Source organism: Juglans microcarpa x Juglans regia, chromosome 3S (genome assembly GCF_004785595.1).
Source record: "Juglans microcarpa x Juglans regia isolate MS1-56 chromosome 3S, Jm3101_v1.0, whole genome shotgun sequence".
Taxonomy (NCBI): domain Eukaryota; kingdom Viridiplantae; phylum Streptophyta; class Magnoliopsida; order Fagales; family Juglandaceae; genus Juglans; species Juglans microcarpa x Juglans regia.
The window spans coordinates 18073172-18145260 of record NC_054599.1 but is presented as its reverse complement, the minus strand read 5'-3'; the positions used below and the strand labels follow the sequence as shown (position 1 = coordinate 18145260).

Genomic DNA, 72089 nt, shown 5'->3' with positions numbered 1-72089 from the left:
TATTGCTATTGTTAAGATCAAAACATTAAACCAAGGCATCAACCTTTCCTCAACTTACGGCAACTTCATTAAAAAAAAAAAATATTAATTATCCTTATAATTGTCATCTTTCAGCCCAATTCAAGCGTAATTAAAAGCTTGAGTTGAAGTCCATGCATGCCATGGGATGGATTGACATTAGATAAAATTACAATATATAACTCTTAGACTAAATCTGGAAAAGTTGAACAATTAACCTAAACGCAACATTAACTTGAATTTAGACAAACAGAATATAAAACAAAACAGATAGAAATCGACTTTTGTGTTTTATTGCAATTGTCTTTGAAGAAATCCCTTCCCCTTGGCACCATTGAAAAGGATAAGCAGTCTACAGAAAGGGCACTTGTTTACTGGGGAAAACAAGGAACCAGAGGAAAGCAAAATAATGTTAGACGCAACCAAACACCACTTGTTAACGGAGGTAGGGTCGAATGATTGATCTGGAAAGTGGAAACAAACAGCGGGTATGACAGCAACTCGTGTGGTTTTTGTTTGTTTGATTGGGTGTGTTTTTGTTAATGTTAAGCCCTTTTGGGCCAGACAAAGGGCAAGGGCTAGCTAGCATGCCACTCCCAGAGAGACAATTAGACAAACAGTTCAGCCCCACTCCCACCCAACTCAAAAGGCTTTTAAGGGTACATCTCCAACATCATTCATTTCACATCCCAATTCCAATATTCTTTCCAGCAGACAAGATCTTCTCGAATCTCTTACCAAATCCCCTTATCCAACATCCAACAATCTCTGCGGCCTCCCGGATTGACATATTCTACCTATAATTTTCTCAGAATATAATTCGAATAGATAGACATTTTCTCTGAATATCATGACACCTAAATTTCATTGTGGACTTAAAATATTTGAGTGAGAATTATGTGCCAGTTTTTGACTCAGAAAATTATACAAAATTCAAATCCATATTTGCAATCCCATTTTGCACTTTCTATTCTGCCAATAACTTTATAAATCTTATTTTATGTCTATTTGGATACTTGAAATATATGTTAATAATAGAGATATTTTATTAAATTTTGGAAAATAAGAAAGAAAATATTGAATAAAAATATTATAAAATTAAAAATATTCATATTTTGAAATTTAAAAAAGTAATATTGTTTTTTTATATTTTGTTTAAAAGTTTAAAAAATTGTAATAATTAAATAATTATAAAATGAAAAAGATTGAAATAATTAATATTTGGAAAGTAAATATCTAAAGAAAAATTTTTCTTATCCGTCATTGTTTACCACTATATATCTCACTTTATATGAGAAACAACTCCATATCCTATAAAAAATATTTTCTTTTTATGAAAAATATCTCTGAAAAAGTTATAGGTGTAAGATGTGAGAGTAAATAGTGACTAAAGCATAGAAAATCTCACGTCTAAAATACTAGGAACATCTGTGCTCTCAACGGGCCATAACTCCGTTTTATTTCCTCCACGAAGAAATTTGAATCGGATGGCTAGATTCATCTTAAAGTAATAACGTAATCGGTTATAATTATCAGTAATTCAGTATTAGTGACTGGAACTCATCGTCCTCGTAGGAACAAACAAAACAAATGACGCCAAAAGACAACCCCGTAATGCAACAAAAACCGTTAACACGTAACGGAGAATTGCAGTTCTGACTTCTGAGTCTTCTGACTCAGGGAAGAGAAGAAAGGGACGTAATTGCATGGATTGGAGGATTTCCGACTTGTAGAGTGAAACAGCTGTGAATGGATCTAGATCGATCATCCGGTGTTGGTCATTTTAAGCCGTCTAATCGGAGAATCCAAAGGTGTGGGGATAGACGAAGGTACCGATGGCGATGATATAGGCGACCGCGACGGCGGTTCTGGTAACTGCGACGGCGACGTTGAGGACGTAACGGGCGGTTCTGAGGAATTCAGATCACAACTCTCTTGTAGCTTTCTCTTGTCGATTCCTCCGTTATTCTCACTTCCAAATCCAACCTCTCTCATCATGTAATCCTTCAAACGTTTCACATCCGATAACTTCACCGGCTTCATTATGAAATCCTCCGCCCCTTCCTCCAAACATCTACGCCACACAAATTTCCAATTGAAGATAAAAGATTTGATTACAAGTTCTCGAATGACAATATCGTTCACTGAATATAGATTTGATTGTTTGAAAAGAAAAAATACCGGTCAATTCGCGCCAAGACGTTCTCGGAAGACATTATCACCACAGGTATCTCTCGGAAAGTAGAGGATTCCTGTTTCAACAAAACTTGTTTAGATTTACCGAACGAAAATGGGTTTAGATTTCGTCTTAGGAAGTGAATTATGTGGAATTTTCTAACCTTGATTTTCTTGAGCAATTCGTATCCGGTCATTCCAGGCATACAGTAGTCTGTGATGATCAGATCCACCTTCAAGCCCTAAAAGTGACACCCAGCTGAAAATCAGAACCTCTGATGCACAGAAGCTAAATCCAATAACGGAAATGAACATTTGAAAATGTGAATTTGGATTTGTTTTTTTTTTTTTTTTTTTCACATGCATGAAATTCTGTTCAAACTCACATCAAAAGAAACAGAGGAGCTCTTCTCCTCGTCCAACCCCAAGAATTGCAGGGCTCTCCTTCCGCTATCCACGGCCGTTACTGGAGATTCCAACGGTTTGTTCAATCAGAATTCCGTGATGAAATAAACAAAAGAAGAAAAGAAAAGAAAAAAGTGGACTTTCGTATCAAGAGGCAAACCTTTGCAAGAAGAAATCTTAAGCAGCTTCTCGATGATCTTCCGATCAACGAGGCTGTCATCGACGGCCAGAACGTGAGCTTCTTCGGGATCATAAGGCGAAACACCAAAACCATCGTTACTTCGCCGCGAAACAACAACGTTCCCCCCTCCATCTCCGAGTAAGAAGGTCTTCGCCTTACAGTAATAGCTTTTTTTTTTTTTTTTTTGTGTGTAGTTTCAAATTTCGAAATATTGATTCTCTCTCGAAGAAGCAAAAGCAAAACGGAGTTCCTGCCTGCGTCAGCGAGCAATCTTTTTTATACGCAGCAATGGAAATGTCTCTCTGTATGAGTCCCTGTCTCAAATCAGATCCTCTCTCTCTCTCTCTCTAACAAATCTCATATAGCTGAGATTCTGATATCCTGTGCAGATCTCCAAAATCACAGCCCCGACATCTCGCGATTGTCCCGAAAGTTTCGTGAGTGGTCGCGACCGAGACCAAGCATGAGATTTTGGTCAATCTCGGACATGTGTGGCACGACACAGCAATTGGTGGGGAGAGAGGGGGGTGAGTTGACCGGAGGTCAATGCGAGGACCGGCCCGTCAAATCCGTAGGTGGTGGGAAAGGAGACAAAATTTTAGACAGAAAAGAGCGACAGGAAGATAACTCGGGAATCGGCGGCATAAAAAGGGCGGGACAAAATTATTTTTACGGCCTTTTACCGGTGACATTTTACTACGTCGTTCGTACAATCTGACAGGTGGTAAGTTTCACAGCTTCCCACGACTCGTTCTTTTTAACTTCTCTTTGACTTAAAGATAGACAGCCCATCATTATATTATAAAAACAAAAAAATAGACAGCGCAGCATTGCACGTGCCACCTCGTGCTCCCTATTTTCTTGATTTTGCTTGATATTAGTGTTTTGTTGAGAATATTTTGCTTGGATTATTTTATTCGAGGGAAAATGAAGGAAATTAAATATATTTTTATTTAGATAGAGATAATCAATAAATAAATATTCAAACATTATATATAATTTATATTTGAAAAAATATCATGGTTTATATATAGTTTTTATGCTTAAATGCAAGATTGGTTCACATAGTATGCTCTAAAGTCAAATTATTATTGTATTTTGTAATTGACCTGGTTTTAATATGACACTTTCATCTCATTTTTATTTTTCTAAATAAAGTGTGATTTTTTTTTATCATATTTTGATTATCTTTTATTTTTTAAATAAAAATTTAAAAGTTGGTAAATAATATCATCTCGCAACAAAATAAAAATGTGATGAGAGTGGGATATTTAGAGTTTGTTTTCCTTTATTAATTAATGGTCAGAAATTATATTATATTATCCCCAATGAGGATTTAACACGCATGTCAGTACCTATTGTAAAAAGAATTGAAGAAAAAAAACTTTAAAATAGTATTATTCGTTTAAAAAAAGATAAACGTATTAAATGATGCAAATTAACATAAAACTGAAAATTAACATTTATTTGATAAAGATAGCTTGCGAGGAGCCACCTTATTTGTTTTAATATTCTTTTATTCGAATTTTAAGAAGTTTTTGGTTTTTCGTACTATTTTTTGGATTTTTTTAGTTTTTCTCGGTTTTCATTTTCTTTTGTCTCTTTTTAATTTTTTTAGTTTTTATTCCTTTCGTTTTCATCTAATTTTAAAATTTTATAGATTGAAATATGTTATGTACTTTAAGTGAAAAATATAAAGGTATTTTGAAAAAGATATGGAATTCCTATAATGTCTACAGATAAACCAAGCATAATTCCATATTACCTTAAAAGACTTATTATAATATTTTCTTATTTATTGCCAAATATGACGTACCAAGGAATTTAGATTTTAAAAATCACATTCTTAAAACTTTCTAGGTACAAGCGATTTGATGTACCAAATAGTACACCGATAATTTTTTTTATTAAAAAAAATAAAAGAATTTTTTTTGAAAGAATAAGAAGGTCCTCTGTTTCAAAAATTATTTTTGTCTTCAAAATTCACATTATTTCATTAAACAGATGCCTTATATGTCGGTATCGATGCGCAGTTTGGTAGACAAACTCACTTGTACGTAGACTTTTCTTTCTTAAAAATGAAGATATTGAAACAAATGGTGAGATTATTCGAATCAAAATCCCCATAAATATTTTCCTCTGTAGATACGAGTAGAAGTAATTTTAAGAATTTAGCTTATTACTAATTATTCAAATAATTTATAGTTTTAAAACTTAAAATAATTTGTTTACGCTATTTTTATAAGTGATATTAAAATGTTTTGTTTAATTCATTGAAACGTACATGACGCTTCTCGTTGTCGATAGAGATTCAAACTTCAACAAAATATTAGCTTGTCTATTATTTACCATATAATATAAAATGCAAATTATTATAAAAGCACGTAATTGGTACGTACACAGTCTCATTTCTCCCTATTAGAAAAATACAGAAATTAATTTTAGATATAGATCGAGTTATTGACCAAACTGATCTATGATATATAGTAGGAGAAAGATGATGACAGTTAAGGTTGCCCGAGCAATTTACTCAAACAACGCTAAACTTTCCCAAACCAGAAGGTTGTATTACATTCAAAGATGTGGAGGAGAATCGATTCCTTACAGATTTACAAAGAGTGTGATAAAGAGAGGATCATGGAAGGAAGATCCTAGTTTTTTTTTTTTTTAATCGATTCTTGGTGGTTATCTAGGATTTTCTCCAAGTGAATTTACTTTCTCCCAAGAATATTTATGGAGACAGATTCATAATTTACCTTTAGCAAGTATTGTAAGGGGAGCTGTTCCCAATATTGGATTAGGCCGCACGAGCCCAGCCCACGAGGCATTGATGGGTCTAAGCAAAGACTAATAGGATGAAATCGATATGAGAGAATAGGACAAGTCAAGCCGGGCCTGGCCAAAAAGGGAGAGGACGGCCCAGGAAGCCCATAAAGAAGCAGCAAGGTAGCACGTGCGTGCGGGGCATGGGATTGAGTCAGAAGGCCTAACACTTCTATTGGCCGACAATCCACACGCACTAGGTCAAGGACAACCCTAGCCCTTGAGCACTGACGACTGGATAGACCTAAAAAGTGAGCATGCCTGATCGTGGCCACGCCGCATTTAATGAAGGATGGAGGCGGACACGTCACGACAAGGACCAGGGCTGTTAGTGGTCGCCACGATCAGGCATGGACGACCTGTCGCATGGAAGGGAGTTGGCAAAAGACACAACCTGCATACGGAGCGGCACCATCACGATCAGTTTGTCAATGGATCGCTCCTATCAGGTATATATATTCCCCCTCGAGGGCAAAAAGATTCTCTACACACTTTCATTTGAAATTTCCTTAAATCACAAATTCATAACCCAAGCTGACTTAGGCCTCAGATGTATCCCCCACCACCTCGAGCCCTCATTTCCTATATTCGCAGGAACAGATCAACCCAATACATGGAGTTACTCTAGCTGTGAAACACGACATTAACAGTGACGCCATCTGTGGGATATATCCTATAAAAGCGTGTCCTTTTTATGCTAGTAACGATGCGTTCCCAGACTTCACAAAGAAAAGAAAATCAGTTCGAAACGATGGAAGCAACACTCACTGAAATGGGAGACACGATGAAGAAGCTGATGGAGGAGGTGGGAGCCCTTCAACAAGAAAACGTCGTGTTACAAAGAACCAACAAAGAACTGGCAGGAGAAGCAGAACCTAGCCACAACGAGCAAGTCAAATCACGATGCGCCCCAGAGATCGATATGGCCGAAGAAGAAAGACGCATGATGCACCTTGAGCTCTGGGAGCTTGGGGACAAGTACACAGAAATGGCTAAGCAAATGGGCGTGTCATCCTCTATACACCAACTACTTACTAGCACAGATTTTCCATACAGCAGGGAAGTCATGGTCGTCCCTCTCCTGACTAAGTTCAAGGTCCCTTAGATGGAAGTGTACGATGAGTCCAAGGACTCGCTGGAAGACTTGGAGACGTTCAAGACCCACATAATCCCTCATGGATTCCTGGGAGAGGTTGCGTGCCAAGTCTTCCCACTGACGCTAAAGGGGGCGGCGAGAGCTTGGTTCGGATCCCTACAACCTAGGTGCATTGATAGCTTTGGCGAGCTGTACCGTCTCTTTCTGACACAGTTTATGGCAAGCCGAAAAGGAGGCGCCTGACCACCTACCTCCTAATAGTAAAGCAACGTGACGACGAGAGCCTAAAGTCATACCTCTCCTGATTCAATTGAAAGCGCATGACCACAGACGATCAGGATGAGAAGATCACCTTGGTGGCTCTACTAGAGGGATCTGGCCGCAAGAACTCATTCATGGCTGAAATAGCACGAAAGACCCTCACGATGCTGAGAGAGTTTATGGATCGAGCCGACGACTTTATCAACCCCGAGGACACCCTTCGGACTTTGACGGCCCTCCAGAGAACCGAGCTAGAATAGGCAGATAAGAAAGTCGTGGGATAGAATAGTGGAGTGAACCATAAAGGGAACAAGAAGGGTGCACAAGACGTCAAACGAAGGAATGAGGCACCGACTTGGGCGCGTGGTGGATTGTTCGTGCGTTCATACGAGTATGGCCATGGAGGGTGAACGCGCCCTGAGCTTGCAGAAGGAACCTCAACTAGGTCAGGAGGGCTACAAATACTGTACCTACCACTAGATGGACCAGCATTGGACTAAGGATTGCTATACGCTGAAACAGAGGATGGAAGAGTTGGGAGCCTGATGGAACAATGACGTCAAGAGGATGAAATGCCGGCATGACGAACAAATGATCGCTCGGCCCAACAAAGTGAGAGCTGAGGAAACAAAGGGCAAAAGGAGCCACAGCGTCGAAGCCCAATAAGGATAGGCTGTCCGGTAGGCGAAATCTGCACGATCACAAGAGGATATGTGGGAGGAGGGCCGACCTCGTTGGCATGAATGGCCCACGCCCGTAGAGCTTGGTACGAAGAAGTTTTTGCAACAAGGAGGGTCGTCGCTGGCTCCAGGACACATACGGGGGGACCCATCATAACATTCATCGAGAAAAATGAAGAAGACATGCTCCACCCCCATGATGATGCCTTGGTAGTTACCATGCAGGTCTCCAACGTCATTGATTTGGAGACTATTCCTAATTATATTGAATCTCTTTTGTAGAGATGAATTTCGGTAGAACTTACCTGGTTCTAAACAAAAAAGTAAAACTCAGTACTTTCCAAAATTCCAAAAAGAAAACCGTGTTGGATTGAGAGATGAAACTCACTGTTATTCACTATTATTCACAAGTTTTAACTTATAAATTTCATTATTATTTATAAATTATCTCAACTTATCTCATCTTATCTCTTATCTGAATTCAAACATCATGTAACAATATGTATATATCTTCCTCACTGTAGCCCCATGTCTAAAATTCTAGAAAGTACAAATCAATAAAGCAACCCTCGGATGGATTCTAGAAAATGGAGAATTACAATTATATTATAGAGTAATATAATAAACTATCATTAAACTATATAAGTAATGCTACATACAGTTATAGAGTGTGTAAGTATCGTGCAGTTACTTTAAAAAAGAGTGAAGTTCTATATTAAAAAATTAATTTTTTTTTCATGTGAGTCCCGTATTTATTCAATTTTTTAAAAATAATTATACGATACTTGTATATTCATGATTGTAACTATCACTAAACTATATTATAATTCAATTATTATATTTTAAAAGTTGTTATATGAACTTTAAGGTCTAAAGTGGATGGGAGATATACATAAATGTTTAGCATTTAATGTTATTCGAAATATTCACTCGAAAAGTTACAAAAGTAGTCAGATTGATTTGCGGTTTGGATACCCATCTCAAATTGTACGGAGAGATGATTTTCAATCCTAACGCATGCCGTAAAATTTTAAAGATCGCTTTTCCTAGTGTAAGGACAAATTATAAATCTCCAAAATGTTAATATAAATATAAATATATTTATATACTATTACTTAATATAAATATATATAAGTAATACTCAATCATTTTAAATACTATTTAATAATTAGTAAGATCTATAACTATCAAATTTTTAAAAAGGTAAAATCATCTCATCTCACTTCTATACAAACACACAAATTTTTAAAATCAATCTCACATCATCTTAACTTAACAATATCACTTTTATTCAAAAATCATCTCAACTCATCTCATCTCACTATCCAAACAAGACCCGTAGTAAGTTGAGATGAAAGTTGAAAGTTAAATAATTAAAATATTATTTTGTAATATTATTATTATTTTAAGATTTAAAAGAATTGAATTGTTTACTGTATTTTGTATAAGAATTTTAAAAAATTGTAATGATTAGATGCGATAGTTTTTAAAAATATTTCCTTCCTTGTTCAAATAAAGATAATTCTCAATTTCAAATATTCAATTTTTTCATCTAATCATTACATAATAATTATAATTTTTTTAAACTCCCAAACAAAACTATTTTTTCAAATTTCTAAACAAAAATTATATTAAAACATTATATTCAAACATAATATGTTTATTTAAGTTCTTCTATCTCATATTTCAAAACTCAATAAAATATTTTAACTCAAACTATTTCACAATTATTTACTAATATATTGAAATATTCTAAGTATGCAAAGAGGCCCTTAGTCATAGATTGGCGACCATATTTCAAAAGGTACAATAGAGTTGGCTATCACTTAATACCTTAATTCGTCACAACTAAGCATTAGTTTATTTAAATGCGGGTCCTCTTGATTTTAATACGTGCCAATAGCCATAAAGATACATTTAAGATTAACCAACCAAACCAAATTGCCCTTCAATTTGATGTCGTCCCTTTTCCGCTAACATTAACAATGTGGACACATCGATATATACAACCAACAACCAGCTTGACGATAGAGGAAGCAAAAGATAAATTTCCAACTCAACTTTCTCTTGTATTTCCGGGATTCAAAGGTTCATTCTTTGAAATTTAAAAGTCTAAAAGGAGAAGTAGATATGCACAAAGTAAATTACGCTAATTAACATTTATTGAATATTTATTATTATTATAAAATTCAGTTAAAAATATTGTTGAATTAACTTTAGATATCTATCTTCTTCTTTTTTCTCTTATAAGTCAGGCTCGTTTAGATCGTGAGATAAGATGAAATGAGATGAGATTGTTTTATATGAATTGAATAAAATATTGTTAAAATATTATTATTATTTTGGGATTTGAAAAAATTGAATTGCTTATTATATTTTGTGTGAAAATTTAAAAAAATTGTAATAATGAGATGAGATGAGATGAAATCATCTCTGTATCCAAACGGGGTCTTCAAATTTTGATAAAAAAAATTTGAAGTGAACATGATATGTAATAGGCCTGCAACCCGTCCAACCCGTACTATTTTTGAGCCCGACCCGAACCATTCGTATACCTAGGCTAAAACGACCCGAACTATTTTTGAGCCCGACCCGAACCATTAGCACAATAGCAAATTCGATTTACCAACGACTCCTGAAAATCATCCATCTTACTTTCCCAATTCCTCAGTCACAACAAAACTTTCGTTAGACCTCAAACTCTAGAATCCACAAATTCACCTGACCCTAACAAAGCTTCCCTTTATTTCTTAATCCAATAGAAACAAAACTCTTTCCAAGTCAACTGCCAAACTTCAAATTCAATCAAAACAAGAACCTTGCTTTTCCATAGCAATGGATTCCAAGAACTACGAAACCCATAAAAGAAGAACCTTGCTTTCCCTTTATTTCTTAATCCATTAGAAACACCATGCCAAGAGTTTTCGGAACTCACCGGAATCAAGGTCGATAGGAGAAAAACTTCCTGGTTCAGGTTTTGTTGAAACAGGAAAATGCGGTGACAGCGTTAGTCGTAAACAAATTGTCGGCCGTTGTATATTCCGGATCCTTGGATGGGCTGGTGAACTTTTGGGGGAATGCGAGCAACATTTGTCTCACGATGGGGTTCTTCGGGGCCACAAGTTAGTGGTGTTGTGCCTTGCCACGACGGGAAGTCTGGTGTTCAGTAGGTCGGTGGATAAGAATATTTGCGTGTGAAGGAGGGAGGAGCAGAACGTACCACATTTGCCTCTCGATTCTAACTGGTCACACTGGACCCATCAAGTGCCTCACCTTCGACGAAGATCACGAGTCAGAAAAGGTCGATCAACGGTGGATAGTGTATAGCGGGAGCTTAGACAAGTCGGTGAAGTGTGGTGTGTGCTTGGGAACGCACCAGAATTGAGGTAGATGAGGGTGGTGGAGAGACCTTGCAACGGTCATAGCGTGTGAGACAGAGTGAGACGTTTGTGTTGATTTGAAGACTTGGCTGCTAGGGTTTTTTGAAGACTCGAACACCTGAAGGATGAAGCGTTTTATTATTTTATAAGAGTCAGGTCTGCCCCTTTTTTATCGGATTGAAGCTGACGTTGATGCAAAACCGTCTTCTATCGGATGGATCTGATCGGGTCAAACGGGTATTTTGCACATGCCTAATTATGTAATCCTATTCCATCCTAGGTCGTCTATAAAACCATCATTTTTATGTTGCTATATTAAGATTGTGATATTTTATGATGGAGTGTAATGCATGGTAGAAATTGAAAATCTTGGTTAGGGGTGGCAATTGGTGGGTTATTGAATTCGTATTGTTTCAATTGAATTTAGTTAAGCAATAAGTAACCTAAACCCGAACCGAATAAATAAATGTGTAAATCAATCCCTAATCAGCTATTTTGCAAAAAATTAGGTTCACTTTTTCATGACTCATCTTTTTTTTTTTTTTCAAAAGGGTTTATGCAATGTAGCTATGTCAAGACAATGCCAATTGCAAATGTGTATTAGAATAGAGCTAATTATTAATAAAATTATTCAAATTCACGTTAAATTAAAGAATTATTCTACTGATATCGATAAAAGATATTGATAGTTTGAACGAATCACTGTAATTTATTTATTTATTTTTTATATATTTTAAATATCTTTAAATATTTTTAAAAATAATACATTAATTCACTAATAAATACTTTCTTTATGATTAGGTTTTTTAAAAAAAAAGTATAGGGTCCATTTGGGGGCCAGTTTATCTGTCCCGAGCATTTTTCTAAATTAAATTGAATTTTATAAAACTCCAAATTTTCAAACCTTATCTCGGCCAGTGGCCCAACACGACAAGGGAGAGAATTGAGGAGATTTGGGGAGTCCCAAAGAAATCTGTAGGTGGGACCATGTTTGGACTTTTGCCACCAAAGTTTAAAATATTAAATTTAAATGTTCAGACACTGCTGCATCGAATCTGGGATAAGTTGTCTTTCCTAGATTGATTTCTAATTTATAGTCATACTCCACTCTGTAATCGCCATTAAAAAAAATAAAAAATAAAAAAATCTATTATAAAAAAAAATCTATAGCGATTTAATATGATTTAATTTATTAAATTATTATAAAATAAATCTAATGAATTAAATGAAATCACATTAATTATAAAATAGATCTAACGAATAAAATAAAATTACATTAATTTATAAAATTATTTTTCTATACTTTTCTATAATTTTTTTTGGGACAAAGCAGTATTATTTTTAAGGCAATTTGTTGGACCAGAGCTCCCCTAACCTAACCGGCTACGTAGTTTCATGGTTTTCGTCACGGTCACATCCGCTGCAGTCAGATTCCGCACGAAGGATTTTAGTTTCATTTTTAAGTTTGTTAAAAAATTTATATATTCTTTTTATAAAAAGAATTTGATGAAAAAATAAATTTATAAATTCAAGTAATTTAATATTATATATTATTTTTATTTTACATATATTATTTTTATTTTACAATAAAAATATATTTTACAATCTAATTTATCATGAAAAGTCATATTAAAGTTTAGACCTTATATTTTTCATTTTCTATTAATTTTTGAAAGAATTAAGTAATGGGGTTGTAAAAGTGGAATTCCATGTTTTCCACTTATGTTTCCTTTTTTGAAGAAAGCCAATTAAGATTCTAAATAAAAAGTTATGCCCATCATTAATATAATTTGCGTAGCATTTTAACCATATATTATACGTAAATCAAGGACTTTTATTTGAGAGAGGAATATTTGAAGTACCATCATTGCAATCAAAATGAGAATTGTATTGAGAGACTTTATATTTTACCCATGGCTACAAAAATTGTTGGAGATTTTATATTGCAAAATAAAAATATGATATTTGAGATCACATACATAAATTGCATTCTTTTCAGATAATATTTGAATTCATACAATTATCTTATTAAAATTAGCCCCATTTTTTTAATTTTATTTTCATCTTTTGACCCTTGATTTTATAAAACAGTATATAAAGTACTAATGAACATTGTTGAGTGGGGATAACAATTAATTCAATATATACATATATATATATATCGATTAATCTTCTCATAAGTCACTATTCATTATCTACACCTTATGAAAAAAGAAAGAAAAATTTGTCAAAGTGTAATGTGTGGAGGTCAATAGTAGCTGATGCATAGCAAAAACCATATATATATAGATTGTCATTGAAGTCCTTTAATAGCTATGCCTTTGGTAATTAAGGCCCCGTTTGGATATAGAAACGGTTTTATCTCATCTCATCATTATAACTTTTTTAAATTTTCACACAAAATATAATAAACAATTCAACTTTTTCAAATCTCAAAATAATAATAATATTAAAAAATAATATTCTATTAATATTTTATTTAATTTTTAACTTTTATTTAAAACCATATCATCTCATATCATCTCACTATTTAAACAGAACCTACATCAACCTCAAAAAGAGATTGGTGTATTTTAATATCGTATAAACAATTATCTCATTATTATTGCAAGATACATTGGTTCATACAATACAACCCTAATGATTAAGTATAAAATGTTTTTTTTATAGACATAATTTTATTATAACAATAAAGGGTACAAAAGATGGGGTTGAGAACCTCTACATAGGCACTAAAAATTCAAAGAAATGTATGAAAATTTATTTGTAAGTCTCATTTTTTACACACTCAACATATCGTTGATGTGGAAGTTTCAACTATACTAAAAAATTATTGATATTTTGATTTTTTTTTAAATTATAATGAGTCACACTATAAGTGATGTGTCAACAAACTGGCTTATGTGTATCAAGATTTATAAAGAAAATATAAGGAGTAGAAGTTAGGACTAATAGACTTGTCTAAATGCCATGTTTTCTTTGCCAATAGATTGCCAATTTTTCAAAAGAAGATATGCCATGCAGTTGGTTCGAATTGGCAATCCTATAAAAGCATATCAAGGTTTCTATTTTAGTGTAGCCCCCTTGGATAATAGAACCCATCAAAGAGCCGAAACCCATTACCCAATGCAATGTTGCTAAGCTTCCAAATTCTTAAAAGACTCGTGTGACTCTTGAATTGAGGGTTAAATTGCAAAGAATTATTGAGCTAGTAGGTTATGAAAGGTAGAAATCGCCGTGTGATCATGAGAATTATGGTGGTTTGTGGGCAGCAATGGATAAGGACTTTTATTTGTTATCTGTTGATAGAGAAGTGCGTCAACTCCTAGCTTTAGGGAAACGAGGCAAATAGGTTGGAATTAGGGGTGAGAATCAGGTGGTTCGGACCGGAAAAATCGACCGGGCCGAACCGGGAATAGTCCTGGTCAGTCTCGGTCCAAATTTCATAGGACCGAATTCATTTGGTCCGGTCCGATCCAAGGTCCAGGGATTTTTCAGACCAGACCGAACCAAATGAAAATTAAAAAATATATATTTTATAATTTATATATATTAATTATATAATTTTCATTTAACCTAATCCTATCACTAACTCACCATTAAGTAATTATTAACTAATACTAATATTTCTAATTTTATACTAATACTAATATTTATACTAATACAAGTATTGTATTAATAGTCTAGACTCTAGACTCTAATATGGTATAAAAAAGAAAAATACTAATAGTTTAATATAGGCTATAGTTATACTAATATAGTCATAACTTATACTACATCAGTATAACTAACATTACTAATATATAACTATACTATATTACTAATTGTCTAATAGTAATACTATTATATAGTTATACTAATCATGATTCATAATAACTAATCACTATAAGTCTATAGTATTAATGTATTATTATATAATATATAGTATTAGTATCACTATATCATTATAATATATATATATATACACACACTATAAGTCTATATGTAGTAGTAACAGTAACACCATAATAGTATAATATATAGTATTGGTATATATTAATATATTATGTTATAGCATACTACAGTATATAGTATCAATACTAATTTAGTATCAATGTGTTATTATATAATATATATTCCATGATAATTGAAATTAGGCAAAAAAAAAAAAAAAAAAAAAAAAACCAGATTTAGATGGGCTGAATGACCCATTTTGGGCATGGTCCAGACCGAATGGACCCACTAGACCGGACTGAAACGGACCAAATTGGTCCGGTCCTATACATTACTCAGTCCGGTCCAGGGTGAAAAATCTTTAGACCGAATAGGTCCAGTCTGGTCCACAAAACAACCTAAGACTGAACCGAGATCACCCCTAATTGGATTGGAGTGTCAAACTAATGATAATCTTGCAAGTATTTGAGAAATACAGAGAATTGTACTGACAATTGGAATCCATGTGCCGATATTGAAGATGTGTGAATGATTAAATCTTGAAGATCAAAAGCCAAATAACTTAATGGAGCGGTGGATTTGGCTGTTGAGGTTCCAATGATAAATGGTTCTAGGGTTCGAACGCCATTTTGAGTGATGCACAAGGCACACAAGCACATCATTTTGAAGAATGGCTTTTTAATTTTTGTAGATTGGTGATATGTTTCGTGTATTTGGAGTTGGTCGAAATAGAATAGCTCAATAATTTTTTGTTTTAGGAGAAAAAATATATATAAGAAGGAAAATGCTGATCGAACTGATGCATTTGATTGATGAGGCATTTTGTGTGTTTTTTAATATATATTAAAAAAAAGGGGCAAAATGTGCTATTGGTCAGATGGATCGCTACCCGTAGCACTATCCATATAGAAAAGTCCTACAATAATGGCTTGTAACCTTAAGAAGAGAATGAGGACAGGGTGGTAGTCCAACTAGGTCGCACACCTTATATGAGTGAGATTGGTTGTGGGTTCAAAGTAAGAAGAGGTGAGAGCAAAAAATCAAATGTTCTATAAATGCAAATCTTCAAAACATTAACATTAATACATCAAATAGGCACCTACGTACATTGATCAGGTAAAAAAGAAAGAAGGAAGAATTGGTTGACATTGTGATAATGGGAAACAAAGCCAAACAAACAAAGTTTATTACGAGGAAATCTTAAAAAGGTAAAAGAAAAGGGAGAATAGAAATCTTGAGTGAATTTGTAAGCACCGAGGGGGAGGAGCCCACACAAACATTGTGAATTTTAAAATAGCGCCGTTTACCTTTGCATTTGCATGATTATCAAAAGAACATTGATTGTGTGTGGTTTTAACACGAAATCCGTCTCCATTGTTTTTATAATTCTTCTTAACTTATTTTATTTTATTATTATAATTTTTTTAAATTTTTAAATAAAATAAAATAAATAATTTAACTTTTAAACAAAAAAAGTCTATAAAGAAAATATATTCTGTTAATATTTTATTTAACTTTTAATTTTAATCTCATTAGATACAGTTTCAGAATGTGTAATCTCTACGTACTTCTTTTTAAAACAATAAATCTATCATTAAAAAATAATTTTTTGATATGAATCTCGAATTTACTTAAAACTCCAAATGTAATTTATCTTGTTTATAATTTATTATTTTGCACCGATCATTTCTCATCATCACTGTTTATGAACTTTAAAGGGATGGTTCTTTTTGGGCCTTTTTCTTTTCAAAAGGAACGACGACCGTGCGAATGACCCATCTTTTTCCTTAAAATACATGGAATCTCTTTTTCGTCAAAACAGTGGGATTTGGGGGTATTTTGTTGCTGATACTTGTACGGGCAAAATCCAGCAGGAGCCGATGATCCCACTTTACCGGACAGGTAATCAGAACATCTTCCAAATTTTCAAACACCTCCACCCACTTTAAGGATTAATATAGGATATGCTATAATATTATGGGAATAATGATATTTGTAAAGATTACAAAGACAAAATAAATAATCATGTTCTCTTTAGAAACATCATTAGATGGACTTTGAAATAATCATGATTTGGGCGTAACAGTGAAAGACATTCACCCTTTCACCCATATCCATTTAGCCACGTTGGGAAGTTCCTGTTCCAGCATCTTATATAATGTGTGCATTTTGATCTGCCAAAGGTAGGTTACTCAAACCCAAAGTTAGGTTTGATTCTTGAGAAATCTCCAACCTGAACCCCAAAATTAACTCAAAAATGGAAAGTATCCCCACGCTGTTGTCTGTGTTTTTCGTGTCATCTTTTATTATAAGAAAAATGACGTTCTTTATTTTAGTTTTTGTTATTTAAAATCACACTCGTGGATGTGACATATTTGATATGGTTATTCATTTATGAGATAAACATATGAAATTACTTTTAAAAAAAAAATTCATATCAAACAACTGTAACTAGATAATAAAACTTATGATAATAATTAATAAAAGAGAAATATTTGGTCTATAAAGATATCTTATAAAAACCAACTTACAAATTAATATGGTTTGATATGAAATGTCAGATGTACTTGATAATAAAAAGATTTATACAATCCGATATGTCACATAAAACCATATTAATTTGTAGGTTAATTTTTTTCAAAGCTCTTATAGAACCAAGCACTTCAGTAATAAAATTGCTCAAAATTAAATATGAAAGACACACCAACCCTATCCCAAGTGTCTCCTTTCACTTGTTTTTGGTTTCTGGGCCAAAAGTATTGGCCCATAATTAGTAGGTAATCGTTAGTGGATTGGAGAAAAGCTGGACAGGCCCAATCTTGACCACACTAAAGTTTAAACTACGTACCAATACCTTCACAACTGACAATTGTTTTAAAGAAAAAATTACTTTGCCTCCTAAGTTGTATCACTCTACTTGACCGTAAAAAAAAAATTTATTATTTATTATTTATATTTAGTAATTTTAAGTGTATTGTTGTATTTTTTTATTTTTTGAAATATTAAAAAAATGTGAATAGATAAAAAAAAAAACTAACTAGCAATCAAGTAGAGCAAGTTACACCCGATTCTTGTTTCAAAAGAAGAAAAGAAAAAGAAACTCTTCTTTTAAGTGTTTTTGCGCACCAAAGCTGACATGAAATGTGATTTAATGAAACGGTGCGCATGGTTGAGGCAGGGGAGACAAATTTGAAGTGCTTTGCTGGAAGAGAATGAAACGGCGTGCATTGATTTTTTAACCCATCGATGGCTCTTCGCGAATCGCCGTGCTTCATCCAGCTTCTTCAACAAGCTCAACCTCCATCTCAATCTTGTCCATCCTACAATCAGCCACTCGCTCTTCCGGTACTTTTCTTTTTCAAAGTTTTAGCATTTTCTTTTTTTCCACACACCCACTAATTGGTTCCGAGGATACCATTGATATTGACGGACTTTTTTTTTTTTTTAAAAAAAAGGTGTTTGGTTGCTGAGAAAATACTGTGGAAGTATAGAAACGGAAAGCTTTGGTCTTTCTCACAAAAATGATTTAAGTTTTGATTAGGCAGCTTCTTCTACAAAGATCGAAGTTTGATTTTGTTTTTTTTGGGGAATATGAGAGAAACTACTTTACGGGGCCAAATTGCTGTATTAATCTCACTTTGGAGGTTGAAGTCGGAATTGATGCTGCTTTTATTTAAGAAAGCTGCTGGTGGAACATCTGCTAAAATTGCTGTTGGGATAGCAAGACTAGGAGGCTCAACAGCTTTCATTGGCAAGGTTGACGAGGTTGAACTTGCTCAAAATAAAACCTCCAATATGCATCATGTGCAACCTTCACCCAAGTAAGAAACCTGTGAAGTGGATACAAATTCATGTTACGAGTGATAATTAACTATATGACAAATTTACAATTTTCACATTAACAATGTCTGAATGTTAAGCAAAATAGACAGTCTCATGTCCACTCCAATGTATATCAGCCATGCACTGTGCATATATAATATAAGAGAAGCTAGCTATACAACTACAATCTATCAGTGGTAAAAGTCTTAGAACTGCATCTTACAAACCACGAGTGGAAAAAATATAACCTGGATTTAATAACCTGCATCTTATACAAGGAAACAAAAAAAAAAAAAAAAGCATTGGAACAGGGAATCATGGTCTTCAAGTGGAAACCATATAACCTGGACTTAATAACATGTTCTCCAATCATCCTAGGTAATCAATATACATTCTCAGTTGCAAACCACTACAAGCAAATCCCGATTTTCATACCAATAGCAGAAAAATGATTGAAAGGTAGAGGATCAAATTAAGTAGTACTCCTTCCCTTTCTCCATCTAGAGAATATTTGATGGATTTTTGTAACATTTAAAATCATCTAGAGATCTGAAATCCATCATTGGGTTGGTAATAATGCCCGTGAGACCATATATTAATCAAGAAATTAGTTCTTGTTTTTTAAAATAATTAATTTAAAGATCAACGAACAGTATCTCACAAAAACAGCAGAAGGAGAAGGTATATATGTATATGTTTCCATGAACTAAATAGATGTTTTCATAATTGCACTTTATTGCTCAATTACGAAGTCCTAAAGTTGCTTATGGAAAGTTTAAAGAAAAGTAAGCATTAAGATCCTCTAGTTTGCTTAGTATAATCTATGGGCTAGATTTTTTAAAGTCTCAATCAACCAAATGGTCGGCAGTAGAAAAGGTTAGAAACCGTTCGGTTCTGGCTTGAACCATTTTCAAACCAGTGAACCAACCGATATAATATATGATAAGGTACAACTACTACTACTGGTGCATTTCCATGCCTTTTACTTGCATCTTTAATTTTTGTTATGTATTTATGCATGGAAAAAGAAAAGTGAATCCCCAATTGTTTGTTACTCTTCTCTGTTTTTTTTTTTTTTTCCTAAAAGAACTAAAAGCATGTTATATTAGTTGGACACCAACTCTGGCTGTAAAAGAAGGCTGGCCTTCATTTTTGGAATAGCAATTGGGACCTCTCTATAGTTAAATAAACTGCTTCAAACATTATGCATGGAAGCATTCTCATTCAAGCCATCCCAAGACATCTCATTGTTCCAAATTTTATTTTCAACCCCCATAATCAGTTTTGTAATCCCCTGTCGTATTTTATTAAGCGTGTGTCTTGGAAATTTTATCAAACATCCGGAGTGCATTTAAGCTTTATATGTGTATTTCCCTGGAAAAGGACACACACCACCCAGTGATAAAGTAAATGACAGTTTACCCTTGCCGACTGTATTTCCATGGAAATGGACACACACCACCTAGTGATAGGGATAAAAGGAATGGACAACAGTAGAGATGAGGGAAATGAACATAAGCGATCAAAGAAAGAAAACACTATACCTTACCCTTGTAGACTGTGGTTCTTCTAGAAGATGACGGCAAAGATTTGATGACAGGCAAAATCTCGAATGCGGGTCGCGCGCGGAGGAGACTGGCCAAGCTGCAGTAGAGGGAGGAACAAGAGAGCACCACCACCGAATCTTGAGATTTGTACGAAGGGAAAGTCTTCGGAGGAGGAGGGGAGACAAACGAATGGCAGTCTTTTTCTCTCCGTTTTCTTTCTTTCTTTCTTTTTCTTCTTCTTTTTTGTTTTTTAAATAACTCTGACAGCAGCAGATCCACGTGAGCTTTGTCCCCTAATTCGTCCACCAACCAGCCTGCACTAGAAGAACTGAAAAAGAAAAGAAGAGAAGAAGAAGGTCGTTGGGCAGAGCGACAGTGGTTCACTTGAGCGCGAAGGAAGTTACGCAGGAATTAACAATGGAGTGCGCCAGAAAAGTGAGGGGAACTACGTGTTTGGGTCCACCCAGAAGACGCTGTGTCCGCTGCGGAGCCGTTGCTTATTGCTCCGTCTTCCACCACGTTCCCCTACGTGCATAAGCTTCTTTTTTTTTTTACTCTTAGCTTTTATGTGAGTTCCGAGCGTAATTGTTCTACAAAACACACAATTCGAATATCATGCTGATTAGTAGCACCCGAGTTCTTAAATCTAGTAGTGGTAAGCTAGGTGTTTTGGTCTGCGACAACAATTGGGTCTGTCTCAGTTCGTGTAGTATTTCTAATGCTTTGAATATCCTGGCTATTACATATATATCCAATCATTGCCTGTGTTGCTTTTGTGAGATAAGACATTGCTACAATTTCAATACCTACTTTACAGTGAAATTATTGTTGAAAGCCTGAAAGAACATGAACTATATTACTCATTAACCATATCTTCCCACTGCCCACGGTTCTATATTTGTTTTGTTTGGCTGAAAAGTGATGTATCAATACTACCACTAATGGGACATTACTTGTAATGGTTTAGCTGTAAGATTATGCTCGGGTCTTCAATGTCTATGCTATACTGCCCACAAGCTGCTGCTAACCCTTAATTTCCACCACCGTAGAAGTTATTTACTTGGGTTGATATTTGGCATTTTATCTTACTGAAATTTCATATCATTGTCTTGAATTTTTTCTTAATTCTGGAAAATTTAAACTATCGCTTTTTTCTTTTTTTTTCAATTCTGGAGTGGTCATAAAAGAAGAGTGCAAAAATTTGAACAAATGGGACGTGGAGATGTCTTGAATGATCCTTTCACATTTTCCCAGGAAGCTACACTTCAGGTAATTTTCTCATGTTATATTATATATTTTGGTGACTTTATCGATCTACTTCTTTTGTTCAACTCTGCTAGGTCCGTGAAAAGGAGGCCAGGTGTTTATTCTGAGCAACAGCGGCATCCATCAAGTGGGAATGTGGTTGCATGATTTCTCTTTTGTGTTGGTTACTTCCTCTGATTGTGAAGGAGACAAAGGTCCTAGCAGTTTTTACCGATTATTGTGAAGAAGCTTGTCATCTTGGAGCTTATTGCATAAGCACTATAACTGGCCATCCTCCCACATTTCATGTGTGTTTCACTTTCTTTCTGTCGCTTTTTCCCCAAGTTACTGTTTCATTCTGTTCAAAAGCATGGATTTGTCACTGCTTAATTTGATTAGATTCAAAATTATTCCTCTGCCTTGTATATACAATTAAATCCATTCAGACAGCCAACGGTGGTTGAAAACGGTGCTTTATTTCTCCCTTGATACAGTAATTGCTTCCTCTATGGGATGTGAAATGGTCTTCTTTTGATAGATTCATGGAGCTCTGGAATCAAACCATCATTCCCTTGTGTTATCTGCAGGTAATAAATTTTGCGAGACGTGTGCCTCACTCTGGTGATCATGATCTAGAGGCTTGATGCAACCTTAAGTATATGTGCAATCCAAGGATTTACAGAAAGAAAGGGAAAAAAAAAGAAAAGAGGAAGATCTAGAAGTTAAACCCAAAAGGAAAAACTTCAAATCGGTAATGGTGTAAATTAAAAGTTTACACTCTCGAATGAAAATAGAACACGTGTGAAATTTATATGGTTTACAATGGGTGCACATCTTGAATATTACCCTCCTCTCAAATCCGTCAGTCCCTTCTCACTCCTTTTCGTTTTCTTCCTCTCTCATTCCCTCGCACCAGATGGACAAGCTCAAACACCAATGAACTTCATAACGATTACAGGAAAAAAAATACTCCACACAAGAAATGAAAAGCATAAACATTATCAACTTTTGCAGAGAATATCCAATAGCACCATACATCGCAGAAGATGACATAAAGTGAAGAAGTTTGAAAAAAAAATAATGAAAACCCTAGGCCCCAACTTTCAATTTGGCTGTTAAGAAATTGATGAAAAAGTAGGGGTGGGTAACGGAGTCCCGCCCCGTGCGGCTGGGCGAATCACCCCGTCAAGCAGATGCGGGGGGCGGGGCCACCCGCCCACATCTGGGCCAACCTCCAGGGGCGGGAGCGGGATGGGGTGACCCCCGCCCCATATATACCCCGCCTCGCATATATTTATATATATATTAATAAAAAATCGAGGGTTTAAAAATATCAAAACCAACCCTCCCCTCGGCCCCCCTCTCTCGATTCTCGAACCTTCTTCGTTCTCACTTCTCCCTCGCTCTCAGTCTCTCTCTCTTTCTGAGTTCTCGCACCCGGTCCCTCTCTCTGCATCGTCGTCCCCGTCATCGTCGCCGTCGCACGACTCGCACCCGGTCCCTCTCTCTTCATCTCCGTCAACGAAGGTAAGAAACCCTAAATTCAAAATTTAATTTTTTTGTGATTTATATATTTAATGGAGATTGGAGGAAGGATGAGGTTTATTGGAGATAGAGGATGAGATTTTGTGAATTGTGTTGTGGAGCTTAGATTGTACATGTGGTTTGAACTTTGAATGACTCCTGACCGTTTGTTTTTGTTTTTCTTTTGTTTGCATTATGTAATGTGTGTGAATCATTGAATCATGATATTATTTGTGTCTAATTAATTCGGATTGAAACCCTTAAATTAATTTAGAGTTTCGAAATACCCTAAATTTACAATCTCTTGTAAATATTTACAATATTCAGTAACGAAATTTACAATATTTACAATATTTCATGCAGTACCTTAATTTACAATATTTATAAATTAAGGTACTGCATGAACAAAAAACCAATAAACATAAATTAATGAAAGTCCAACTTATTAGTTATAAATATTGTAACAAAATCATCATCCATTAATTAATCTTTACAATAGATTAAGTTATAATTAATTAAGATGAAATATATATATATATATATATATGAATGATACTTTTTTTTATTCTACTTTTTTTTATGTTCATTATATAGTTGCTATGCTTATATTCTTTCAAATCTAAGAAACTATATTGTTAATATACTTTACTACATATATAACAAATATTCAGACACTGCCACCAACATATATATATATATATATATATACATTCATATATACACACACCTGAAGGTTGAAGTATTGTAATCCATAAGTAGCTATAAACCTAGAAATCATGCATAAAATCCATTTTTTTAAAAAAATAAAAAGAAAGAAAAAAAAATTAAAAATGTATATAATATATCCATGAAGGAAAAATAAAAATAACCAAAGTACTCAATATTTTTTTATTTTTTTTATCGTGTTTTCGTAGTAGTTCTAATCCATTCAATCATGATATTTTTTTTTTTATCGTGTCCGAAATTAAAGATCATCAGGATGTTAATTGTTTGGCATGTTGCTATATTTTTTATAATTTCAGATTTCTTGTTTGTTTGAGTTCATGGATATGCCAGCAGATTTTAGTGCGAACTCTCATTTCTAGGCCGAAGGCACCCCTACCCCTACACCTACTCCTACCCCTCCTACTCATACCCCAACCCCTAGCCCTACGACAAATTGCCCCGCCCCCATGCCCAGTAAGAAACTTACTTCAATAGTTTGGAGTCATTTCACCAAACTAGATGGTGGTGACCCAAGTAACCTCCAAACCAAGTATAACTATTGTGGGAAAATTTATAGATGTCACTATAGGAAACATAGCACCTCACAATTAAAGGTACACTTAGAAGAACAATGCAAAAAAAGTCTAATATTATGATCATTACAAGAGAAAAGCCAATCTAGGGTGGAAATTGGATTTAAAAAAATGGAGAATAAGACTAGTGGGGATGCAACTTTGAGGGATATACTAAGTATGATCCTGATGAGTGTAGAAGACACATAGCTTTTATGATCATCATGAACGAGCTACATTTTCAACTTGTTGATGGAAAAGGGTTCCAAGCGTATTCTCGCTACTTGGAATCAAGGTTTAATATTCCTTCTTGCCACACGGTGGCAAAAGATGTAAAAAAATATTTTTACATTGAAAAAGAGAAGTTGATGGGTCAATTGGCGGATCAGTTTGTTTGTCTCACCACTGACACTTAGACATTGGTCCAAAATTTTAAATATATGTCTTTGACTGTGCATTTTATTGATTGTCATTGGACATTGCAAAAGAAAATTATAAAATTTTGTAAAATCACCGATCATAAGGGTGAGACAATTGGGAAGGCCTTGGAGGCCGCAATAAAGGAGTGGAGGTTGACCCAATTTGTTACAGTCACAGTCCATAATGCCTCGTCTAACGATGTTGCATTGGAACATCTGAAAACCTATCTTAGAGAGGCAAATAAGACACTCATGGGTGGTGAGTGTCTACATGTGAGATGTGCGGCACATATTTTGAATCTGATTGTCACTGATGGTTTGAGGGATCGTTATGATGCGATTGCTCGGATTATGACTGCTGTGAGATGGGTGAGATCTTCTCCTTCGAGGTTGGAGAAATTCAAGATTGTTGCGAGATCTGCGGGCCTAACATCTAAGAAGGGCCTTTGTACTGATATGCCTACACGATGGAACTCAACATTTTTTATGTTGGAGGCGGCCCAAGAATATAAGCTTGCATTTGCATTATTGGGTGACAAAGACATCCAATATGTTAAATATTTTTATGATCACAGGGGATTGGGGAAACCCATAGATAATGATTGAGAAATTGCAGCTATTTTTGTAGAGTTTTTGAGGCTTTTTTACGATGTCACCAAGAGGCTATCTGAAACTTTGTACCCTATATCCAATGTTGTATGTCAGCAAATACATAGGGTAAAAGAAGAATTAGATGACATGGTCGTGGGTGGTCACATTAGGTTGCAGGAGATGTCATTGATTATGAGTACAAAGTACGACAAGTATTGAGGAGATTTAACTAGGGCTAATATTTTGTTATATGTAGCTGTCGTCTTTGACCCGAGGTATAAGTTGGATGGCATGATATTTGAATTGGGACTTGCGTACGAGCAAGTATGGGCGGAGCTTATTGCAGCAAAGGTTCGGAAAACCCTTAGTAGATTATTTGATGAGTTTTCCACCCTGCGGGGTGGTAATATTGCAGCACCTACACCTACCCCCTCAGCCTCAGGTTCACAGGTTCCTGAAGCCGAGGTTGGAAAAAGACGTAGATTGGAGTGGGGTGAGAGGTATGAGCAGACCCTCCTTCCTCTGGGGTTCTATAGAGGCTCAGTTAGAGATAGACAGATACTTAGCAGCAGAGATTCTATCATTTTCACGATATTTTGATATATTAAGTTGGTAGAAGGTGAATGCCGTAAAGTATCCCATCGTTGGAGAGATAACCCGCACACTTTTGGCCATCCCTGTTAGCATCGTAGCCTCAAAGTCGGCCTTTATTTTTAACTTATTAATATTTCAAGTTTTATAACTTATTAACTTTTATGATCTTGATTTTTAGTCTCACAGCAGTCGACACAACTCACCACTCAGTGAACTCACCGCCATGGCTCCACCCCAAAATCAAATTGATCAAATTGAAAAATTATGATTTTGTTAATTTACAATTAATTGTAATGTTGCTACAATAGTTAATTGTACAATTTGTAATATTTATTTTTTTTAGAGGAGTTTATAATAGTGTAATAGTTTATTAGTGCTCTTAATTTGTATAATTGTAAACTACTTATTTTAGTTTAGTGCCTTAGTGATGATTATTATTTAATTAGTTAATAGTTGAAACTTAGTATTTACTTAATAGTTCAATCTATAAATATATATTATTATTTTTCAGTTTTTAAATTTATATATTTTTTAAGTTAAATTTTGGACTCAAAGTGGCCCAAAAAGGGATTTTGGGCCATTTAGGGCCTAGAAAATGGCCCAGTAAAGGGATGCAGGGGTACGGATGGATGGAGGTCCACCCCTCACCTCGGCCAGGGGACGGGGTACTGGAAAAAATTCCCTACCCTCGCATATGCGGGTGCAGGAGGGGTGGCCCTGCCTCGTAGGGGGCGGGTATCACTCCTATGAAAAAGAATAGAAACCTTTCTGTTTAACTCCCTTATCAACGTAACCACTTAAAATCACACTTAGCACCTCAAAATAAATACATAAAAAATACGCCCAATCAAATAGTTTCAAAAATTCATGTAGAGATAAATGCACAAAAAGAGATGAAAGAGGATTCAGTTGAGTGAGGGGAGAAACCCTCGTAATTCGATTTTTTTGCATACAACCAATTCTAGTTCACATTCTATAAAACTCTAACGTGCCAAGCAACTATTGGGTGGTGTAAAATCCTTATTTACACCACATCCTGCTCCCAGGCGGACCATTGCCAAATGGTTCTTTAGCTCTTCTCTCAAGGCATTCGTACAGAAACCATACAAGTTGGGAGTTTTTGACAGTTCAAACCTGTTAAACCTTTTTTTCTGTCTCTCCTCTCCTTTGTGCTTCTCCAAGAGCTTCTCCTTAGTCCATGTGTTTTTGTTAGAATTATTTTCATTTTTGCTCCATCCCTAATCCCCACGTGATTAAAATTCAATCAAGGCCAGGTTCATTTGCGATCATGATCTTTATTTTGTTCTTTTAACTGCTGCATTGCTAAATTTAGTTGCTTTTGCTTGTATTTTGTCGAACTCGTTCGTCTTTTTCCTTCCTCATCCACGAAACAGGAAAAAAAAAAAAGACACAAATGCATACATAAAACATCTAAGGAGGCAGTAATTAAGCAATCTGGCTCAACAACATTGAATTTCCTTCAAGAAACATAGAAAAAAAAATAGGAATTGAAAGAATAAAACTGAACATCGTACTTATGTAAAATGGGGGGGGGGGGGGGGGGGGGGGGGGGGGGGGGGGGGGGGGGGGGGGGGGTGGGAAGTAAATATTTCATCCTTGCTGCATGACAAATTGGGACAAGGAGGGCATAACTTGATCAGCTAGCGCTTTTGGGTAGTCTTCTGGTACTTGTCTTTGATCCAATGGAAACCCAGGGAGGCTCCTTCCTTAACCTTCTTAACACCGGTGGATGCGGCGGCTTTAGTTTTCCCGAAGCCGTCTTCAACCTTTCTAGAATACTTACCCATTGCACCACCGCCATGGCTGCTGTTCTTGGTGTGAGGAACAGGGTCTGGGTTGCTGTAGTCCCATTGATCAGCCCACGAGGTATAAGAATTGTAGGACTCCATTACTTACAAAGCTAAGCTATATAGCTTATGATCTTTTCTTGAGAAAGATAAAAAGACAGATCACCAAGTTAACTTGATGGCAGGTTCTTTTGGGGTTAGAAGATGGTTTTGGAGACGGGGGTCTATGCATATATATACATATATTATAGATAGATGCTGTATTTTATCGTCTAGATGGGTGGTGTTGGAGACCAAAATCAGCGCGTTTGAATTGAAGAGAAGAGCAACAGGGATGTAGCAAACAAGCAGAGAGAACCTTCGTCCGAAATACAAAAAAAAAAAAAAAAAAAAGAAAAAGATTGGCAACACGCAATTCCCTTTCCAAGAAACATTATTCGAAAAGCAGCAGCCGCTCGAAGGAAAAGGATCAGTTGGCATTCGTTGAATGCTCCACCGCGTGGCCCATCAACCCTGCATTAATTAATTAATTAGTTACATATCGTTCGCAATACATGATGTACGCGGCATGAAAATTATTTTTTTATATATATATTTAAATGCTAATATTATTGGAACCTCATGTTCCACATGTTTGTAACGAGATTATGTTCTATTATTCATTTTGATTAAACAATGGGTAAGGTAAGAAACTGTGAAATTACTAATCTTAAAAGTTTAGGTCTTGTTTGGTTACATAGATGAGATGGCATGCAAAATCTGTGAATAATAATGAGATAGTTTGTAAATATTAGTAAAATTGTATGAATTAAGATGTTTTATGGAGTTTTAGAAAAATATAGAGAAAAAGTTGAATAAAAATATTATAAAGGTAAAATATTGTTAGAATATTATTTTTATTTTGAAATTTGAAAAAGTTGAATTGTTTTTTATATTTTGTTTGAAAATTTGAAAAAATTATAATGATTATATAATAATTAGATAAAAATGTTGAAAATTTGAAATTAAAAAAATGTTTATATTTAAATGGTATTTGAATGTTGAGATGAGACGTGGGTTGAGACCATCTGTAAAACCAAATGGGGCATTAAAGTGATAAAAATAGACAGATTTAATTATTTGTATTATATTCTTAACATAAAGATGTCATGTCTTAATTTGAAGTAAACGGTACTAACATTATTCTATATAAATTGGTTGATGTAAATTACATAAATCTTTCCCATGCATTAGGGATTGACTAAACGGAATTCTTTACACTCCAGATTATTTCCAATAATATTAGATGACAGTGCTTATGATTTCAAAAAATTGGTAGTGAACATTTATAGCTTCTAAAAAAGAAACAAAAGCAACTACGGTAGATTTTTCCTGGAAAACTCACTCAATAAAATTAAAATTTTCAGAAATTGAATATGCTTTGTCTCAAGAAATTGATATGCTTTATGCCATGGAACAGATGTCTCACCACAGTATCATCTCTGTATTTCCTTGCTAATTTGTATATATATGTAGATGCAGCTTGTATATATATACAAAAAAATCTCGCAAAAGTAAAGTTTATGAGCAGATGTTTGTCGTGGGACATCAGATTGCAATTTTTTTTTTTTATTTTATAAAGTAGATCGAACATATTACATCTAACCACATCAATTTATGATCTTAACTTTTATATCTTCATAAGTAAATCTAGGGTTTCTTTATAAATATCTATAATTTTTTGCTGCCAAGTGAAAGAACTTCTATTTTTTGAGTTGCTTGTCTGACAGTGAGGTAGGTATTATATATTTTGAAGGCTAGCTAGCTAGCTACTTGGAACGGAAGTTTCTTAGCGTATTAATAAACATGGCAATGATTGATATATATTAAACAATATATTAAACTAAACGTTTTGATTGAACATAACCTTCTTCTAAGTGAAACAATTATTAACATTAAAAATATCGAAAGTTCCATGGCACCAACATGTGTGCCAACCACCTTGAGATTCCCTATTTTCCTTTTTTGTTTTAAAATCTTTTTGCATTTTCATTATTGATTTATTTAATAATTTTGTGCCATGCACGTATGAAAAGTTCCCTAAATGGTTGTTAAAGAAAGAGACTTCTAGAGTCATAAAGATGACATACTAAATCAAAATATCTAAAAGAAATTTACTATAGGGGTTGAAGGGAAGGGACTTTGAGTTAATTTTTCGGAACATGCAAAACAAACATTTGTGAGTCGTGACGGATTATTTGCGATGATAATAACAATTTGCGACAAAAACAGACTTATTTTAACAAGAAATAATCATTTTTACTGGAAATAATTGGTCATAAATAAGTAGTGTTTTTGTAGGTACACTTAATTTTTAAAGAAAAATTTTATCAATTACACTATAATTTTGCCTTTTAATGAGCCGGTATTGTAGAAGGAAATAGATTTGGATTATAGAAAAAAATTATGCACTGAGATGAAATTCTTTTAGGGGGTTAAGTGCTAATGTTAAGAGGGGGAAGCTAATATGTCATATATGTTTGATTTAGTAAATAAAATAATAAACAAAATTCGGTGAACTTAATGAAAAAAAGTGCAACATAACTAAAAACCAATAGGATGTATTTAAATAAAAGTAGGGAATATAACGACTTATATTCCAATAGGATGTATTTAATTAATTAAAAACAAATAGCATTGTTCATGTCATGTTCGTTTAGGGAATATAACATAAATTATAGGAATGGACTGCGTTATTTTTCCTCTCCAGAGTTTTTATTTTTATTTTTCCTTTCGTTTTTTTAATTCAAGAGCCCATGATGCATGCACCACATTCAATGATTGCTCCAAATGCTGGCATTGCTGCTTATTCAAGTTGGTTGCCTACAATTGTATGCCTTTGATTCTCTGAACATATTGCATTGTTTGTATTATGTGCATCTCTGTTAACTAAACTACCTTGAAGCTGTTATCATCATCAGAATAGTAAGAACTGAATGAACTTGCAATATTTTCAGTTCTTTTGGTTGCTTGGTGAGCATTTCAGGAGCTAATAAAGGAGACGGTTCCAGCAGTTTTCACCGATTGTTGTGAAGAAGCTTGTCATCTTGGAGCTTATTGCATAAGCACTGTAATTGGCCATCCTCCCACATTTCCTGTGTGTTTCACTTTCTCTTTCTGTCCCCTGTTCCCTAAGTTACTGTTTCATTCTGTTCAAAAAGCATGGATTTGTCACTGCTTAATTTGATTAGATTCAAAATTATTCCTCTCCTGTATATACAATTAAATCCATTCAGACAGCCAACGGTGCATGGATGAAAACAGTGCTTTATTTCTCCCTTGATACAGTAATTGCTTCCACTATGGGATGTGAAATGGTCTTCTTTTGATAGATTCATGGAGCTCTGGAATCAAACCATCATTCCATTGCGTTATGATTTATCTGCAGGTATAAGACATCTTACTGATGCAGCTCTCCTAAAGTTTTTGGGTGTTCATGGAAAAATTTTGGGAGACGTGTGCGTTACTCTGGTGATCATGATCTAGAGGCTTGACGCAACCTTAAGAATATGTGCAATCCAAGGATTTACAGCAAGAAAGAAATATAAAAAAAAAAAAAAAGAAAAAGAAAAAAAAGGAGGGAAGATCTAGAAGTTAAATCCACACTCTGCCATGATGTGTGACGTTGCCGAATGGTTCTCTAGCTCTTCTCTCAAGGCATTCGTACAGAAACAAGTTTGGCGGTTCAACTTGTAGTTTTTGACAGTTCAAACCTGTTCAACCTTTTTTCTGTCTCCTCTCCTTTGTGCTTCACCAAGAGCTTCTGCTTATGTTTTTGTTAGAATTCTTTTCATTTTTGCTTCATCCCTAATCCGCACGTGATTAAAATTCAATCAAGGCCAGGTTCATTTGCGATCATGATCGTTAGTTTGGTCTTTTAACTGCTGCATAATTTACTAATTTAGTTCAATATAATTAGAATGATGATTTATCGAGTTGCTTTTGCTTGTATTTTGTCCAACTTTCATCTTTTTCCCTCCTCACCCAGGAAACAGGGAAAAAAAAAAGTCTTTCTACGTACCAGGGGTGGGAAATCGCCGGGTAGTTGCTGACGTGGCATAAGCTTATATATTAAAAAAATTAAAAAAGAAAAAAGAAACTAGATTTCAAAATCTTACTCCAAATTTCACACTTGCTTTTGAAGGTGTCTATATTCCACTTGCTTTTGCTTTTATAGGTTAAGAAATAATCGCAGTTGCTTTTGCATATTTCAGATTTCACACTTGCTTATGCAAAAACAGGTTAAGTAAAAGCATAATCGCTTCTGAAATCTGGGTTGCCACAAGGCACCAAATTGATCGATTTTGTTGTCAACAAACAGAAGGATAATAAATCATATTACGATTTTTTATGCCTTTTTGAGTAGGCAACTGGTATACATACATCACAATTAAAGAAAAAAAGAAAGAGAAATTTTGATTAAAAAAGAACCAAGTTAATCGTCATTGTGTTCATCATTTTCTTGCAGATCTGAGAGAGAGACAACTATTTGACTTGAAATTCAAGATCCTCCTATCAATAAAAGTTTTGGGTACTCTCTCCTGCTGTCTTAAATGATGTTATTCTTGTTTCTTTTTCTCTGATGATGACGATGACAAAGGCGAGGACGATGATGATATTGAGGATTCGATTTCGTGGGACAATTGAAGACGAAGGGAGGGATGGGAGATGGTTGAAAGCTAGGAGGGGGATGGATTTAGGGTTATGATATGGAGAGTAAGAGGGAGGAGAAAACAAAAGGTAGAGGGAGAGGGAGAGGGAGAGGGAGATGTCTGTCAGAGATGAAAGGAGGGAGATATGAAATTTGTAGGGAGAGAGAGGGGGAACAAAATGGGGAGTAAGAGGAAGTGGAAAATGAAAAAAAACACACCGTAGAAGACATGGACATGCCGGTTGCATCAAACGGTTGTATCCATCATTTTCCGTAAAAAAAGGACACAAATGCATACATAAAAAATATCTAAGGAGACAGTAATTAAGCAATATGGCTCAAACTAAATACGTATGCACCGACATTGAATTCCCTACAAGAAACATAGAAAAAAAAAAAGGAATTGAAAGAATAAGACTGAACATCGTACGTATGTAAAATGGGGGTTAAAAACAGAAAATATTTCATCCTTGTTGCATGACAAATTGAGACAAGGAGGGCATAATTTGATCAGCTAGCGCTTTTGGGTGGTCTTCTGGTACTTGTTTTTGATCCAATGGAAACCCATGGAGGCTCCTTCCTTAACCTTCTTAACACCGGTGGATGTGGCGGCTTTAGTTTTCCCAAAGCCGTCTTCAACCTTTCCAGAATACTTACCCTTTGTACCACCGCCATGGCTGCTGTTCTTGGTGTGAGGAACAGGGTCTGGGTTGCTGTAGTCCCATTGATCAGCCCACGAGGTATAAGAATTGTTGGACTCCATTACTTACAAAGCTAAGCTATATAGCTTACGATCTTTTCTTGAGAAAGATAAAAAGATAGATCACCAAGTTAACTTGATTGCAGGTTCTTTTGGGGTTAGAAGATGGTTTTGGAGACGGGGGTCTATGCATATATATATATATATATATACATATATTATAGATAGATGCTGTATTTTATCGTCTAGATGGGTGGTGTTGGAGACCAAAATCAGCGCGTTTGAATTGAAGAGAAGAGCAACAGGGATGTAGCAAACAAGCAGAGAGAACCTTCGTCCGGAATACAAACAAAAAACAAAAAGATTGGCAACACGCAATTCCCTTTCCAAGAAACATTATTCGAAAAGCAGCAGCCGCTCGAAGGAAAAGGATCAGTTGGCATTCGTTGAATGCTCCACCGCGTGGCCCATCAACCCTACATTAATTAATTAATTAGTTACATATCGTTCGCAATGCATGATGTACGCGGCATGAAAATTATTTATATATATATATATATTTAAATGCTAATATTGGAACCTCATTTTCCACATGTTTGTAACGAGATTAATTATATTCTAGTATTCATTTTGATTAAACAATGGGTAAGGTAAGAAACTGTGAAATTACTACTTATCTTAGAAGTTTAGGTCTCGTTTGGTTACATAAATGAGATGAGATGCGAAATCTGTGAATAATAGTAAGATAATTTGTAAAGATTAGTGAAATTGTATGAATTAAGATGTTTTATAGAATTTTAGGAAATGATGGAAAAAAAGTTGAATAAAAACATTATAAAGTTAAAATATTGTTAGAATATTATTTTTATTTTGGAATTTGAAAAAGTAAATTTTTTTTTATATTTTGTTTGAAATTTTGAAAAATTGTAATGATTAGGTAATAATTAAATGAAAGCGTTGAAAATTTGAAATTGAAAAAATGTTTATATTTGAATGATATTTGGATGTTGAGATGAGACGTGGGTTGAGACCATCTATAAAACCAAATGGGACATTAAAGTGATAAGAATAGACATATTTAATTATTTGTATTATATTCTTAACATAAAGATGTCATGTCTTAATTTGAAGTAAACGGTACTAACATTATTCTATGTAAATTGGTTGATGTAAATTACATATATATGTTTGTTGTGGGACATCAAATTGCAATTTTTTTTTTATTTTATTTTATAAAGTAGATCGAACATATTACATCTAACCACGTCAATTTATGATCTTAACTTTTATATATTCATAAGTAAATCTAGGTTTTCTCTATAAATATCTATAATCTTTTGCTGCCAAGTGAAAGAACTTCTATTTTTGGAGTTGCTTGTCTGACAGTGAGGTAGGTATTATATATTTTGAAGGCTAGCTAGCTAGCTACTTGGAACGGAAGTTTCTTAGCGTATTAATAAACATGGCAATGATTGATATATATTAAACATTATATTAAACTAAACGTTTTGATTAAACATAACCTTCTTCTAAGTGAAACAATTATTAACATTAAAAATATCGAAAGTTCCATGGCACCAACATGTGTGCCAACCACCTTGAGATTCCCTATTTTCCTTTTTTTTTTTTTAATCTTTTTGCATTTTCATTATTGATTTATTTAATAATTTTGTGCCATGCTCGTGTGAAGAGTTCCCTAAATGGTTGTTAAAGAAAGAAACTTTTAGGTTTTGTCTGGAACTTAAACTCATCTCAACTCATCATTACAATTTTTTCAAATCTCAATATAAAATATAATAAATAATTTAACTCTTTTAAATTTTAAAATAATAATAATATTATTAAAAAATAATATTCTAACAATATTTTATCATCTCAACTCAACTCAACTTAACTCAGTCATAAAGATGACATACTATATCAAAATATCTAAAAAATATTTGTTGGAGGGGTTGAAGGAAAGGGACTTTGAGTTAATTTTTTGGAACATGCAAAACAAGCATTTGTGAGTCGTGACGGATTATTTGCGATGATAATAATTATTTGCGACAAAAACATACTCATTTTGATAGGAAATAATCATTTTCGCTAGAAATAACTGATCACAAATAAGTAATTTTTTTGTTGGTACACTTAATTTTTAAAGAAATTTTTTATAAATTACACTATAATTTTGCCATTTTAATGAGCCGGTATTGTAGAAGGAAATACATTTGGATTATAGAAAAAAATTATGCTCTGAGATGAAATTCTTTTAGGGGGTTAAGATAATATGTATATGTTTGATTTTAGTAAATAAAATAATAAACAAAATTCAGTGAACTTTCCCTTAATGAAAAAAGAAAATGCAACATAATTAAAAACCAATAGGATGTATTTAAATAAAATATATTCCAATAGGATTAAAAACAAATAGCATTGTTCATGTCGTGTTCGTTTAGGGAATATAACATAAATTATAGGAGTGGACTGCGTTATTTTTCCTCTCCAGAGTTTTTTTTTTTTCGTTTTTTTAATTCAAGAGCCCATGCATGCATGCACCACATTCAATGATTCAATTTTCAACAACTTATTTACTCCAATTAATTCTTAATGAATGAAAAATTCTAGCTTGTGCCTTTATGTGGCTTTTGGATGAACTATTCTTTAGGAGAGAAAATTGAGATCCATATGAGAATTTTTATTTTCATCCCAACTTTCCTAGCCTCCTGATCAGGAGTGTTTTTTTTTTTAAATATATATATATATATATTTATATATCTGAAATGGACATATTATCTCTTTTAATTTTTTAAATTGTACACATAATTTTATTTGTATATAAAACTAAGACTTGGGCCAAAAAAAAATCAATGAATGAGAATGATTTATAACTAATACACATAAATCAGCTTAGTATTTTTTTTAGGAGTTATTCTATTATCAAATCGGTGTGTAAATCAGCACATAATTTACATAACTTAAATGGTAATATTTGATTTATAAGACTCAAATTATAAAAGTTATCTTTTAAATCAAATTATATCATGTAAACACTGTACTAAGTGTACTCTACATGATACATGCATGAGAATAGATATATATATATATATATATATTTTAAATAGGTGAGTTTGGTATACATCATAGGTAACGTGGATCCTCAATGGCTTCTTTTTTTTTTTTTCCTTAACTTTTTGATATTTGTATTCCTAATTGTGTAAGCTTGTGCACTTTTTTTAGAAAAATAATAAATTTGACTCACATAAAAAATTATTTTTTTAATAATAGAACTTACTTTTTTTAAAAATGATTGTGGGGGACTTACACACTCTAAAATTGTATTTACTTTTTTTTTAATGCTAGTTATTATCTGACACCATTTAGTTTAATGAACTTTTATGCTGAAATTTGATTAAGAAGTTTTATGTTAATATTTGATTTTGTTTATCTCGTTGAAATAAAAAAACCGAAGATATAATTCCTAGAAAACGTCTTAAATGGTTCAAACTATAAATGTGTATTTTGGAAAAAAGAAAGAAAAATACTACTTTGGCCCTCAATGTTATTTAATGATTAAAGCAATGACTATTAGTAAAATTATATATATTTTTATTTTTTTAATGGTTAGGGATATTTAAAAAAATGTATAAAAGAAAATGAAAAGAAAAATATTTACACTTTACTGCTGGATGGCCCGCTAGTATTATTAAAAAATAAATGATTCCTCCCGGATTCATAGGAAGAATCTAAATGTATATTATATGAATAATGCTGTATACAATTATGGTGTGCGCAAGCGCCGCGTACTTTTTTTGAAAAAAAGTGAAATTCACTATTAAAAAAATTAATTTTTTCACGTGAATCTTATATTTATTTATTTTTTCAAAAAGAGTGCGCGCTTGCATGCTCAATGATTGCAAATATAATTTCTCATATTATAATATTACATTACATGATATCTTATCATATTCTTAGTTATTTCCAAACATGAGTTGAATTCACATTTTCAGGAACTTAGATTCTCATGCTTCCTTTCCTGGTCTCGTAGATATGTAAAATACTTATGGGAATGTTGAATTATGCGAACCAAACGCAATATGAGAGTAATCCCTAACAAATATGGTGCCTCCTAGCTACCTAATTTGTTATGAATTTAGGGGGAATCAAAGTCAAATTAAAATAATAATAATAATAATGCTATTACGCTAAAAACAGTTTTAAGGTGTGAAAATAAAATTCCTCGCTAAAAAAACATAATGTATCATATCTTACTTGACCCTTCAAATTTGACCAAACAAGGTAAAAAGACGTAACCCATTTGCTAAAATTAGAGTCATTTACACGTTTTACAGTTTTTTATTATAATCTCGCACATTGAGTGGTCTTCTAAGGTCAAATTGGAAACATTCCCTTAAACTTCTATTCCATCCTTTTGTCTATACTCTCAAATAGTATTTGGAGCGCATGAAGACTTTCTAGAATTCTTTTATTCAACTTTTTTTCCCCCATAATTCAAAGAGATAATAGACGTAAAATGTAAATTCAAATTTCAATAAGTAGTATTTTACACAAATACATAAATATCGCATAATCACTTTGAAAAAAAGTAGGATTCACTATTAAAAAATTAATTTTTTTATGTAAATCCCATGTTTATTTCTTTTTTTCAAAACGATTACGCGACAGTTGTACAATTGAAAGTTACAAATATCTTTTATCTTCAATAAGAATAGTGTTACATGCACTTACACTTTTATTTACAATTTTACTTATAAGACTCTTTTTTTTAGTTTTCTTTTGAAATTGAATTTCAAATTTAATGATTTTTAGCATATCATTAATTGACATGTAGAAAAGTAGATTTTTTATAAATTTTTATTAAGTACATTTAACATTTTCCATTCAATAATATTTAACTCCTGGTATGCTCTCTCCAACATCTAAGGTTCAAATGCTATTGGAGATTTTTTTTTTTTTTCCTTGAATTACCGTGCATGAATACAATTCATTGACAACATTTGATCTGAACGGACTCCCTAATCTCTCTCATTTTGCTTTCCTCAAATAAGGTAGAATTCTCTTTTTACGTGATGAATCCTTTATATAACAATATTTTAAATTAAAGATATTTTTATAAAACATGTTATTTTGATAAATTATTTTACAAAATGTTCCTTATTTAAAATAAGGTAAAAAAAAAATTGTATAGGAATGATTTTCCCTCTTCTGATTCTTATATTTACTGTGTATGACTGTGGAAAGTTAAAGTGATGGCGTCCTTTTCACAACTCTTTTCAATTCATCTCATTTTTATTAATCTAATCATTATAATTTTTTTAAATTTTCACATAAAATAAAATAAATAATTTAACTTTTTCAAATTTCAAAACAAAAATAATATTAAAAAATATATTTTAATAATATTTTATTCAATTTTTAATTTTCATCTTAACTCATCTCATGTCATTTACAAAAACCTACCTTTGTGAGTTTGACAAATAAAGGCAAGGCAGTTCACCAACCTTGATCACTCTCGACCTACCTTTCCCCCTCCATTAATTGACGTTCATGTCAAGGAAAGACAAATTGGTGGCTCAATATTGACAAATAATTAAATTTTGCACCAATTTTCATGATCTCTATTATAAGTCTGATTTAATTCCTCATTCGTAAACAGTACCTACAATAATTGATGCAACAAAACTTCATACAAGTTAAATTTTCCCACCAACAAATAATTCGACAAACGTAAGAATAATACTATATTCTGTAAAATTTAATATGAAAAATTTTACAGGAATTATGCGAGACTTCCATATTATAGAATTATATTTAATATAATTATATATATATATATGGAAAATCAAATTTAGTATCCTGTAAAAATTTTTGTGCGAAAAAAAAAAACAATTATCCAAATTGTTGTATTGAAAATCTAAAAATTAAATTTTCCTATTCTTAAAAAATGTCACTGGTTTTCAAAATTGACCTTAATTAATTATTTATTTTTTTAAGAAAAAGGGGGTCTATGCTAACTATACGCAATGGCAGAGCTAAAAAGAGTTTGAATTTGATGTTAACGGGTTCGGGTCAAAATAGATTGATCCGTTAAGACATGATTTATAAACAGTTTATTAACGGGTTAACATTTTTAATTCGAAATCAACTCCTTTTGACCCATTTAGATTTTATTTCAAAATCAAAATTTTATTATTATTGATTTCTAATATTGATATTTCTCAGAATAATTATATTTTTATTGGGAAATGCTAGGGAGCCTGTTTTGGACTCCCGTTTATTTTGTCCGATTGCATTTTTTTTTAGTTTTTTTTACTTAGTGATTAAGAAATTATTGTTTAATAATATTGTGAATTTTTTCATTTTTTAAAAATATTTTAAAGTGTTAAAAAATAATGTGAAAAAAAAATCTTTAAAATTTTGTTTTTCACATAATTGTTTTAACACTTTTAAATATTTAAAAAAAAGAAAAAAATTCACAATATTATTAAACAATAATTTCTTAATCACTAAGTAAAAAAAAAACTAAAAGAAAAATAAAAAAAAGAAATCGGGCAAAATAAACGGGAGCCCAAAACGGGCTTCCTATCATTTTTCATTTTTATTGTTAAGATTGTAATTCTAGACCTATACTCATATTTATTATTGTAGCGTCTGTAATATTGGTTTTATTATATGTTAGAATTTGAAAAATATTGATATTTTTTATTAGTAGGTAGTCTTATTTTTATTTTAAGATATTGTGACTACTAATAAATATAGATTTTAATTTTTATATGAAATTATGTTAATCGGGTCAAATGGGTTATGTGTGTTAGTTCAACCTATTTACATGAAACGTATTTAAATGAATTGTGTTGTATTGATATATTTCTAATTAATTATTAAACTGATGACACAACATGATCCGTTATTTAAATGAGTTAGGTTAATGTTTGAAAATTTGATATGTTTAGCTTAATAGGATAGGTTAAGTTCGAATTGACCTATATAATTGAATGTTTATGATTTGATACAACAAGAAAACGAAGATGAATTACCACCCCAATGGTGCACCTCTCAAAATTTTACAAAAATCCAAAAATGTCTGTCCCACATTCTAGAGGGATTTTTGTAGTCAACAAAATAATCCCCTAAACTCTACCAAATCAAAAACAAAAATGATAGACTTACTATTTGTTAATAATTTATTTATAACTATGAATTAAAATAATATATTTTTTAAAATTTAAGTTTGAATTTATTTTGATTTGATGTTTTTAAATATTTAGAAAGTATTATTTTATTAAGAATTGTAAATTAATTGTGATTGAATTGTAAGCCTATTAGTCCTCAATAAAAAATGCTGGCATTGTTGCACCTTTTTAAAATTTATATATATATATATATATAGATAGAGATTTTTTTGATATAAAATAATAAGACTAAAAAACTTAGCTTGAATCTTTAATAAAATCTAGATAGTACTTTTAATTCAAAAGTTTGGCCTAAAAGAATTTCTATAAATAAAAAATTTTCTCTTCTTTTGAAAACCATCAACTTATGATTTTTCGCTATTAGTTTTTATTTATTGAAACCTCTCTTGCTCTTTTCACGACCATAATTTGAAGCGAGAATATTGTAATGCTAAGTGCTAACGTGGGTTTTTAGTAGATGGACATATGTAAAATAAAGAAATATATAGTAATGCTAAATACAGTATTAGGTTAAAATTCGAACATAAAATAAGATAATTTGTTGAAAAGTTTAAACTCGACTCATATTAACATGGAAATTAAATAAATAATACTTAATTATCTACTATTCACTTAACAAGACTCACTTAAATTCAACTAATTTACACTCTAAATAAGGTTAAAAGGGTCATTTCATTTGAACACGTGACATAACACGTACGTGGTTCTCAGCTGAATTGATTTTCTTTCCCAATAATGATACTTTACGTAGTTGTTACATTACATGAGGATTGAAAATGAAGTTTTGAAAATAAAGAGTATTTTTTTTTAAAGTCAAATCCATATATAGATTAATATGAATTTTTTCCTTTAGTTTTAATTATAGAGAAATGCCTCTCATGGTTACGTCGTAGCTGCATTTGATTTGAATGCTTCTCAAGACTTTCCCCATGTAGATATGTATTAATTTTGAACCTGTAATTTAACTCCACGTGTATATGAATGGAAGCTACGCCGCCTTTCAATTGCACTTGGAAAACCAAAGCCTGTTGGTTCAACCTCCAACTTTGACCGCCTTCTATTGTCTGTCCGTTCTTTAATTTTTTTTTTTTTTTTTTTATACAAAAAGGAAAGGTAGGTGCGATTAGGGCTGTGTAAAAAAGTACGTAACTCAGTCCGTCCGTAAGATTCGGTCTGAATCAATCTAAAAAAGTGGTTTGAAATAGGTTACGGATCGAATCTTCTAGAACTGACTACACGTTTTTACAATTGATCTCAAACCCTAACTGTCATCCCTCTCTATTTCTTTCTGTCGTCATAACCACTTGCAGTCAATTTAAAGCACGAGTTGGAGCATGTTATACAGATTGTTGATCCATTGTTCAACCACAAATTTTCTACCAATTTGGAAAAACAAAAAGAACAAAACAGAACATTTCATCACAGAAAAAAACCAAACTTTATAAACTACATGAATGAACGAACGATTAAATTAAAAAAGAAAAGCAGAGCTTACTTGCATCAATCCTGAGGAGCTCGATCTAAGCATCATCTAGGAATCCCCATAAAACCCATATCGAAGGCTATGCAAAAAATGCCTATTTCATCGTGGGTCTGATGAAAACCAAAATGAAAGCAAAGGACATAACACCTGAGAGGAGAACCCATTTCATCTCAGGGCCAATTGTCACTATCACCTGCGAGTGTCACGGCTAGAGCCAACAGGATCCACGCAGCGATGACTCCAGGAACGCAGCTGCAGCCATGGCAAGCCCTCCCACTCCAGGAATGCAGTTGCATCGATGACTCAACGGTTATGGTTTCGTTTCAACTTCCTCCTCTCACTCTCGCTTTCTCTGCGTTTGTGTCTTTGTACACAAATTCCTCTATAAAAGTGGCAAATAATTTCACTCCGTTTAAAATTATAATCGACGCTCGTGAACTACTCATCAAACTCATCACACTCGGGTGGGGTCGGGTCGGGTCGGGTCGATCCTAAACACTAATCGGATCAGTCGGTGCTCACCCCTAGGTGCGATTAGTGTAGCTATCCTCTTTAAACATGATCATAGAAGCTTGTTTCTATTGTGAAATATCGAGTTTGAGCTATAGCTACTGTCCAATGGGCGAGTTTGAGCTGAGTACTTTTTATTGTATGTCCGTTCTTTAATTTAAGTGTTGGTTTGGAGGTTGAGATGAGATGAAAATTTTATAAATAATAGTAAACTAGTTTGTAAATAATAGTGAGACAGTTTGAACTGAATTCTTTTTAGATTTTGAGCAATAAGAGAGAGAAAGTTGAATAAAAAATATTATAAAATTAAAATATTGTAAAAATATTATTTTATAATATTATTTTTGTTTGAAAATTTAAAAAAATTGAATTATTTTTTATTTTTTGTTTGAAAGTTTATGAAAGTTGTAATGATTAGTTTGAAAAAGTTATAATGATTAGTTTGAAAATATTTGTATTTGAATTATGTTTGGGAAGGAGATGTGATGAGAATTTTGATATGTGATCTATTTCTAAACAAGCCTATTCTACCATTTTCAAGTCTCAATATTTTTTTAATTTAAGAAGACAAACGCACACATATACATATATAAGAGAAATGATATTTGCAGTCATGAAGTGCGTAAATATAATTTTTTTATAAAGTGTGAGTAAATATAGAATCCACATGAAAAAATTAATTTTTTAATAGTAGATTTCACTCTTTTCAAAAGAATTATGCGATACTTATGCACTCCACGACTATATTTAACTTATTATATTCGTTATATTTATTAGTACAATTGTTTTTTTATTCATCTCAAATTAGAATCTCTTATTTATTTTATATTTTATTTCATGTTTAAAATCTACAATAACAGTGAATATTATTTAATTTTATACAATTTACACATTATCTATAAATTTTATCTATCTCAAATAATATCTATTAATATGACATTTAAAAGAGGATTTTCAATTTTTCGTCAGTAAAAATGATTTGTCCTATTTGATAAAAAGAAATATTTTAGACATAAAATAATTTTATAAAAAATTTTACAAATTAACGTAATTTGTTATACAACAAACTCCTCCCACTCATTTTAAAAAGAAATAGAGTCTATAATTAAAAAATAATTTATTTTATATAAATGCTAAATTAAACCTCTTATTTTAAAAGAATTATGCGACATTCTATACACGTAATTATCCTTTCTCATTGCAAAGTTAAAAATGATAAATTATTATTTTTTATTTAATAATCAAAGAAGTAGTGATGTTGTGATTTTTCTTTTAAAAAAAATGTTTAAAAATATAAAAAAATATATATATATATATATATTTTTGTTCTCATCGGAACGGTTCTCGCGTTACATCCTCTGCTCTTGCAAAATTATATACAGTGCCGGCCTCCGGCCGTATCAGAACGTTGACTTATTGGTGTACAAATAAAAATTACGATGTCGTCAGTGATTACAGTACGAACCAGCAAATTCCGTATACGGCGCCATTTACGACCTCACGTCCTCCTCCTCGTTTATTTTTCGCAATTATTTTCATCTGATTTTATTTTTTTAATTATTATATATATTTTTAATTTCTATATAAAATGAAATGAAAAATTTAAATTTTTAAAATTTTAAAATTTTAAAATAAAAATAATATTAAAAAATATATTTTAATAAGATTTTATTTAATTTTAAACCATCTCATTTTATTTACAAAAACAAACGTTATTTACGCCTTCAATCGTCAAAAGATATCAAATTTTTTGCGCGTTCAATCCGTCACGAACCGGAACCTTCCAAAGTCCGAAGCAGACATACTTTTCAACGCTCAAAATATGCAAAAAAATATTGTATGCATTTTCTTGACGAATACGATCTCCTGAAGGCTGAAACTACATATATATAATATATGTTGTTGATTCACTTGAAAACGACGACGAGGAACTCAAGAACATTTCAATCCCATCCTCTCTCTCTCTCTCTCTCTTGGTTATTAAGCCCTCCTTCTTGGGTTTCACAGTTTCGATTCATCATCCGCCAAAAAAAGATCAAAGCTTTTCTCTGAGTTCATTTCCTCTAATTTAAGAATGAGATTCATCTGCTTGTTCGCGTTTGCGGTTGCTGTATCGTTCTTCCTCTCCTCCACTCCAGCCTCTGCTCGTTTCTTCCCCAATATCACATCTATACCGCCGTGGTTAAACGCCACCCATGGCGCGTGGGACTCGTTCAGGAATCTCTCCGGCTGCCACCCCGGCGAAAAAGCCGACGGCTTGTCCAAGCTCAAGAACTACTTGAAACACTTTGGTTACATCAACTCCACGTCCAATTTCACCGACGACTTTGATAGCGACCTCAAAACCGCCATCGAGACCTACCAGAAGAACTTCAACCTCAACGTCACGGGTGACCTCGACCCAGAGACCGTTCAGCAGATCGTGCGGCCCAGATGCGGTGTCGCTGATATTGTCAACGGCTCCACAACCATGAACTCCGGGAAAACGACGCAGTCGTCCAACGCTACGCACATACACACCGTCTCTCATTACACCTTCTTCCCCGGCAAACCGCGGTGGCCGCAATATAACCGGGACCTTACCTACGCATTCCAGCCGGAAAACGAGCTGACTGACGTCGTCAAGAGCGTGTTCACTCGCGCTTTCAACCGGTGGTCAGCGGTGACAGCTTTGACATTCACACAGACGGACTCGTGGGCCGATGCCGACCTCAAGATCGGTTTCTTTGTGGGGGACCACGGAGATGGAGAGCCATTCGACGGTCTACTCGGAACGCTGGCCCACGCGTTCTCGCCTACAAGCGGACGGCTCCACCTGGATGGAGACGAGAATTGGGTGGTATCGAGTGACATCACCGAAGCGACGGAGACATCGGCAGTGGACCTGGAGTCGGTAGCGGTGCACGAGATCGGGCATCTTCTGGGGCTGGGCCACTCCTCAGTGGAAGACGCGATCATGTACCCAACGATCCCGTCCCGAACGAGGAAGGTAGAGCTGGCCAGCGACGACATCTCGGGGATACAGGAGCTGTACGGAACAAACCCGAGTTACAACGGTTCGACTTCTACTACTACACCGTCCAGCGAGAACGAGGGAGACACTGTTTATGGCAGTTCCGCCCAGATTTCTGGTTCTTTGTGGGGATTCAAGGCTGCCATGGCCGCCGGTTTTGGCTTATTGTTGGTCTTGTAATTTCTTTTATTTTTTTTTTGTTTTTTACTAGGTTTATAGTTCTAGTCACATACGTATAATTTGATTTGATTGGTGGTAAGTTTTGTGGTACATATGATCATGGAGAGGCAATTATTTTAGTGACTCTCTTGTATATGATATCTTTTCCATACCCGATTTTGATTTTACGATACTAATAATATAGTCTTGTTTTTTTTGTTTTTTTTTTTTTTTGTTTAACTAATTCTTTGAATTTGTTGGTCTTATTAAGTTCACGGTCGAAGTCCTCTAATTGTGGCGGTCAGATGCCTCTCATCTTGAGGCTCTTAACTTCTGGGTATAGTCATGGCAAATAAAGAGGACCTCTTATGAAGTACTGTTATTAATTCTTCCTGGTAGGGTAGTATAGAATGGGACATCTTCATTAATGATGATCTCTAGCTAGCTAGAATCGGACCACCACTGATATATAGTGGATGCTTTTGAATTTTGATCCTTCCGGAAGCCATGCATGGAGATAGAGGCACGAATATTATTTGACATAGTTGGCCAGCTACTCATGAGATATTTGAAGTTTCTTTTTTTGAAATAAACCACAATTTCATTGCCAAATATTTAAGAAGTCGAATAACGTTTATCGTAATTAATCTCATAGCTGGAAATAAAAGCTGGAACTTCTTTAATCAAAACTTTTCAGTGTCATAAGACAACAAGAGCTGTCTTGGCTAATACATGTACCACAGTACTGTTTCCTTCTCTGTGTAAATTGAACCTTCCAGTCTACTCCAGCTACCAGATAAGATAGCTTTTATATCTTCTATGATGTGTCCATACCATGACAGATCTTCATGAACACAGTTGATGGCATTGATAATGACTCATCTCCTTCCAAAAGCACCTTATTTGAAAGCAAGTTCAGCATAGATTTGGCTACGTTTGCATGTTCAGGTGAGTTAAACTGAGTTGTGAATAATAATATTTTGTGAGTGATGAGCTTAATTTTTTAAGTTGAGATGAGTTTAACTTTTTAGGTTGAAATATATGAATTAGGTTGAGATGAATATAATTTTTATGAGAAATTAAAAAAATAGTAAGTCTCATCAATAATTGATTTGAGATGAGTTGAATTGGATTCATATTCCAAACCTAAAGTCTTCTCTATGTGTTATTTTGCTGCTGGATGTGAAAGACGTACAGACGTGAATTCTTTTGATCAGTAATGATACTCAAATTAAAGGGATGAATAATTCACGGGATTTGCACAGGATATATGCAATTTTTTTTTATTGTTCATGGCATGCACTGTGTATATATCAGCAATCCTATATTTTTAAGAGAGCACGCTATTAAAAATATAATACAAATAATTAACTGTCTATTTAAAATTGCGTCAGAGTCTTAAAAAATAATTAAATAGCTTCAAAAACTCTTTAACGATAAAATTAAGTTGTTTGATTGTTATATATTAAAGTATTTTTTTCATCTCAACAAAATTAAAAAATACGTTTAAGAAAAAGCATTATTAATTTGATGTTTTCTCTCAAACGTGCTTTTCTTGATAGTATAAAACATCATTTCAATTTTACAGAAGATCGACTATCAATGAGTGAAAATATCTTTACAACTTTCTGATAATTATATATTTGCCCTTTGATTTTATCAAAGGCAAAATGTTATGAATATTAAGTGCAACTATATTGTTGTTTTATTTAGAGTACTGCTACATCTATAAAATAATTATATAAAACAATCATACAAACTGACGTGACTTTATTTAATCTGTTAGATCTACTTTACAATAAAAATAACTTTACAATTTGACGAACCATATCAATTTGTGGGATTGCTTTCGTGCAATTCATTTCACTTCACATATTATATATTTCTTACTTGGAATCATGTCCAACAATGCAGTAAAAGTAAATTAAAGATACTAGAGCATATGGGTGTCCCATACATATTAAAGTCTTTGTTACAATAAAACTAGGGTACTTTGAAAAGGAGAAGGTAATACATGAATTAAAGTACAATTATAGAAAGTGGTGGTTTGGTTATACAAAATCAAAGTATTCCATCTCATATAATCATTACAACTTTATCAAATTCCTATACAAAATATAATAAACAATTTAATTTTTTAAATCTTAAAATAAAAATAATATTAAAAATATAATATTATAATAATATTTTATTCAAATTTCAACAAAACATATAATATTAACTGCATAACAAAACAAGCGTTTGTTTTGGTGTGCCTAATTTGCAAGTTAGATACCTCAACTCTTATTGCCTCAGCCCTCCATATTCTCATGGAGGAGCGAGAGTTTAACATGATAACTAGACCAAAAGACCAATAATTTATTGCCGGACTTGAAGAAACACATCATGTGATTGTACCATGTCCAACAGTCGTTGGATCATACCTGAATCCCATGCACTACTCAATTGCTGACAGTTCTAAGCCCATCTAGAAAGATCGACACACAATCTGATGAAACTATAAACATGCATGGAAAGATGGGGGAGAGAGAAAAAGCAATAGAAAGGGTGGTATCAAGAGCCTTACCCCTCTTACTAAGAAGAGTACTACTTCTTGAGTTCTTGTGTTTATATTTTTAAACAGAGGAAGAGGATAGAGTGAGGAGTAGTACTTCGTTGCGAAAACAAAATATATGGAAACCTGTCAATCGACATTAATTATCATTGCTGTTGGGCAGCCATATCAAAGAGAAATTATATTTATAGTTGACGTAAATTCTACGTATTTGATTTAAAAAAAAGGGATAAATTTGGAATTGACGTAAAAAAATTATTTTTTTAATAATAAATCTCACTTTCTTTTAAATGGTGTGCACAAAACTTATACACTTTAAGACTGTATCTAGCATTATTCTATATCAAAGTATATTGAAGAGATTAGAATATGACTCATTCGTTATTGACATATTGTATGTATAATTTTTAATTCGTAGCATTGTACCTAATCCAACTATATATATATATATATATATATTATGACATGCAATAATAAACATACATTAATACATAACATGATGTAATGTACGTACCTGTGTGGAAGAGGTTATTATACGTGTTTGCATTGAACTCACATGTTTATCACCCAAAAAACCAATTTGTTGATTGTTGACTTTTACACATGCACGACTTTCAATGATCAGCTCGATCGACTTCTAGGCTGTGCCCATTGGGGAGTAGATTTTACTGATCTTTTCACAAACAAAGGCGAATTTTTGGTATCATTCTCGTCTCTTTCTGTTACAAGTCAAAACTCATTACCAAACGGGCTGTGTTTTTGTTTTATGTTTTATGGGCATCAAGATAGTGAATTCCATAACAAAATAAAAATTCAGTACTTAATTTATATTTCAAAGTACCTTACTGCTTAAGCTAACTTTAAGTACTCTTTAAGGGTTTACCAATTAACGATAACTATTCCTCAACAAAAAATTAAAAATAAAAATTAAAAAATAACGATAACTATATAAATTATGAAACTCTTTATATGGTTGAGATTGATTTTAGTCACACCACCTTAATTTCTCTTAATTTATATATTCCATGCGAATATTCTTAGATCCACTAATATATATATATATATATATATATATATAATCATCTTTCTAAAATTTTTATATATGTCGTAGCAACATCCACATCCAACTTAGCATACATTGTTTTTTACTAGAATATGATAAAAGATTTGGCAAGTGACCAGTTTAGAGCATTCACATTCGGTGCCCTAAACATCATTTTCCCTTATAACTTGGGGGAAAGTTTAGGGTTTTTAACCCAAACTCTCCTCCATCCGAATTCCTAAAATAGGGTGTTTGAATTAGGATGCTATTGGGGATCCACTGTACATCCCGAATGTATCGTCTTGTTGGCTACAGCTCATTGCTCCCACGTCTTCCTCCCCCAAACTGTTGGGTGCTTTCGTGGTTTTCGCCCCCCTCTCGCACCGTAGCCACCATCGACAACAGCCTCTCTATCTATTCATCACTGTAAGTATCCCTATCCCCTCTTGTTTTCCTTCATTGTTGGATTCCCTCATTCTCATTCGTACACACTGTGACAATTCGGCTTCATGCAGTTTTATAATTTTATCCATTCAGGATCCTTCATGATTGTTTGCACCGAGCTTCTATATCCCATTTCACTAATAATAGGGTTCCTTCATGGTTGGATTTTCAGATCTAACATTTGACAAAAAAAACCCTATATTTCCTTTGGGTTTTCAGATCTCCTTCGATAAATGCTTTTCTCGGATTTTTGTTGCACTGTATTTCCTCAATTTCTATAATAATCATTTTCTATGCTTAGATTTGGGGCTATTTTTCACTAATTTGTGAATTGTAATTTAGGGAAAAAAATCCCATTTTTTTCTGAGTAATTTATTCCTCCATGTGCTAAGATTGTCATTTTCTATGCTTGGATTTATTTTCCACTGATCTACATATTGCAAATTATGAAAAAAAGTCCTAGACGTTTTCACCAACTGTTGGATTGATCTGTGCTGTTCAATTGCTCTATGATGTTGGATTGGTCTGTGCTGTTAGATTGCGACCATGTTGTTTCATTGCTTTGTGCAGTTTCATATGCTGTGAATTGCTTAGTGTTTTTCATTGTTTTGTGTTGTTTCATTACGACCATGTTGTTTCATTGCTCAATACTGTTTCATTGCCTTGTGCCTTTTCATTGCTGTGTACATTCTGAATTACTTTATCACTTTTATCTTTCTTTCCATTCTGAATTGCTTTGTACTGTTGGGTCCTTTGTAGTGTTTGGTACTGATGAATAATTATTTCTCGTGGGGGAGGGCTTCATGTCTATTGTTAGGCTGTGATAATGGTGTTAGTGAGGGTTAATTCACAAGTGTTAATGGGGCCTCATTAATATGGTAGGGTAATCCTCACCCGGATGACCATATTGCAGTTTGTGATAGTTTTCACAAGAGGAAACTGGAGTTTGGGTAAGGTTTTGCAGCCATTTGATGTTAGGCTTATGCATGTTGTAAATAGACAAACCATTCTAACCCCATTTATTTCTACATTCAATATGCGACACCGGATGGGAATGCTCTTATTTAGCATAATTGTTTTTGTGATTTTGCATGCTATTTGGCTTTGTTTTGATATTTTGTTGGATTTTGTAAATTACATTTAATTGTGTTATGTTGTCATAGAGAAGTAATGTGGGTCAGTTTTCTTTGTTGGATTAAACCCCCTCGGTTGTGATGATGACAAAGCCTCATGGGGACATAGGAAATCTAGTACATACTTCAATGACTAGGTAACCTGGACGACAGACAAATAGTGGCAACCGATTGTTGCAACCATTCGAGGGTGCCAAATTTTCTAGATGTTATCATTCGGTTCCTGAGTCGGCTAGAGAAATCGCGTTCTCCATTTGTTTTCTTTGGTATGATATGGGTTGTGTATCCCTTGGCTGTGATGATCACACAATTGAGTTAATGGTTTGGGTATGTTCGGGGGGCTCATAAGAGAAAGTTGAGTGTTAAGAAGGGAAATGCTCACTGTTTGGCTACAAACTTGAAACACAACAAAAGACAACACTATCCAATGCCTGGGTCAAGTAATAGCACTAGCAATATCTCACGCTCAACAAACTATCATCAATATGAATACCCAATATGTTATTGGTATTAAAGCGTCTCGACGAACTGCTCATATTGAGGATAATGAAGGCCACCGATTTTTCAGTTGCGTAAACTATGAGGTGATTTCGCAAATTATTGATGGTATTTTTTTATACCATTATTGTCATACCTGGATCATTTACAAATTTCAATACTTGTCAACCGTGCAGGCTTGGAAGTCTTGCGGGTTTTTCTGTTGGTATGATCCTGAAATACCAGCATATAGCCAAAAGACAATTCATCGATTAAAATTTGACCTTCATAAGATACAAGTCTCAATGGACATCCAAACCATTAGACATCGAGTAGAAATTGATTTAGAGAGGCGTAAGAGAAAAATGGAGAAAACGAGTTTGATTATTGTGATTTCGATGTTGTGGTTATTTGTTTTGGCAATTTATTTTGAAAAATTCTGAGTAATCTTATGTTGACATGTAATAAACTTTTGGGTTTGGTGTATGGCCATTTTCAATGTATGTAATTATAACATTATTTTATTCACGTCACATGCAATTTGTTTTTTAGGTCTAGTGTGAATGGGCAATAATAGTAGTACATTTTATGGGAAAATAACTTTTGTTTGAAATACAATTCCGTTATTATTATTCATAACAATGCAACTCGTATCATTTTTTTTTTTCTAAGCAAGCAAACTTTATTAAAATGAAAGATGATACATGTTAGAGGGGGTGAGGTTCCCCAACAAAATATCCCAAAACAACAACCTTAGTGCAAATCATCACAATGCAAATGTGGTAAAAAAAGAAAAAAAAAAAAAAAGAGTTATGAGACCAATTTCTTGGTCTCTACCCAAGCCCTACTAAGAGGAAACCGTCTTAAAAGATATTTTGAAGGTAAGCCACTGCTGGAAGCGGTGCAAACGGATGTACTGTAGTTGAAAGTCTTGAAGTATTTGTTGGTGAGGTCGTTAGTCTCTCTCACAAGATCACCAGTTAGGAAAAGCAATAACTCAGATAGACCGATAAGGGAAGGGCAAATCTGTAGCGAAGGAATAGTCAACCCAGCCTCTTGAGTGGCATGTGAGGAGCACGCGCCAGTGGAATAGAGGAAGGGTCTGGCCGATCTGAAGGATCAGAGGGTGGCGAGTCTGCTGGTGCGGCGCGTGTAGCCGACTGAACTGTCGAAGTGGCCGCGCCTGAGGGCCATGCGCTGACATTTTGGGCGCAGTTCCACATTGTCCCAATATATCAGCGGTAGGGGAATGCCATGGTGGGGTGCGTGTCGACTGTTCACGATCGGAGTATAGCAGATCTGAGAAAATCTGTGGCAGTGGAAAAAGACTACCATAAAAGCATATTCACAAACAGGTAGTAGAAAAGAAGAGGAAAAGGAAAAAGAAATGGAAAGGAAGGTGGAGCCAAGCGGTGATGGCACTTGGAAGATTGGTTTTCTTTCTAGAGAGAAGACAAAACTTCTCTGTCTAGAAAAGGAAAAGTTTACAACTGTTGTTTTTGCAACTCATATAATTTCATTATTAGTTATAAATAAAATACCCTTTGAAACGGCGAATATTAATTATCACTAAAATCGTAATAATTTTGTCACTATTGTCGTACGGGGATAAAAAATCATCTTCGTGTTTAATAATTAAATTTAGGTAGGTAGAAGTTGATATTGCTTAATCTGGAAAAAAGAAAAAAAAGATAGTAGTTAAGATTGTATATGAAAGTGGGAGAAAATAATAATAAATAAATAGTATTTTAAAGAATGGAGAATTTATAGGGAATGGGATGTAGAAGGTCTAAAGAATGATAAAGAAATAGTATTTTAAAAAATGGAGAATTTATAAGGAATGAGATGGATGAGGTTTTTGAAATATTAGTAAAATTTAGGATAAAATTTATGGAATGATATATTTAAGTTAAAATTTAGGAAATTTATAAGGATTGAAATGGGAATGCTCTTAACCCCCACATTCAGTTGAGCATTTTAGGGTTTACTTTTTGGGGGCAACAACAACAGATCCCCATTACCCATTTATGGGGTTCTATTGTAAATCCTATTTCGAGTAAAATATTATTTTCCTCATTTCCTTTCCATTTACCCTCCCGCGTTCTCACCCTCTCTCGTGACATACTTTGCTCCTGAGTCTCCTGTGCGCTTGCGTCCATCAACATCAGCCCTTCCAACCGGTCTTCTTCAGTAAGCTTCTCCACTTTCTGTGCGTGCATGTGTTCACACACACACACAACACACACACACACACACTCTCTCTCTCTCTCCCTTCCTGCCTCAAAAATTATTCTGGATCTTTCTTACTCTCACTCTCGCACAAAACAAATAATTTCTAGTCTTGACAGAATAAATTGAAGAGTTGTGTTCTTTGTTGACGAAATCAGTTATCCTGATTTGGGTCTCTATTCATGCTAGTTAGGAAAATGTCTAGGGTTTATGGGTAAGTGAGATTCTTTGAGTATGTTGGCTGATTTTTGGTCAATTAACTTTGGTTTTGCCATTAGATCTATGATTTTTGTTCGACCACTGGGCTGTGAGGATTTGTGACCACTAGGCTTTGATTTCGTTCGAACACTGAGCTATGATTTTTTATTGATTAACTTCGGTTTATGCAAATTATGGTCGATTATCTTCAACCACTGGGCTATGATTATCTTTCACCAATTTGTAAATCAATTATGTTCGACTGATTCATGTCTATACTGACATTGGGCTATGAATTTTGTGACTTATCTATACTCCATCTTTTGTTTGTGTATACCTTGTTTATAAGGAGTCATTGCATATCTCAAGTTTCATGTGATTGTTCTAGCAGCTCTTGAATAATCATTTGACCACTTTCTTGCGATAGGATAAAATACCTTAGGCTAGGACAATATTTTAAAATATGACCATTGGAATCATTCAAAAATGTTACCATTGAGATGATCTTAATTTTCAATGAAATCTTATCACTTTGGAAAAGGCAAATTTAGAAAAAAAAAAATCTTATTGTTAAGAACGGATAACTTTTGAAAAAATTATCACCTTCAATAGAAAAATAATTCAAAACTTTTCTTAAAAATAATCATTAGAGATCAATAGTTTAAAACATAAGGAAGCTAGAAGACAAACAAACAAACACGTAGTTAAAAATGTAAAAACAAATGAGTTAAAAAATAATAAAGAAATAATACAAAAATATTATTTTAATAGAATAGAGAGAGAACTAGTAGTGGGATGTAAGAAGTTGTGGAAAAATGATCAGTTAAAATAGGAAAAGATGATTTTTGGGTAAAATTTGGCAAAACTTGTGTTCAACCAAATGTGATTGCTTTAATCCATTATTTTCATTTGATGAGTAATTCTAGATACAACTTTAGGATGTGCAAGTCATGCATACTCTATTGGGAAAAAAGTTGGATTCACCACTAAAAAAATGAATCTTTTCATGTAGGTACCATATTTATCCACCATTAAATGTCATTTCTCTTTAGTTATATTAATTAATATGATAAGTTTAAAGTGAGTTTATAATTTGACAACTCAACATGCATAATCTGCAAGAAGAGAAGGCTCGGAAGGCCCTCAAGGATAATCTTGCCCTGACAAGGCAAATGCATTAAAGATCAGGATCAACGTGGGAAATTGGAATGATGTACAAACAAACATGCCCCTACTGGATAATCCGCAAGAAGCCATGTCACATTAAATAACCATTCCAAAGGTTAGTGTGACAGATGCATCATTGACATGAACGACAATAAGAGATCAACTGCATTAAATTATTCGATACAAGAACACAGGTAGGGCAACCCGACAAGACATCTTGTCCCTGATAGGATCCCAAAAAGAGGTCACACATCACCACCTACCTCGGTTGAACACAACCCAAGGCATTGGCGGGAACAACCGAATTAAATGCACAAGCATGGCACCCCAAATAGTGGACAAACACCCCAGGAACTAGTGGAATAGAGACCCAGCCTCGAGAGGAAGATATAATGCCTGAGTGCAGGTAAAACTAAAAGCAGAGACTCCAGTAGTTTCCCTTTGAACTCTCTGTAAATTGTACTAACTTAATCATCGGAGGTACACCTTGGGATTCTCAGCCACACTTAGCTCTTGATGGTAGACTCTAGTGAGGAGTAGCCGGCATTACGAAAAACATCCCTAACAATCGGTATTCATGTAAGAATTTTGAAATTTATTTATTTTTCTTTCTTATTTTTTACTCTGATTTGTTTTTTATCAATTTATTAAAGGTGTTACTGAAAACTTTCAGTTCAACTATTTATTCTAGATCTAAAAGTATTCGACCCCTCCAAACTTATAATCCTGGCTTCATCCCTGCATGTAGCTCACAAGCGCCGACATATATAATTCAGCGTGCTTCTTGAACTCTTACGAGATTGTGATTAGATTGACCCTCCATTTCTACCTATAATACCATTTTCACTAAAATCAGGAGTTGATGTACTCCCCTATATGTAGAGATCACAAGTCGAAACCCAAATCATGGAAGACCCCGAATCCAATTCAACGGTGTGGTAGCTATAAGCAACAACATGATTAATAAGGCTCTATTATTAGTTTTGGATGTTAAGCTATATTTCAGTGCCTTTCAAGATCGCGAGAGTTCATACCACGTGAATGGAAGATCCAAGAACTATGATTGTTTCTTAAGGCCTTTGGCCAAAAACCATGTAATGTGGTTACAGTCTGTGGGGAATGCACATGACTGTGCCAAAAAAAAATCGACACCGATAAAAAAAAAAGTTTGATACAATGATAAAACATGGATCTCCATCAAGATTTAATCGAAGAATATGAGGGATTGTGTATGAATTGGGAGCAGAGTGCCAGGAGAGAACAAAAGAGCAGAGGAGCAAAGAAGAAGTATTTCTATATATTTCTCACTAAAGAAAAAATAATGTACTAATATGAGTACTTATAGATGGGGATCTACACTTGGCCATAGACTAAACAACTTATATTGACTCATCTTTTAGCACTCCCCCTAAAGATGGAGTGTACAAGTTAATAACACCCATCTTTCACAAAAGAAAATAAAACTGAGCAACACCAAGAGGTTTGGTCGGAATGTCACTAAGTTGATGTGCACTGGGATCATGTAGAGTTTTAATGACTCCAACCTGAATCTTTGCATAAAATAAGTGACAATCAATTTTTGATGTGTCTAATTCTTTCATGAAAAACTAGGCTTGCAACAATATGAATAGTTGCTTCATTATCATAGAACAATATAGAATGTTTGTGATGATCAACATGTAAATCCCTCAAGATGGAGAGAAGCCAGGTTAACTCATAGGTTGCTGAAGTCATTGAACGATACTTAGCCTTTGCTGAAGAACGAGACACAGTTTATTGTTTCTTGGATTTTCAAGATATAATAGCATCAACCAAAAAACCCCAATATCCCGTCATGGATTGACAAGAATCAAGGCATCTAGCCATTTTGAGTCTTTAAAACCTATGAGATGGAGATTATTAACAACTGGAAATAAAAGACCTTGATCAGGGACTGATTTGATGTATCTCTAGACTCGATGAACAACATCTAAATGAGGTTGTCAGGACTAATCCATGAACTGAATAAGACAAGTCTGAACTGAATAAGCCAAGTCAGGTTGAGTTATAAGTAAATGAGACAACCAACAAATCTACAATAGAGTCAGGTTGAGTTATAAGTGCGAGTGTTTTATTTCCGCCACTCCATTTTGGTTTGGTGGTTCAACACAAGTCCTTTGATGGGTTGTTCCTTGAGAAGCATAAAAGTCAGGCATATCAAACTCAATCCCATTATTAGATCGAACATGTGTAATCTTTATATAGAATTGAGTCTCGGTGAGGGCAAAGAAATATTTTAATAACTGTCGAGTTTGACTTTTGTTTTGCATGAAACAAATCCAAGTGCGTTTTGCAAAATCATGTCTATTGTAAAAAAGTATTTAGAGCCATCAAGAGAAGGAATGGAAAATGGGGCCCATATATCACAATTTATTATTTCAAAAAGAGATTGTGATACACTTTGACTCAAAGGAAATGGAAGACTATGTTGGGCTAAAGGACAAACTGTACATGGAAAAGAACTTGACACTTTAATATCGGGTAGAAGTTTATTAAGAATAAGCAATCTAGGATAAGAAAGATCACCTACTCTATAATGCCACAAATCAAGAGAAAAACAATGCTTAGAAATAGAAATTGGTCTATTATGGGAAAGGATTGTAGCAATCTTCGAGCTATTATTATGTTCCTGTAGCAAATAGTACAAGCCTGCCTTCTGCTCACCCATCCTAATCATCTTCCAAGAATGCAGGTCTTGAAAACAAAAAAAGTATGGTGTTTACCTAAAAAATTTCACAAGTATTGGTTTATGAAATTGGTGTTGCCAATAAAGTAGCTTGCTTAACTGTCAATTACAACAATCCAGACTGATTTATTGTACTTTTTATGTCTATAGTAGATTGAAGCAAAGCAATCAGCTACTTACACTGCTCCTAGATTGCTAAAATATGTGGAGACTCATTAATAGTGCAAACTTGATTAGCAACTCCAGATGAAAAATCCTTTCTTTCCTTGGTAGAGTTCCAACCAGGGGGGTACCCATGTATTTTGTGACATTTGTCTATGGTATAGCCATTAACCCACAATGGCTACAAACAACTTTTTCCTTACGAGTAAACTGTTGTGGTTTGTTATTCTTTGTCACCAAAGAACTAGTATTGGTTTTGGTTGTCAAGGAAGCATATGTGTCAATAGTTTGCAAATTACTAATTGTGACACCTCTTTGTCTTTCCTCTTGCAATGCCAGAGAAAGAACTTTACTAATGGAAGGGAAAGGCTGCATTAACAAAATATGCCTTCTAAATTGTGAATAAGAGTCTTTAAGTCCCATTAAAAAATACATAATAGATTTTTCTTACTGTTCTTCCATAGAAAGCTTTCTAAAAGTGCAAGGGCAGATCGGTTTAGAAGCACATATTGGTCTTGGCTTCAAAGTTGATAACTCGTCCTAAAACCCTTTCAACTGAGAGTAATATATGCTTACAGAATTGTGCCCTTGAACTAAAGTGGAAAGATCCTTTCTAAGTTGTAACATTCTAGGCCGATTCCTCTATGCAAACCTATTGTGTAAATCTTTCCATATCACATCAGTTGTGTCCATGAATAAAATGGTGGAAGAAATTTCTTTGAAAATTTAGTTAACAAGCCAAGAAGTTACCATATCATTGCACCTTGTCCATGCAAGAAACAAAGGATCATCTTCTATTGGTCGACCTAGACTTGCATTATGTTATGAACCTATTTTGCAATGCAACGTTTTATGACCTAGGACATTTGCATTTAATTTCCTTGCGATCACTTAATTCTGAAGTTAGTTATTCCACTTGCTATGTGTCATTTTGTTATTTGTTTGGTAGTTATCCATGAGAGAATATGAGGAAAATGTGGAATTCATTGTAAGGATCTAGACATTTTGCTTGAGGTTGGAACTATTTGGAGGAATTGGGAGCCTCGAACTTCCCAAGGTGTAGCCAACTTATTTGAAGTCCATTTTCTACAATTTATCTCCATTGCTCTTTCTACTTGTTCATAATTTTCCATTTTTGTGTTCTTCATCTACTCCTCAAGTGGGATTATAACAAGTGGTATCTAGTGCCCAATGATCCTTCATGGGGGACTTGGTAAGCTTCAACAATCAGCAATCAAATTTGTTGTTGATGGAAAACATTCTTAACAAAATGCTCCATCTCGCATACTTATTTGTCCAATACCATGAAAACAACAAGGTTTTCAAGCAATCCTTCATGGAGTGGCAAGACTAGGTTGTGCAGGAGGAAGAAGAAAAGGCAGTAGAGGTGGATGAGATAGTGGCAGTGCCACGAAAATTATCCCCAAAGAAATCTCTCTTCCATTTATTCTTAGAAATCCACAACCGAAATTAATTTCTCAACTCTTAGAAGATCGAGCATTGTAACTACTTCCTGATGGGAAATTATTAAGCGTAGGGGTGATGTTCATTGAGATGGAGATTACCATCGAGATCTTCTTATATGGATTTTTAGTCGAAGTACTCAGGTTTCTTGTGCTGGATTGTGGATTTTTTATTCGGGTATTTGCACTTGCTATTTTTCCACAAGTAAGATTCATCGTCTGTCCCAAGTGGGAACCCTTACCCAAACCATATCACTTCCTCTCAGCTCAGTAGAAGCTCGGTGGCTCCACCTTCTTATCTAACATCACCAATGACTGGGCTATCTGGGCCACGCCAAAGGCCTTCAAAGCGACCATCGTGGAGGATGTGATTGCCGAAGCTGCAACTGTGGGTGAGATCCCTTCCTCCACAAGTCTTCATTTGTGCACACTAAGATTGACTGTCAGGAGACCTTGACCACTCAAATCTTCAAGGCAAATGTACCAAAACTGAAGATGGAAGAAGTAGAGGTGGTGGTTAAGGTCGATGGTGAATGGGAATTCCAGATCAACAATGAAAGGTTAGTGAGCACGACACCCACCACTACTATGATGACACCGCCAATGTCAGTGGCTTCAGTGACACCCACTCATTCAAGCGTCGTCCTCATTTCTAGTCCCTTGCAGATTCAATGGAATCGCAGGAGGTACATAATTGAGGAGCCGTTACGGGCACTGTTTCTGACGCCGTGATTCTCACAGTGGAAAAGCCGCACCTGCTAGTGGAGGTTTCCCACCTCTTTACTCAGCCGATGTGTGGTTGACTCTGCTGTTGTAGCCAACTTGGTCATCCACTTGGATCGTGAAGGTGAAAAAGGAGGCAGTCTGAAGGAATTTGTCCTTTTCTTTTCTTTTGGAGTTGCTTTCACACAGCTAGAAAGGCCTCAATTGTTTGTGAAAATGTCTATTAAAAGTTGTGTCAAAGTGACCACCGTTTACTCCATTAACCCCACCTCGAAGGTTGTTGATGGCCCCCTAAGCAAAGACTGCAGTGGTCGAAGAGACGCTTCTTTCAATGGTGTTCCAATAATTCTTTTTGAAACCAAGCTTGATCTTCAAGATGATAAGCAGATCTTTATAGACCATCCTACTGCAGTGCCCATTGTTATGCCTTAGGGAGAATAGTGTAGGAAACTGGTTAGTCATTTCAGTATGTATGTTGCACCCATCTACGTCCCTTTGAGTTTTTCATTGTTAGTAATATGTGTTTTGGGCAGTAGTTCTCTTCTTTTTCAATGGTTCCCATGGATGCATTTTGAGTGTAAAAGAGTATTTGGTTGTTTAGTTGATGTGAGAGAGTTGTTTGAGAAAATGCCTCAGAGAGGTGTAGGGTCTGGGAATGCTATGGTTTTAGTGTACGTACAAGGAATGAAAGTTGTTTGATGAATGACCACTTAAGGGTGTTTTTGAACCCTTTGATAAATGAAGAGATTATTTGGCTGAAGTGAAATATGATATTGTGGTCAAGATTGGACTTACGAAGAAGAGCTTTAAATAACAATGGATTTCAACTACATTTTCCAAGGCAATATTTCTTGGAAATATATTAGTTGCTATTGCGTGTTTGCTAACAATTAGCCTGGCAACTATAATTTCATCATGGATTGAATTGACAAGAGTATTGGATTCGGGTGATGCACATATTGCATCTGGTGGTGGTCACTGGTAGGTCACAATCTATTGTAGTGAGAATGGTTGGGAAGCAGCTGAAGAGAGTAGGAATGGTTCGGCGTATTTGCTTTCACAGATTGAGGGGAATCTCTATCTTGTGCAGAAAGACAGAGGAATGGTTCTACGTACTTATGAATATTACAGGGACTCTGAAAGCGAATTTCAAGGGGTTTTTAGCCTTTTGATAAAGGAAGACAACTTCATAGCAATATAGTTCTCTGCATAGGCGTTCTAACTTCACTCTTAATTTTGTGGCAAGTGGTTGGCATTATTGCGAATATCATAGGTAAAGCAGTATGGCTTTCTTTCACCAATATTTGCTACCTTTGATGTTGTGGCAGAAGGTCAAACTAATAAACTATTGCCATTATTTTTATAATGGGACTTGGGGAATTATTGAAGGGAGCCTCACTACTGTCAAAGATTTTGGGCACATTTGTTACCAATTATACTTCTCGTATATGGATGACCTTCGAAAAAATGGGCCTCCAGATGTGGACTATGATGATATTAGATTGCTTTATTTACCGGCTACAGTTATGGCTGGAGTTCTTGGTTTCATCATTGATTTGCCGTTAATCTCACTCATGGCTATTTGCAAAGGTCCTTACATGCTCTTAAACAGATGGCGTCGTTTGTTTATAGACCTTATTGGTCGTAAGGGCCCTTTCTCGAAGACAATGTGTGTACCTTTTGCTAGCTTTGATATCCTACTCTAGCCATTGGTTGTTGTTGGGATAGTGTTAAGCTCCATGGCAACTAGTATCTTTCTTAGTTTTTATGTAGGGGTGGATCTTTATTAGGAGTCCTCCATTTGGTTTGGACTTTACTACGTTGTTGCATCCTTGTCCATATATGATTAATACAACAATAATGTTCTTAGTATGCTAGAAGGATCCATTCTATTGTCTCGTACAAGCCCTCTTGCATCTTCTTTCTCAAGCCCTAACTCTTTCTTTAATGCTTTCATGCTCTTTATTGAGTTAGGAGAATAGTCACTACTCTTAAACCTTGAGGACAAGGTTCTTTAAAGAGAGGGGATTTGTTATGAACCTATTTTGCAATGCAGTATTTTACGACCTAGGACATTCGCATTTTATTTTCTTGTAGTCATTTTAATTTTGAAGTTAGTTATTTCACTTGCTACGTGTCATTTTGTTTTTGTTTGGTAGTTATCCCTATGAGGATATGAGGGAAATGTGGAATTCATTTTAAGGATTTGGACATTTTGCTTGAAGCTAGAACTATCTAGAGGAATTGGGAGCCTCGAACTTCCTAAGGCATAGCCAACTTGTTTGAAGTCCATTTTCTACAATTTATCTCCATTGCTATTTCTATCTGTTCGTAATTTTCTATTTCTTTGTTCTTCATCTACTCCTTAAGTGGGATCATAACACATTGATGAAAGTTGTCTTGGTCTTCGCACATATTGCCATCGACATAGAGTGTCTCCATGTATGAAAGCTATCTATAGTGAGCAATTACGTGACCAGCACTGTTTTAGGATTCTCTCCATGGTGCAAAAAGTAAGGATTCTAGGAATCGTCATTTACATTTGTAATCGAAAGAAGATCCGTCAAATCTTAGGGAAATACCTCAAATCTCATAACCTTAAGGGAAAACAAAAATCTCTTTCAACAGCAGAAAGAACCTCTCAGATACCATGATCAAACATGGCTTTTCCATCAACATTTAATCCAAGAATCTGAGGGGTTGTGTATGAATTAGGGGCAATGTCATGAGAGAACAAAAGAGCAAAGGAGGAAATAAGAAGAAAAAAGAGTAAAGATTGTACAAATACGGGTGCTTATAGATGGGGATGTACACGTGACCTTACACTAAAAAACTTATATTGACTCATCTTCTAAGATACAACTTGATGAGAAATGATATTGGTAATTGTGGAGTGCGTAAGTACTATGCAATATTTTTGAAAAAGAGAAATACTATTTGTAGTCGTGGAGTGCGCAAGCATGCCCATGCAATCTCTTTTAAAAAAGTGAGTAAAACCTACAAAAAAAAATTAATTTTTTAATAGAGGACCCACTCTTTTTGAAAGAGATTGCGTGACACTTGCACACTTTACGACTGTATATAACATTACTCAAAAGATTGCATGGCACGTGCGCACTTCATGACCATATGTAGCATTACTCCACTACCAATTCTGACATGGAAAATATAGTTTAGATCCAATTCAGGTTCGAGATTATTTTTGGGTAAGTTTGTTTTAAAAATTATTGTTGTTGTGAATTTAATCCTTTAACTTTTTGTGCTTGACATGAGTGCAGTCTGCAGACCAAATAGTATAGAAGACATTACTATACCCGTATCTAAGTTTGGAAGCTTGGAAAAATACTCTGACCTTCCTTGTTGATAAACTGGACACACACGTCAAGAGACGACAATACTGGAAGATAAACCAAAAACTTGTAGAGTAATTTGACTCTTTCGTTTATATAAGTTGATCAAATACTATATACTTAATCATGCATGCGTCTACCAAATATATATATATATATATATATATATTTGTTAATGCGGGTGTACAATTTACAAATTAATTAAAGACCCTTCCAGATTCTAATATTTGAAGCTAGTTATGACCATTTGACAATTCTCTTGAAACACCTTGAAAATCCAAAAGACATGATGAGCAATTGATCAAGACACCAACTCACGACAATATGAAATGATTTAGAAAGAAATAAAATTGAGTTAATCAAATTATATAGATGTGGTCTATATATATATATTGGTATTTTTTGTGATTTTTATAAATTAAAATTTCTCATGGGACTGTTAGTAACATTAGTACGTATTTTCGAGTCTCTTCAGCTAGCAGCTCCACGGCCCAAAATGCTAATGAGTTTTTATTTGATTGATCTAAGGATCATTACGACTTTTCTTCTTTCTTGTGAAAACGAAATCATATATAATCATTAGGCTGGGAAAATTAATTGTATTCACCTCATGATCACCTCCTTCTCACTTGGGAAACTTTCAAAATGAGTAGTAAAGACAATTGGATTCCAACTGTTTGTGTAAATGTCTCATGCACCTTGAGAACATGCATGAGAGCCTTCCATTACAAATAGTGTATGTACAAATATGTAAAACGAAAATACTAGAGAACATGGAAAATAAAGAGACGTTACAGAGGAGATTAGAGCAGAGGATTTTGTCATGCTAAGTTTCCATATATACAGTTTGTAGCCATTGGGTCTGTGTTGATTATATCTGTCTCAGTTTCCATAGGAGGATTTGTAGCTGTTGGATCTGTGGTAGTGTTGGGTGGCTCAGTTTTTATATGTGGATTTGGAGCCGCTGGTTCCTTGTGGGTATCTTCAATACTCCCCTACAAACTGTGCCGATGTAGAAGACCAAGTTTGGAACGTAACGAATAAAGAGCAGGATTTCTAAGAAGTTTGGTGAAAATATATGCAAGTTGAAGTGATGCAGATACCACGTTTGGTGAAGGCCTAGTGCAATGTGTTCTCATACATAGTGATAATCAATCTTGATGTGTTTGCTACGAGCAGGAAAAAGGGGATTGACAGTCATATAAGGTGCACTTAAATTGTCACAGAAGAGGACAGGAAGCGACGAAAGTTGAACACCAAGATTGCAAAGCAGAAATGAGGCCTAAGTAAGTTCTGCATCAATGTGAGCCATAGCACAATACTCGGCTTTGGAGCTAGATCGAGAAACAATGTGTTGTTTCTTAGTGGACCATGAGATACAGTTGCTTCCCAAGAACACGTAGTAACCGGTTGTAGAGTGACGAGTTTGAGGACAACCATCCCAATCTGCATTAGAAAAGACATAAAGAGCAAATGCAGATTGTGAAGTAAAATGCATGCCAAGATTGACTGTACCATGTAAATAGCGAAGAATGCATTTCACCATTTTGTAATGAGCAATGATGGGTGAGTGCATAAACTGTGAGACAAAGTTGACACAATAGGCTAAGTTAGGGCAAATGAGGGTAATATATTGAAAGACACCAACAATGCTACGAAAATGACCAAAGTCGGAATAGGGAATATCACTAGTGAAGCCCTTTGTTTTGGGTATCATGGGAGTACCCATGGTGTCTTGCATTTGGGCACGTTCTAAAATGTTTAAAGCATATTTGGCCTATGACAAGATGAACCTATCGGAAGTGTAGGTAACTTGAATACCTAAAAAATAGTAAAATGGATCAAGATATTTCATGGAAAATTGTTGGCCAAGAGTAGTGATGAAAGTGTTAAGATGAGTAGGGTTTGAACCAATTAAGAGAATATCATCAACAAATAATAAGAGAATTATAGTGTTGTGAGTAGAGTAATAAGTAAAAAGTAATGAGTCAGCAGTGCTACAAGAGAACCCATATGCAATGAGAAAATTATTAAATTTATCAAAACAGGCACAAGGAGCTTGTTTTAAACCATATAAATCTTTGTTTAATTTGCAAATATGTGAGGAAAGAATAGGATGGATAAACTTGGAGGTTGATCCATAAAAACATCTTCTTGTAGATCACCATAGAGAAAAGCATTCTTGATGTCAAGATAACGGATGTCCCAATGATGAAAAAGAGCTAAGGTAAAATGGTGCCAGGTTTGATGACAGGAGAAAAAGTCTCCGTATAGTTGACCCCATCCATTTGATAGAACCCTTTTACAACTAGCCGGACTTTGAGTCGATCAAGAGATCCATCAGTATTGATTTTGGTCTTGAAGACCCATTTGCAACTAATGACATCTACGGACAAGGGTGCGACGCATAAAGGCCCATGTGTTGTTGTCATGGAGGGCTTGGATTTTGTCTTACATAGCCTTGTACCAAACAAGACGTTTGAGAGCGAAGCTAACAATCTTGGGTTCCTATGGAAGATCAACAAGAGTATGAAGATTAACTTATTTAGGGTTAGGTTTGTGAATCCCAACCTTGGAGCGTGTAACCATGGTGGCGAGGAGGAGAATGGGGGGAGTTAGCCACTGGTGACAGTGGTGGAGTCGCAGAAGCATTTGTCTCACAGAGAGAGTCACTCCATGCGGCACGACTAGAAGATGAAGTAGGTGTGGTGGGTGGGGCGGGCACAACTCTCATAGGAACGAGAATATCAATATCAGGAGTAGGGACCTGTAAGGAAGAAAAACTAGCAGCACCTATAGTGTTAGTATTTGATAAATGATAGTGTCATTCATGGAACGTAGATAATACCTGACTAGTAGAGGATTGGATATGAAGGTTACCAGGTTGCTTTAACGGGAAGGTGGATTCATCAAAGATGACATGTTGGGAAATCGAGGTTCGTCGAGAGGGAGGGTGGTAGCATTTGTAACCTTGATGGTAATCACTATAGCCCATGAAGATGCAGTGTAGAGTTTTGGGATCAAACTTGTTATGTTTGGTGTCCCATGTGTAAGGATTGCATTTTGAGCCAAAGATACTGAGTGAAGTGTAGTTGAGAAAATGACAATAGAGGACAGAAAAAAGAGATTGAAGGTCAATGGCAGTAGATGGGAGGCGATTTATTAAAAAGACAACAGTAGTCAATGCTTCTACCCAGAATCGTTTTGGGACACCACTATGAAAAAGTATGGTCATGCCTAATTTCGGAATGATGCAGTGTTTGCATTCGACCAAGCCATTTTGTTAATGGGTATGGGGACAACAGTATTGATGTAAGATTCCCTCTTGCTGGAGCTATGAGTTGAATTGGTGGTTAGCGAATTCACCACCGTCGTTAGATTGAATAATTTTGATTTTTTTGTTAAATTGATGCTCAACGTATTTTTCAAATAAAAGAAAAGCATTAAAAAAATCAGATTCTTTTACAAAGAGAGATAAACCACGTCTATTTGGAAAAACCATCAACTAGACATGCATAATATTGAAATTTTTCGACCGATAAAACAAAGGCAAGGCCCTATAAGTCACAATAGATTTTATCAAATACATGAAGATTTTGATGAGAGGAGGGAAAAAAAAGGTAATTTGCTCATTTTTCCAAGTTGGCAGCTCTCACAAATTGAGGTGCCAGTATGTTTGCCGATGATTTGAATAAGACCTTTGAAGCGAAGAACTTAAAGAGTAAAGGCTTGGGGATGACCCAACCATTGATACCACATTTTTTCTGGGACTGATCAAAATCGGGTGTAGAAATGAGCTTCAACAGGAGGAGATAAGACATACAGGTTACCCTTTCGTCACCCGTTCAAGATTGTGCGATTGGTCACTTTGTCCTTAATAGAGAAACCAATACTATAAAATTCACAAAAGAAAGGATAATCAGACGTTAATTGACTAACAGATAAAAGATTTTTAGCAAGATCAGGAACTAATAAAACATCTTTTAATTTAATTTGAGAGGCACCAAACCCAATAATAGTATCACCAGTATAGGTGATTTCATATAAAGTATCATCACCAACTATAACAACGTCAGTACCAAAATAATCAAGCATACCTGAATTACCTGTCATGTGGGCAGTAGCCCCTGTGTCAGTAGTCCATTCAATGTCAGAGATAGAATTATTAAGAGTGAGTGCAGCCAAGGCTTGTGGGACATCATCAGGTTGAAGAGCATGATCAAAACGATGCCAACATTTAAATGCCACGTGTCCCTTTTTGCCCCAAATTTGACAAATTTCAATTTTGTGAGGATCACGTGTAGGAGCCGAGCCAATAGATGCATGACTTTGAGATCCACTAGATTGTGCAAAGTGATAAGAAGGGCGAATGGGTTGGCTGGACTGGGTGAAGTTGCACCCCTTAGAGGAGAAATTTCGATCACCTTGCCGCCAACCATTGTACCTTGTCTTTTGTCCATAAAAGGCCATAGAAGGGTTAGAGAAAGAGTCATGGAGATGAGAACGAAGCCCATACCCTTGGAGGAGCGGCACTAATTAAGTGTATGTATGTACAAATATGTAAAAGGAAAATACAAGAGAATATGGAAAATAAAGAGACATTACAGAGGAAATTAGAGCAGAGGATTTTGTGTTAAGTTTCCATATATACAGTTTGTAGCCGTTGGGTCTGTGTTGATGATTTGTGTCTTAGTTTCCATATGTGGATTTGGAGCCTTTGGTTCCTTGTGGGTATCTTCAATAAGCAGTTGTAAGATACTATAAAGATGATTGTATCTATAGCTAGCTATATATGGCTGCATGAGTAATGTATATCCATCATGGGTTCTTAGCTGTATATTATATGTAAATCACTACAACAGTTGTTTGCTTTAGTGGCGAAATAATTTGTCGCAAAAACCAAATAATTCTCCGTTAAATATTATTCCCGTCCGAAGAATTTCGCCGCTATATGGTCGCTACAAATCCGTCTTAAAAAGTTAATCACGGCGCATGCACACATCATCGCAAAAAAATTTGTGCGGCCGTCCGTTTAAAATCGCCACAATAAATATCTGTAAGGCGTCGCAATAGCTTACGATTGGTAGGGAATACAAAATATTTACAGCCACGTTTTTCAGCCGCAAATAAAACAAAATCGCCGCGAAAAGGGTATTACTACTAGTGCTATCCTTTCACCGCAAAAAAGATTAATCGCCGCTAAAAGTTTTTTACTTCTGGCGCAATCCTTTCACCGCAAATAGACAAAATCGCCGCTATACAATATGTGGCACAAGACTCTCACCGCAAAAGAGAAATCATTGCCGCTAATATATCTTCTTTGTGGCGCAACCTTTTCTCCGCAAATAAAAATTATCGCCGCTAAAAGGGTATTACTACTGGCGCTATTCTTTCGCTGCAAAACAAGATGAATCGCCCGTAAAAGTTTGTTACTCCTGGCACAATCCTTTCACCGCTAATATAAAAAATCGCCACTAATAAGTTTTCTAATGTGGCGCTAGACTCTCACTGCAAAAAGTAATTATCGCCGCTAACATTGTTTCTTTGTGGCACAACATTTTCTCCACAAATAAAAAATATCGCCACAAAATGGGTATCAGTATCGGCGCAATCCTTTCGCCACAAATCAAGATGAATCGCCGGCAAAAGTTTGTTACTCCTGGCGCAATCCTTTCATCGTTAATATACAAAATCGCCTCTAATAAGTTTTCTAATGTGGCGCCAGACTCTGACCACAAAAAGTAATTATCGCCACCAACATTGTTTTTTTGTGGATTTTTTATTTTCTCTGCAAATAAAAAATATCGCCGCGAAACGGGTATCCTTTCTGGCGCAATCCTTTCATCGCAATAACAAAATCGCCGCAATAAATTTTTAATTTGTGGCACAAATTACCTTCCGCCGCAAGGTAGTCTATATCGCGGCTAAAATTGGATCTCTTCTGGCGCAATTCTTTCATCGCGAAAAATAATATGGCATCGTAAATAGATTACTTTTGTGACGGTCTAGTACTGTGTCGCAAAATGGTTGGGATTAAAGGAAATGATTTGTACGTACGTACACATGCAATTGTTTGTCATAAATACCTAGATCATGATAATTATCAATATTTCAAAAATTAATATTGAATGATCATGATCATCAATATTAATTTTTGCCATAAATACCTAGATAATTAACTAGCAAATTAAAGTTTAGAAATCATTAATTAACTGATTTATCATGGCCATTCATGCATAATCCTGACTAAAACTTTGGGGTATTTGTTTGAGTTAAAACCTGAGTTTCAAATCATTAACTAATGATAACAAAAATTTGAGGAGCATGCATTTGAACTAAAAATAGTCTACCATCATTTATATAACAACCATAGACCAATATGCATGCACAGAAAGCTCATGTTGATCCTGCATGTACTGAATGTATTTGTTCATCCACATGAGTAGGTGATCATGTTCCAATCACTCTATACATATAACAGCAGTATCAAAACAACAATATCAAGTAGAGCAACTTCTGGGTACTGTTATTCACTGAAGCAATATTTTTTGGACATTTAATACAAGGCAATATAGACAATATGTGTTATGCATTGCACTGTGTGATGTGGTAGACAGCATTTGAGTCCTTTTTGTGATGGAGCCATGGTGAGAATTTGCTCCATCTATTGACCCCATCTATTGAGCAATCACCAATCACCCACCATATATCTGATATACATTTCTCTGCATCATGAATCCAGTCATTCTTACAGTTAAATAATCCAAATTATATAATATAACTAGAAATGAAACTACATGTAATGGACATGCAAGGCTGTTTAACTAAACTACCAATGGCTCATTTAATGGCATGTATATGTTTAAGCCTATGTTATATATACCTTCACACATGTACTGCGATGGACGTATTATTGCTGTTTTGATATAAAACATACATGAAGGGGGCTTTGACATTCATATAATTTCATTACTACACAAACTGTGAAAGGTTAAAATACTTGGGAAATGAATTTATGGAACCCAAAGCACTTTTGCTTAGAAGAGTATAAGTTGGTGCTACGTATACCAACTTTCTAATTTATGGAAATCAATTCCATTGATCAATTTTAATCCTAACACTAGCTTCATCAAGATCTCATGAAATTGCAGCAATTTCATTACTAAGTCTCATACAATTCATTCCATCAATCTAAGGTTCACAGATTTTGAGGGGAATCTAGACCATCACAAGTGAAATTACCTAAACATACCGGCCACTTAGAAAGCATTGTAAAATTGTCCTACTAACTCCCTCCAAGCGGCACAACCAATCCATATAATGACTATAGTACTAACAATCTTCAATCATATTAACTAAAATAAATGTCTAACTAATAACATATATTCAGGCCTACCCATTCTGATTAGAATTAAGCCTACTGTTAGACTAATTAAAATATATTCATAACTATGCATTATTATAATCATCAAATTGCAAAGAACATACAACAAAGCAGCCAACATCATAGATCCTATATAAATTGCATCTTCCAACACTACCATATTTGATGCTTGTAGTTTTTGAAAATTAAGTACCTGTTTATCAAGCTGTCCCTCTTCACTAGCCATGGCTACATACAACAGGTCTGAAGGCTACTAGTTTTTGCAAACTAACACTACATACTTGATGCTAGTATTTCTTTGCCTCCACAACAAGATATTTTCAAGTATCTAACCACAACTGCCATGGGTTGTCCCTCTTCGCTGGCCATGCTGGCTACAGTAGCGTTCCATAGTACCCATTCCAAAATACTGCAGTGTCTGTGTTCTTTTCATTGACAACACTACTGCTAATAAAGCCAGGCCACTGCACTTCTTATTACACAGAAGTTTGGTGAAACTAGAATCTTTGCAACTCACACAGACAACCCATCCATGATAACTCCAGAAATAGACTCACAAAATACATGTCATCAACCAACACAAGTACTTTACCATGTCCCGTTGCCTCTCAAAAAGTCAAAAAGTCATTTCCAAATCGTTTAGACAGCTCTCGGAGTCTCCCTCGGAGACTCTCCCTATGACAGCTGCTGTGATCGAGTGTAATTCATAAATTTATCAAACTCCGCTTACTTTACCAAGATCTCCTGAAAATTTGCCTTTAGTGCCTCAAACTGTGCCTTGTAATACTGCGCATCCACTGATAGTACACCTCCGCCATTTTCGCCACTTTGCATTATCCCCGATGTTACGGGCATCACCTTCTTGCCCAACCCCCTCTCATATCCTAATCTCCTCCCTAGGACCTCCCTGAACACTACAGCTGCTGCCTCTTTAGTGTGCTCTTCCAGTTGCATTTCATTTAGCTTTTCCACCATTTTGTCCTTTCAAAAATAAACATAAATCAGTATGTTTAGTTTTACTCATGAACACTACTGAAAAGTACCCAAGAAGCATAGATATTATGTTAATTACAACAGAAAAAATTATACTGATTAGGCATGTCCCCCAAGTAGTCATGTAACTCACATACAGCTCTTTAGTCATGTTGGTCACAAACCCGTTCTTCTTCTTTGACTATCAAGTCTCTTTAAAAAATTCCACCAAATTAGTAACACCCTCACGCTGAAACATGAAATTCAAATATCGTCAACCGTACCCACCTAAGTTATATAACCATATTTGAGAGATATGTACTTTTGATTATTATTGAAATTAATTTTCATACTTATAAGCACATAATAATTACCTGCTCTTCCAGTATTCGAACAAAGCTTTTCCTACCAGCGGTGTGGTTGGTTCGTTGTTTTTATCTATTCGCCTTGTTTTGCAGTGACAAGGCCTAGCTAGTCCAGAAAATCCATGCAACTAAGGTTAAACCAGTAACTATTGAAAGACATATTTTTCACAA

The 72089-nt window shown here is 34.4% G+C and overlaps 2 protein-coding genes and 1 long non-coding RNA gene across 3 annotated transcripts; 2 read left to right on the top strand and 1 right to left on the bottom strand.

The window, feature by feature from the left end:
• Positions 1 to 1447: 1447 nt before the first annotated feature.
• Positions 1448 to 2975, bottom strand: LOC121258743 (two-component response regulator ARR5-like; the record flags this gene model as incomplete). The annotated part of the gene is made up of 5 exons (XM_041160286.1): positions 1448 to 2092; positions 2200 to 2270; positions 2358 to 2435; positions 2580 to 2659; positions 2759 to 2975. Coding segments are annotated over 5 exons (756 nt in total), but the record flags the coding sequence as incomplete, so codon positions are not given.
• A 17683-nt stretch (positions 2976 to 20658) lies between these two features.
• Positions 20659 to 31324, top strand: LOC121258423. Its single transcript, XR_005939400.1, has 3 exons — positions 20659 to 20840; positions 21662 to 22153; positions 31207 to 31324. It is a non-coding gene; the product is annotated as an uncharacterized LOC121258423 (long non-coding RNA).
• Positions 31325 to 44207: 12883 nt separating this feature from the next.
• Positions 44208 to 45748, top strand: LOC121258288 (metalloendoproteinase 2-MMP-like). The gene has a single exon (XM_041159755.1). It carries the CDS (start codon positions 44433 to 44435, stop codon positions 45549 to 45551), a length of 1119 nt encoding a protein of 372 aa, XP_041015689.1. The 5' UTR covers positions 44208 to 44432; the 3' UTR covers positions 45552 to 45748.
• The last annotated feature ends 26341 nt before the right edge of the window (positions 45749 to 72089 follow it).

What these genes read in the sequence shown, in the direction of transcription:
- LOC121258288 (XM_041159755.1), top strand. Translation starts at nt 44,433, where the DNA reads ATGAGATTCATCTGCTTGTTCGCGTTTGCGGTTGCTGTATCGTTCTTC.